Genomic DNA, 72089 nt, shown 5'->3' with positions numbered 1-72089 from the left:
TTTCGCACTTGTGCTGGCATTAAAAACCACTTTCCACACTTGTGCTCGTGTTGAAAAGCACTTTTTGCACTCGTGCCAGTGTTGAAATACCACACTTCGCATTGTGTTAGTGTTGAATAACCACTTGTCTCACTTGTTTCAATGTTGAAAACCAGTTTCCGCACTTGTGTTAGTGTTGAATAACCGCTTTCCGCACTTATGTTATTGTTGCACAACGACTTTTTGCACTCATGCCAGTGTTGAAATACCACTTTTCGCATTGTGTTCGTTTTGAAAAACCACTCTTCGTTCTTGTGGAAGTGTTGAAAACCACTTTCTGCACTTGTGTCAGTGTTGAAATGACTTTTCGCATTCATGCCAGTGTTGATAACCACCTTTCGCAGTTGTGTTAGTATTGCACAACGACTTTACTCATGCCAGTGTTGAAATACTACTTTTTGCATTGTGTTATTGTTGAGTAACCACTTGTCTCACTTGTGTTCGTGTTGAAAAACCACTTTTCGCAGTTGTGTTGGTGTTGAGTAACCCCTTTCCATACTTATGTTATTGTTCCACAACCACTTTTCGCTCTCATGCCATTGTTGAAATACCACTTTTTGCATTGTGTTGGTGTTGAAAACCACTTTCCGCACTTGCAAAAGTGTTGCCAAACCACGTTCCGAACTTGTGTCAGTGTTGAAAACCACTTTTTGCAGTTGTGTTAGTGTTGAAAAACCACTCTACGTTCTTGTGGAAGGGTTGAAAACCACTTTCCACACTTGTGCTCGTGTTGAAAAGCACTTTTTGCACTCGTGCCATTGTTGAAATACCACTTTTCGCATCGTGTTGCTGTTGAAAACCACTTTCCGCACTTGCACTAGTGTTGCCAATCCAGTGCCACTTGTGTTTGTGTTGCAAAACCACTTTCCACACTTGTGTCAGTGTTGAAATGACTTTACGCACTCGTGCCAGAGTTGAAAACCACTTCTCGTGTTTGTGTTCGTGTTGAATTACCACGTGTCTCACTTGTGCCAGTGTTGAAAAACCAATTTTTGCACTTGTGTCAGTGTTGAAAACCACTTTTTGCAGTTGTGTTAGTGTTGAAAAACCACTCTTCGTTCTTGTGGAAGTGTTGAAAACCACTTTCCACACTTGTGTCAGTGTTGAAATGACATTTTGCATTCATGCCAGTGTTGAAAACCACTTCTCGTACTTGTGTGAGTGTTGAATTACCACTTGTGTCACTTGTGCCAGTGTTGAAAATCCTCTTTCCGCACTCGTGTTAATGTTGAAAAACAACTTTCCACACTCGTGACAGTGTTGATAACCAACTTTCGCAGTTGTGTTAGTATTGCACAACGACTTTTTGCACACATGCCAGTGTTGAAATACGACTTTTTGCATTGTGTTATTGTTGAGTAACCACTTGTCTCACTTGTGTTCGTGTTGCAAAACCACTTTTTGCAGTTGTGTTAGTGTTGAATAACCACTTTTCTGACTTGTTTCAGTGTTGATAACCACTTTCCGCACTGTTGCAAAACGACTTTTCGCACTCATGCCAGTGTTGAAAACAACTTATCGTGCTTGTGTTTGTGTTGCAAAACCACTTTTCGCACTTGTGTTGAATAACCACTTTCTGCACTTGTGTTATTGTTGAAAATCCTCTTTCCGCACTCGTGTTAATGTTGAAAAACCACTTTCCGCACTCGTGACAGTGTTGATAACCACCTTTCGCAGTTGTGTTAATATTGCACAACCACTTTTCGCACTCATGCCACTGTTGAAATACCACTTTTTGCATTGTGTTATTGTTGAGTAACCACTTGTCTCACTTGTGTTCGTGTTGCAAAACCACTTTCCGCACTCGTGACAGTGTTGATAACCACCTTTCGCAGTTGTGTTAATATTGCACAACCACTTTTCGCACTCATGCCACTGTTGAAATACCACTTTTTGCATTGTGTTATTGTTGAGTAACCACTTGTCTCACTTGCACTCGTGTTGCAAAACCACTTTTCGCACACTCCTCTTCGTGGAATATACACTTTCCAAACTTGTGATATTGTTGCAGAACCACTTTCAGCAATTTGCTGGCATTAGAAACCACTTTCCGCACTTGCACTCGTGTTGCAAAACCACTTTTCGCTCACTCCTCTTAGTGGAATATACACTTTCCACACTTGTGCTATTGTTGCAGAACCACTTTTCTCACTTGTCCTGGCATTAAAAACCACTTTCCGCACTTGCACTTGTGTTGCAAAGCCACTTTTCGCACTTCTCTTAGTGGTATAAACACTTTCCGCACTTGTGCTCGTGTTGAAAAGCACTTTTTACACACATGCCATTGTTGAAATACCACTTTTCGCATTTTGTTGGTGTTGAAAAACACTTTCCGCACTTGCAATGGTGTTGCCAAACCACGTTCCGCACTTGTGTAAGTGATGAAAACCACTTTTTGCAGTTGTGTTAGTGTTGAAAAACCACTCTTCGTTCTTGTGGAAGTGTTGAAAACCACTTTCCGTACTTGTGTCAGTGTTGAAAAACGACTTTTCGCACTCATGCCAGTGTTGAAAACAACTTATCGAACATGTGTTTGTGTTGCAAAACCATTTTCGTACTTGTGTTAGTGTTGAATAACCACTTTCTGCACTCATGCCAGTGTTGAAATACCACTTTTCGCATTGTGTTAGTGTTGAAAACCACTTTCTGCACTTGCAATAGTGTTGCCAAACCACGTTCCGAACTTGTGTCAGTGTTGAAATGATATTTTGCATTCTTGCCAGTGTTGAAAACCACTTCTCGTACTTGTGTGAGTGTTGAATTACCACTTGTGTCACTTGTGCCAGTTTTGAAAATCCTCTTTCCGCACTCGTGTTTATGTTGAAAAACAACTTTCCACACTCGTGACAGTGTTGATAACCACCTTTCGCAGTTGTGTTAGTATTGCACAACGACTTTTTGCACACATGCCAGTGTTTAAATACTACTTTTTGCATTGTGTTATTGTTGAGTAACCACTTGTCTCACTTGTGTTCGTGTTGCAAAACCACTTTTTGCAGTTGTGTTCGTGTTGAATAACCACTTTTCTGACTTGTTTCAGTGTTGATAACCACTTTACGCACTGTTGCAAAACGACTTTTCGCACTCATGCCAGTGTTGAAAACAACTTATCGTGCTTGTGTTTGTGTTGCAAAACCACTTTTCGCACTTGTGTTGAACAACCACTTTCTGCACTTATGTTATTGTTGCACAACCACTTTTCGCACTCATGCCACTGTTGAAATACCCCTTTTGCATTGTGTTATTGTTGAGTAACCACTTGTCTCAATTGTGTTCGTGTTGCAAAACCACTTTTCGCAGTTGTGTTATTGTTGAAATACCACTTTTCGCATTTTGTTGGTGTTGAAAAACACTTTCCGCACTTGCAATGGTGTTGCCAAACCACGTTCCGCACTTGTGTCAGTGATGAAAACCACTTTTTGCAGTTGTGTTAGTGTTGAAAAACCACTCTTCGTTCTTGTGGAAGTGTTGAAAACCACTTTCCGCACTTGTGTCAGTGTTGAAATGACATTTTGCATTCATGCCAGTGTTGAAAACCACTTCTCGTACTTGTGTGAGTGTTGAATTACCACTTGTGTCACTTGTGCCAGTGTTGAAAAAACACTTTCTGCACTTGTGTTAGTGTTGAAAATCCTCTTTCTGCAGTCGTGTTAATGTTGAAAAACCACTTTCCGCACTCGTGACAGTGTTGATAACCACCTTTCGCAGTTGTGTTAGGATTGCACAACCACTTTTCGCACTCATGCCACTGTTGAAATACCACTTTTTGCATTGTGTTATTGTTGAGTAACCACTTGTCTCAATTGTGTTCGTGTTGCAAAACGACTTTTCGCAGTTGTGGTATTGTTGAAATACCACTTTTCGTATTTTGTTGGTGTTGAAAAACACTTTCCGCACTTGCAATGGTGTTGCCAAACGTTCCGCACTTGTGTCAGTGATGAAAACCACTTTTTGCAGTTGTGTTAGTGTTGAAAAACCACTCTTCGTTCTTGTGGAAGTGTTGAAAACCACTTTCCACACGTGTCCTCGTGTTGAAAAGCACTTTTTGCACTCGTGCCATTGTTGAAATACCACTTCTCGTGCTTGTGTTACTGTTGAAAACCACATTCCGCACTTGCACTAGTGTAGCCAAACCACCTTCCGCACTTGTGTTTGTGTTGCAAAACCACTTTCCACACTTGTGTCAGTGTTGAAATGACTTTTCGCACTCATGCCAGAGTTGAAAACCACTTCTCGTGCGTGTGTTCGTGTTGAATTACCACTTCTCACTTGTGCCAGTGTTGAAAAACCAATTTTTGCACTTGTGTCAGTGTTGAAAACCACTTTTTGCAGTTGTGTTAGTATTGCAAAACCACTCTTCATTCCTGTGAAATTGTTGCAAAACCACTTTCTGCACTTGTGCTATTGTTGCAGAACCACTTTCCGCACTTGTGTTGGCATTAGAAACCACTTTCCGCACTTGCGCGAGTGTTGCAAAACCACTTTTCGCACAGTCCTCTTCGTGGAATAAACACTTTCCACACTTGTGCTATTGTTGCAGAACTACTTTTCGCACTTGTGCTGGCATTAAAAACCACTTTCCACACTTGTGCTCGTGTTGAAAAGCACTTTTTGCACTCGTGCCAGTGTTGAAATACCACACTTCGCATTGTGTTAGTGTTGAATAACCACTTGTCTCACTTGTTTCAATGTTGAAAACCAGTTTCCGCACTTGTGTTAGTGTTGAATAACCGCTTTCCGCACTTATGTTATTGTTGCACAACGACTTTTTGCACTCATGCCAGTGTTGAAATACCACTTTTCGCATTGTGTTCGTTTTGAAAAACCACTCTTCGTTCTTGTGGAAGTGTTGAAAACCACTTTCTGCACTTGTGTCAGTGTTGAAATGACTTTTCGCATTCATGCCAGTGTTGATAACCACCTTTCGCAGTTGTGTTAGTATTGCACAACGACTTTACTCATGCCAGTGTTGAAATACTACTTTTTGCATTGTGTTATTGTTGAGTAACCACTTGTCTCACTTGTGTTCGTGTTGAAAAACCACTTTTCGCAGTTGTGTTGGTGTTGAGTAACCCCTTTCCATACTTATGTTATTGTTCCACAACCACTTTTCGCTCTCATGCCATTGTTGAAATACCACTTTTTGCATTGTGTTGGTGTTGAAAACCACTTTCCGCACTTGCAAAAGTGTTGCCAAACCACGTTCCGAACTTGTGTCAGTGTTGAAAACCACTTTTTGCAGTTGTGTTAGTGTTGAAAAACCACTCTACGTTCTTGTGGAAGGGTTGAAAACCACTTTCCACACTTGTGCTCGTGTTGAAAAGCACTTTTTGCACTCGTGCCATTGTTGAAATACCACTTTTCGCATCGTGTTGCTGTTGAAAACCACTTTCCGCACTTGCACTAGTGTTGCCAATCCAGTGCCACTTGTGTTTGTGTTGCAAAACCACTTTCCACACTTGTGTCAGTGTTGAAATGACTTTACGCACTCGTGCCAGAGTTGAAAACCACTTCTCGTGTTTGTGTTCGTGTTGAATTACCACGTGTCTCACTTGTGCCAGTGTTGAAAAACCAATATTTGCACTTGTGTCAGTGTTGAAAACCACTTTTTGCAGTTGTGTTAGTGTTGAAAAACCACTCTTCGTTCTTGTGGAAGTGTTGAAAACCACTTTCCACACTTGTGTCAGTGTTGAAATGACATTTTGCATTCATGCCAGTGTTGAAAACCACTTCTCGTACTTGTGTGAGTGTTGAATTACCACTTGTATCACTTGTGCCAGTGTTGAAAATCCTCTTTCCGCACTCGTGTTAATGTTGAAAAACAACTTTCCACACTCGTGACAGTGTTGATAACCAACTTTCGCAGTTGTGTTAGTATTGCACAACGACTTTTTGCACACATGCCAGTGTTGAAATACGACTTTTTGCATTGTGTTATTGTTGAGTAACCACTTGTCTCACTTGTGTTCGTGTTGCAAAACCACTTTTTGCAGTTGTGTTAGTGTTGAATAACCACTTTTCTGACTTGTTTCAGTGTTGATAACCACTTTCCGCACTGTTGCAAAACGACTTTTCGCACTCATGCCAGTGTTGAAAACAACTTATCGTGCTTGTGTTTGTGTTGCAAAACCACTTTTCGCACTTGTGTTGAATAACCACTTTCTGCACTTGTGTTATTGTTGAAAATCCTCTTTCCGCACTCGTGTTAATGTTGAAAAACCACTTTCCGCACTCGTGACAGTGTTGATAACCACCTTTCGCAGTTGTGTTAATATTGCACAACCACTTTTCGCACTCATGCCACTGTTGAAATACCACTTTTTGCATTGTGTTATTGTTGAGTAACCACTTGTCTCAATTGTGTTCGTGTTGCAAAACCACTTTTCGCAGTTGTGTTATTGTTGAAATACCACTTTTCGCATTTTGTTGGTGTTGAAAAACACTTTCCGCACTTGCAATGGTGTTGCCAAACCACGTTCCACACTTGTGTCAGTGATGAAAACGACTTTTTGCAGTTGTGTTAGTGTTGAAAAACCACTCTTCGTTCTTGTGGAAGTGTTGAAAACCACTTTCCACACGTGTCCTCGTGTTGAAAAGCACTTTTTGCACTCGTTCCATTGTTTAAATACCACTTATCGTGCTTGTGTTACTGTTGAAAGCCACATTCCGCACTTGCACTAGTGTTGCCAAACCACTTTCCGCACTTGTGTTTGTGTTGCAAAACCACTTTCCACACTTGTGTCAGTGTTGAAATGACTTTTCGCACTCGTGCCAGAGTTGAAAACCACTTCTCGTGCTTGTGCTCGTGTTGATTTACCACTTCTCACTTGTGCCAGTGTTGAAAAACCAATTTTTGCACTTGTGTCAGTGTTGAAAACCACTTTTTGCAGTTGTGTTAGTGTTGCAAAACCACTCTTCGTTCTTGTGAAATTGTTGCAAAACCACTTTCCGCACTTGTGCTATTGTTGCAGATCCACTTTCCGCACTTGTGCTGGCATTAGAAACCACTTTCCGCACTTGCGCGAGTGTTGCAAAACCACTTTTCGCACACTCCTCTTCGTGGAATAAACACTTTCCACACTTGTGCTGGCATTAAAAACCACTTTCCACACTTGTGCTCGTGTTGAAAAGCACTTTTTGCACTCGTGCCAGTGTTGAAATACAACACTTCGCATTGTGTTAGTGTTGAATAACCACTTGTCTCACTTGTTTCAATGTTGAAAACCAGTTTCCGCCCTTGTGTGAGTGTTGAATTATCACTTGTGTCACTTGTACCAGTGTTGAAATACCACTTTTCGCATTGCGTTAGTTTTGAAAAACCACTCTTCGTTCTTGTGGAAGTGTTGAAAACCACTTTCCGCACTTGTGACAGTGTTGAAATGACTTTTCGCATTCATGCCAGTGTTGATAACCACCCTTCGCAGTTGTGTTAATATTGCACAACGACTTTACTCATGCCAGTGTTCGAATACTACTTTTTGCATTGTGTTATTGTTGAGTAACCACTTGTCTCACTTGTGTTCGTGTTGAAAAACCACTTTTCGCAGTTGTGTCAGTGTTGAAATGACTTTTCGCACTCGTGCCAAAGTTGAAAACCACTTCTCGTGCTTGTGTTCGTGTTGAATTATCACTTGTGTCACTTGTGCCAGTGTTGAAAAACCACTTTCTGCACTTGTGTTAGTGTTGAAAATCCTCTTTCCGCACTCGTGTTAATGTTGAAAAACAACTTTCCACACTCGTGACTGTTGATAACCACCTTTTGCACTTGTGTTAGTATTGCACAACGACTTTTTGCACACATGCCAGTGTTGAAATACTACTTTTTGCATTGTGTTATTGTTGAGTATCCACTTGTCTCACTTGTGTTCGTGTTGCAAAACCACTTTTTGCAGTTGTGTTAGTGTTGAATAACCACTTTTCTGACTTGCTTCAGTGTTGATAACCACTTCCCGCACTGTTGAAAAACGACTTTTCGCACTCATGCCAGTGTTGAAAACAACTTATCGAACATGTGTTTGTGTTGCAAAACCATTTTCGTACTTGTGTTAGTGTTGAATAACCACTTTCTGCACTCATGCCAGTGTTGAAATACCACTTTTCGCATTGTGTTAGTGTTGAAAACCACTTTCTGCACTTGCAATAGTGTTGCCAAACCACGTTCCGAACTTGTGTCAGTGTTGAAATGACATTTTGCATTCATGCCAGTGTTGAAAACCACTTCTCGTACTTGTGTGAGTGTTGAATTACCACTTGTGTCACTTGTGCCAGTTTTGAAAATCCTCTTTCCGCACTCGTGTTAATGTTGAAAAACAACTTTCCACACTCGTGACAGTGTTGATAACCACCTTTCGCAGTTGTGTTAGTATTGCACAACGACTTTTTGCACACATGCCAGTGTTTAAATACTACTTTTTGCATTGTGTTATTGTTGAGTAACCACTTGTCTCACTTGTGTTCGTGTTGCAAAACCACTTTTTGCAGTTGTGTTCGTGTTGAATAACCACTTTTCTGACTTGTTTCAATGTTGATAACCACTTTACGCACTGTTGCAAAACGACTTTTCGCACTCATGCCAGTGTTGAAAACAACTTATCGTGCTTGTGTTTGTGTTGCAAAACCACTTTTCGCACTTGTGTTGAACAACCACTTTCTGCACTTATGTTATTGTTGCACAACCACTTTTCGCACTCATGCCACTGTTGAAATACCCCTTTTGCATTGTGTTATTGTTGAGTAACCACTTGTCTCAATTGTGTTCGTGTTGCAAAACCACTTTTCGCAGTTGTGTTATTGTTGAAATACCACTTTTCGCATTTTGTTGGTGTTGAAAAACACTTTCCGCACTTGCAATGGTGTTGCCAAACCACGTTCCGCACTTGTGTCAGTGATGAAAACCACTTTTTGCAGTTGTGTTAGTGTTGAAAAACCACTCTTCGTTCTTGTGGAAGTGTTGAAAACCACTTTCCGCACTTGTGTCAGTGTTGAAATGACATTTTGCATTCATGCCAGTGTTGAAAACCACTTCTCGTACTTGTGTGAGTGTTGAATTACCACTTGTGTCACTTGTGCCAGTGTTGAAAAAACACTTTCTGCACTTGTGTTAGTGTTGAAAATCCTCTTTCTGCAGTCGTGTTAATGTTGAAAAACCACTTTCCGCACTCGTGACAGTGTTGATAACCACCTTTCGCAGTTGTGTTAGGATTGCACAACCACTTTTCGCACTCATGCCACTGTTGAAATACCACTTTTTGCATTGTGTTATTGTTGAGTAACCACTTGTCTCAATTGTGTTCGTGTTGCAAAACGACTTTTCGCAGTTGTGGTATTGTTGAAATACCACTTTTCGTATTTTGTTGGTGTTGAAAAACACTTTCCGCACTTGCAATGGTGTTGCCAAACTACGTTCCGCACTTGTGTCAGTGATGAAAACCACTTTTTGCAGTTGTGTTAGTGTTGAAAAACCACTCTTCGTTCTTGTGGAAGTGTTGAAAACCACTTTCCACACTTGTGTCAGTGTTGAAATGACATTTTACATTCATGCCAGTGTTGAAAACCACTTCTCGTACTTGTGTGAGTGTTGAATTACCACTTGTGTCACTTGTGCCAGTGTTGAAAATCCTCTTTCCGCACTCGTGTTAATGTTGAAAAACAACTTTCCACACTCGTGACAGTGTTGATAACCAACTTTCGCAGTTGTGTTAGTATTGCACAACGACTTTTTGCACACATGCCAGTGTTGAAATATGACTTTTTGCATTGTGTTATTGTTGAGTAACCACTTGTCTCACTTGTGTTTGTGTTGCAAAACCATTTTCGTACTTGTGTTAGTGTTGAATAACCACTTTCTGCACTCATGCCAGTGTTGAAATACCACTTTTCGCATTGTGTTAGTGTTGAAAATCACTTTCTGCACTTGCAATAGTGTTGCCAAACCACGTTCCGAACTTGTGTCAGTGTTGAAATGACTTTTTGCATTCACGCCAGTGTTGGAAACCACTTCTCGTACTAGTGTGAGTGTTGAATTACCACTTGTGTCACTTGTGCCAGTGTTAAAAAACCACTTTCCGCACTCGTGATAGTGTTGAAAACCACCTATCGCAGTTGTGTTAGTATTGCACAATGACTTTTTGCACACATGCTAGTCTTGAAATACTACTTTCTGCATTGTGCTATTGTTGAGTAACCACTTCTTTCAATTGTGTTCGTGTTGCAAAACCACTTTTCGCAGTTGTGTTTGTGTTGAATAACCACTTTTCTGACTTGTTTCAGTGTTGAAAACCACTTTCCGAACTTGAGTTATTGTTGCAAAACGACTTTTCTCACTCAAGCCAGTGTTGAAAACAACTTATCGTGCTTGTGTTTGTGTTGCAAAACCACTTTTCGCACTTGTGTTGAATAACCACTTGCTGCACTTATGTTATTGTTGCAGAACTACTTTTCACACTCATGCCACTGTCGGAATACCACTTTTTGCATTGTGTTATTGTTGAGTAACCACTTGTCTCAATTGTGTTCGTGTTGCAAAACCACGTTTCGCAGTTGTGTTATTGTTGAAATACCACTTTTCGCATTTTGTTGGTGTTGAAAAACACTTTCCGCACTTGCAATGGTGTTGCCAAACCACGTTCCGCATTTGTGTCAGTGATGAAAACCACTTTTTGCAGTTGTGTTAGTGTTGAAAAACCACTCTTCGTTCTTGTGGAAGTGTTGAAAACCACTTTACGCACTTGTGTCAGTGTTGAAATGACATTTTGCATTCATGCCAGTGTTGAAAACCACTTCTCGTACTTGTGTGAGTGTTGAATTACCACTTGTGTCACTTGTGCCAGTGTTGAAAAACCACTTTCTGCACTTGTGTTAGTGTTGAAAATCCTCTTTCCGCACTCATGTTAATGTTGAAAAACCACTTTCCGCACTCGTGACAGTGTTGATAACCACCTTTCGCAGTTGTGTTAGTATTGCACAACGACTTTTTGCACACATGCCAGTGTTGAAATACTACTTTTTGCATTGTGTTATTGTTGAGTAACCACTTCTCACTTGTGGTCGTGTTGAAAAAGCACTTTTCGCAGTGGTGTAAGTGTTGAATAACCACTTTCCGCACTTGCAATAGTGTTGCCAAACCACGTTCCTCACTTGGGTCAGTGTTGAAACCACTTTTTGCAGTTGTGTTAGTGTTGAAAAACCACTCTTCGTTCTTGGGGAAGTGTTGAAAACCACTTTCCACACGTGCTCGTTTTGAAAAGCACTTTTTGCACTCGTGCCATTGTTGAAATACCACTTTTCGCATCGTGTTACTGTTGAAAACCACTTTACACACTTGCACTAGTGTTGCCAAACCACTTTCCGCACTTGTGTTTGTGATGCAAAACCACTTTCCACACTTGTGTCAGTGTTGAAATGACTTTTCGCAATCATGCCAGTGTTGAAAACTACTTCTCGTGCTTTTGTTAGTGTTGAATTACCACTTGTCTCACTTGTGCCAGTGTTGAAAAACCAATTTTTGCATTTGTGTTAGTGTAGAAAAATCTATTTTCGCTTTTGTATCAGTGTTGAATAACCACTTGTCTCACTTGTTTCAATGTTGAAAACCACTTTATGCACTTGTGCTATTGTTGCAGAACCACTTTCCGCACTTGTGCTGGCATTAAAAACCACTTTCCGCACTTGCACTCGTGTTGCAAAACCACTTTTCGCACTCCTCTTAGTGGTATAAACACTTTCCACACTTGTGCTCATGTTGAAAAGCACTTTTTGCACTCGTGCCAGTGTTTAAATACCACATTGCGCATTATGTTAGTGTTGACTAACCACTTGTCTCACTTGTTTCAATATTGAAAACCAGTTTCCGCACTTGTGTTAGTGTTGAATAAGCACTTTACGCACTTATGTTGTTGTTGCACAATGACATTTTGCACTCATGCGAGTGTTGAAATACTACTTTTCGCATTGTGTTGGTGTTGAAAACCACTCTTCGTTCTTGTGGAAGTGTTGAAAACCACTTTCCGCACTTGTGTCAGTTTTGAAATGACTTTTCGCATTCATGCCAGTGTTGATAACCACCTTTCGCAGTTGTGTTAGTATTGCACAACGACTTTTTGCACACATGCCAGTGTTGAAATACTACTTTTTGCATTGTGTTATTGTTGAGTAACCACTTCTCACTTGTGGTCGTGTTGAAAAAGCACTTTTCGCACTTGCAATAGTGTTGCCAAACCATGTTCCGCACTTGGGTCAGTGTTGAAAACCACTTTTTGCAGTTGTGTTAGTGTTGAAAAACCACTCTTCGTTCTTGGGGAAGTGTTGAAAACCACTTTCCACGCGTGCTCGTTTTGAAAAGGACTTTTTGCACTCGTGCCATTGTTGAAATACCACTTTTCGCATCGTGTTACTGTTGAAAACCACTTTCCGCACTTGTGTTTGTGTTACAAAACCAATTTCCACACTTGTGTCAGTGTTGAAATGACGTTTCGCACTCGTGCCAGTGTTGAAAACCACCTTCCGCACTTGTGTTCGTGTTGAAGAGCCGCTTTCCGCACTTATGTTATTGTTGCACAACCACTTTTCGCACTCATGCCAATATTCAAATACTACTTTCCGCATTGTGTTTGTGTTGAAAACCACTTTTTGCAGTTCTGTTAGTGTTGCAAAACCACTCTTCGTTCTTGTGAAAGTGTTGCAGAACCACTTTCTGGACTTGTGCTGGCATTAGAAACCACTTTCCGCACTTGCACTCGTGTTGCAAAACCACTTTTCGCACACTCCTCTTCGTGGAATATACACTTTCCAAACTTGTGCTATTGTTGCAGATCCACTTTCCGCACTTGTGCTGGCATTAAAAACCACTTTCCGCACTTGCACTTTTGTTGCAAAACCACTTTTCGCACTTCTCTTAGTGGTATAAACACTTTCCACGCTTGTGCTCGTGTTGAAAAGCACTTTTTGCACTCGTGCCAGTGTTGAAATACCACTTTTCGCATTGTGTTAGTGTTGAATAACCACTTGTCTCACTTTTTACAATGTTGAAAACCACTTTCTGCACTTGTGTTGCTGTTGAATAACCAGTTTCCGCACTTATGTTATTGTTGTACAACCACTTTTCGCACTCATGCCAGTGTTGAATACCACTTTTCGCATTGTGCTAGTGTTGAATTACTACTTTTCGCATTGTGTTTGTGTTGAAAACCACTTTTTGCAGTTCTGTTAGTGTTGCAAAACCAATCTTCGTTCTTGTGAAAGTGTTGCAGAACCACTTTCTGCACATGTGCTGGCATTAGAAACCACTTTCCGCACTTGCACTCGTGTTGCAAAACCACTTTTCGCACACTCCTCTTCGTGGAATATACACTTTCCAAACTTGTGATATTGTTGCAGAACCACTTTCCGCACTTTGCTGGCATTAGAAACCACTTTCCGCACTTGCACTCGTGTTGCAAAACCACTTTTCGCTCACTCCTCTTAGTGGAATATACACTTTCCACACTTGTGCTATTGTTGCAGAACCACTTTTCTCACTTGTCCTGGCATTAAAAACCACTTTCCGCACTTGCACTTGTGTTGCAAAACCACTTTTCGCACTTGTCTTAGTGGTATAAACACTTTCCGCACTTGTGCTCGTGTTGAAAAGCACTTTTTACACACATGCCATTGTTGAAATACCACTTTTCGCATTTTGTTGGTGTTGAAAAACACTTTCCGCACTTGCAATGGTGTTGCCAAACCACGTTCCGCACTTGTGTAAGTGATGAAAACCACTTTTTGCAGTTGTGTTAGTGTTGAAAAACCACTCTTCATTCTTGTGGAAGTGTTGAAAACCACTTTCCACACTTGTGCTCGTGTTGAAAAGCACTTTTTGCACTTGTGCCATTGTTGAAATACCACTTTTCGCATCGTGTTACTGTTGAAAACCACTTTCTGAACTTGCACTAGTGTTGCCAAACCACTTTCCGCACTTGTGTTTGTGTTGCAAAACCACTTTCCACACTTGTGCCAGTGTTGAAATGACTTTTTGCAATCATGCCAGTGTTGAAAACTACTTCTCGCGCTTTTGTTAGTGTTGAATTACCACTTGTCTCACTTGTGCCAGTGTTGAAAAACCAATTTTTGCATTTGTGTTGGTGTAGAAAAATCTATTTTCGCTTTTGTATTAGTGTTGAATTACCACTTGTCTCACTTGTTTCAATGTTGAAAACCACTTTCTGCACTTGTGCTATTGTTGCAGAACCACTTTCCGCACTTGTGCTGGCATTAAAAACCACTTTCCGCACTTGCACTCGTGTTGCAAAACCACTTTTCACACTCCTCTTAGTGGTATAAACACTTTCCACACTTGTGCTCATGTTGAAAATCACTTTTTGCACTCGTGCCAGTGTTGAAATACCACATTGCGCATTGTGTTAGTGTTGAATAACCACTTGTCTCACTTGTTTCAATATTGAAAACCAGTTTCCGCACTTCTGTTAGTGTTGAATAAGCACTTTCCGCACTTATGTTGTTGTTGCACGACAATTTGCACTCATGCGAGTGTTGAAATACTACTTTTCGCATTGTGTTGGTGTTGAAAACCACTCTTCGTTCTTGTGGAAGTGTTGAAAACCACTTTCCGCACTTGTGTCAGTTTTGAAATGACTTTTCGCATTCATGCCAGTGTTGATAACCACCTTTCGCAGTTGTCTTAGTATTGCACAACGACTTTTTGCACTCATGCCAGTGTTGATATACTACTTTTTGCATTGTGTTATTGTTGAGTAACCACTTGTCTCACTTGTGTTCGTGTTGAAAAACCACTTTTCGCAGTGGTGTTAGTGTTGAATAACCACTTTCCTCACTTATGTTATTGTTCCACAACCAGTTTTCGCTCTCATGCCATTGTTGAAATACCACTTTTCGCATTGTGTTGGTATTGAAAACCACTTTTCGCACTTGCAATAGTGTTGCCAAACCACGTTCCGCACTTGTGTCAGTGTTGAAAACCACTTTTTGCAGTTGTGGTAGTGTTGAAAAACCACTCTTCGTTCTTGGGGAAGTGTTGAAAACCACTTTCCACACTTGTGCTCGTGTTGAAAAGCACTTTTCGCACTTGTGTTAGTGTTGAAAAACCACTTTTCCACTTGTGTTAGTGTTGAAAAACCACTTTTCGCACTTGTGTTGGTGCAGGAAACCACTTTTGCACTTGTATTAGTGTGGAAAAAACACTTTTTGCACTTGTGATAGTGTTGAAAAACCACTTTTCGCACTTGTGTTAGTGTTGAAAAAACACTTTTCGCACTTGTGTTGGTGCAGGAAACCACTTTTGCACTTGTATTAGTGTGGAAAAAACACTTTTTGCACTTGTGTTAGTGTTGAAAAACCAGTTTTCGCACTTGTGTTGGTGCAGGAAACCACTTTTGCACTTGTATTAGTGTGGAAAAACCACTTTTCGCACTTGTGTTATTGTTGAAAAACCAATTTTCGCACTTGTGTTAGTGTTGAAAAACCACTTTTCGCACTTGTGTTAGTGTTGAAAAACAACTTTTCGCAATTGTGTTGGTGCAGGAAACCACTTTTGCACTTGTATTAGTGTGGAAAAACCACTTTTCGCACTTGTGTTAGTGTTGAAAAACCACTTTTCGCACTTGTGTTAGTGTTGAAAAACCACTTTTCGCACTTGTGTTAGTGTTGAAAAACAACTTTTTGCAATTGTGTTGGTGCAGGAAACCACTTTTGCACTTGTATTAGTGTGGAAAAAACACTTTTTGCACTTGTGATAGTGTTGAAAAACCACTTTTCGCACTTGCGTTAGCACTTTTCGCACTTGTGTTGGTGCAGGAAACCACTTTTGCACTTGTATTAGTGTGGAAAAACCAGTTTTCACACTTGTGTTAGTGTTGAAAAAACACTTTTCGCACTTGTGTTAGTGTTGAAAAACCACTTTTCGCACTTGTGTTAGTGTTGAAAAACCACTTTTCGCACTTGTGTTGGTGCAGGAAACCACTTTTGCACTTGTATTAGTGTGGAAAAAACACTTTATGCACTTGTGATAGTGTTGAAAAACCACTTTTCGCACTTGTGTTAGTGTTGAAAAACCACTTTTCGCACTTGTGTTGGTGCAGGAAACCACTTTTGCACTTGTATTAGTGTGGAAAAAACACTTTTTGCACTTGTGATAGTGTTGAAAAACCACTTTTCGCACTTGTGTTAGTGTTGAAAAACTACTTTTCGCACTTGTGTTAGTGTTGAAAAACCACTTTTCGCACTTGTGTTCGTTCAGGAAACCACTTTTGCACTTGTACTAGTGTGGAAAAAACACTTTTTGCACTTGTGATAGTGTTGAGAAACCACTTTTCACACTTCTGTTGGTGCAGGAAACCACTTTTGCACTTGTATTAGTGTGGAAAAAACACTTTCCGCACTTGTGCTATTGTTGCAGATCCACTTTCCGCACTTGTGCTGGCATTAGAAACCACTTTCCGCACTTGCGTGAGTGTTGCAAAACCACTTTTCGCACACTCCTCTTCGTGGAATAAACACTTTCCACACTTGTGCTATTGTTGCAGAACCACTTTTCGCACTTGTGCTGGCATTAAAAACCACTTTCCACACTTGTGCTCGTGTTGAAAAGCACTTTTTGCACTCGGGCCAGTGTTGAAATACAACACTTCGCATTGTGTTAGTGTTGAATAACCACTTGTCTCACTTGTTTCAATGTTGAAAACCAGTTTCCGCCCTTGTGTGTGTGTTGAATTATCACTTGTGTCACTTGTGCCAGTGTTGAAATACCACTTTTCGCATTGCGTTAGTTTTGAAAAACCACTCTTCGTTCTTGTGGAAGTGTTGAAAACCACTTTCCGCACTTGTGTCAGTGTTGAAATGACTTTTCGCATTCATGCCAGTGTTGATAACCACCTTTCGCAGTTGTGTTAATATTGCACAACGACTTTACTCATGCCAGTGTTGGAATACTACTTTTTGCATTGTGTTATTGTTGAGTAACCACTTGTCTCAGTTGTGTTCGTGTTGAAAAACCACTTTTCGCAGTTGTGTCAGTGTTGAAATGACTTTTCGCACTCGTGCCAGAGTTGAAAACCACTTCTCGTGCTTGTGTTCGTGTTGAATTACCACGTGTCTCACTTGTGTTAGTATTGCACAACGAGTTTTTGCACACATGCCAGTGTTGAAATACTACTTTTTGCATTGTGTTATTGTTGAGTATCCACTTGTCTCACTTGTGTTCATGTTGCAAAACTACTTTTTGCAGTTGTGTTAGTGTTGAATATCCACTTTTCTGACTTGCTTCAGTGTTGATAACCACTTTCCGCACTGTTGAAAAAGACTTTTCGCACTCATGCCAGTGTTGAAAACAACTTATCGTGCTTGTGTTTGTGTTTCAAAACCACTTTTCGCACTTGTGTTGAATAACCACATTCTGCACTTATGTTATTGTTGCACAACCACTTTTCGCACTCATGCCACTGTTGAAATACCACTTTTTGCATTGTGTTATTGTTGAGTAACCACTTTTCTCAATTGTGTTCGTGTTGCAAAACCACTTTTCGCAGTTGTGTTATTGTTGAAATACCACTTTTCGCATTTTGTTGGTGTTGAAAAACACTTTCCGCACTTGCAATGGTGTTGCCAAACCACGTTCCGCACTTGTGACAGTGATGAAAACCACTTTTTGCAGTTGTGTTAGTGTTGAAAAACCACTCTTCGTTCTTGTGGAAGTGTTGAAAACCACTTTCCACACGTGTCCTCGTGTTGAAAAGTACTTTTTGCACTCGTGCCATTGTTGAAATACCACTTCTCATGCTTGTGTTACTGTTGAAAACCATATTCCGCACTTGCACTAGTGTTGCCAAACCACTTTCCGCACTTTTGTTTGTGTTGCAAAACCACGTTCCACACTTGTGTCAGTGTTGAAATGACTTTTCGCACTCGTGCCAGAGTTGAAAACCACTTCTCGTGCTTGTGTTCGTGTTGAATTACCACTTGTCCCACTTGTGCCAGTGTTGGAAAAACCAATTTTTGCACTTGTGTCAGTGTTGAAAACCACTTTTTGCAGTTGTGTTAGTGTTGAAAAACCACTCTTCGTTCTTGTGGAAGTGTTGAAAACCACTTTCCGCACTTGTGTCAGTGTTGAAATGACATTTTGCATTCATGCCAGTGTTGAAAACCACTTCTCGTACTTGTGTGAGTGTTGAATTACCACTTGTGTCAGTGTTGAAAAAACCACTTTCTGCACTTGTGTTAGTGTTGAAAATCCTCTTTCCGCACTCGTGTTAATGTTGAAAAACAACTTTCCACACTCGTGACAGTGTTGATAACCACCTTTCGCAGTTGTGTTAGTATTGCACAACGACTTTTTGCACACATGGCAGTGTTGAAATACGACTTTTTGCATTGTGTTATTGTTGAGTAACCACTTGTCTCACTTGTGTTCGTGTTGCAAAACCACTTTTTGCAGTTGTGTTTGTGTTGAATAACCACTTTTCTGACTTGTTTCAGTGTTGATAACCACTTTCCGCACTGTTGCAAAACGACTTTTCGCACTCATGCCAGTGTTGAAAACAACTTATCGTGCTTGTGTTTGTGTTGCAAAACCACTTTTCGCACTTGTGTTGAATAACCACTTTCTGCACTTATGTTATTGTTGCACAACCACTTTTCGCAATCATGCCACTGTTGAAATACCACTTTTTGCATTGTGTTATTGTTGAGTAACCACTTGTCTCAATTGTGTTCGTGTTGCAAAACCACTTTTCGCAGTTGTGTTATTGTTGAAATACCACTTTTCGCATTTTGTTGGTGTTGAAAAACACTTTCCGCACTTGCAATGGTGTTGCCAAACCACGTTCCGCACTTGTGACAGTGATGAAAACCACTTTTTGCAGTTGTGTTAGTGTTGAAAAACCACTCTTCGTTCTTGTGGAAGTGTTGAAAACCACTTTCCACACGTGTCCTCGTGTTGAAAAGCACTTTTTGCACTCGTTCCATTGTTTAAATACCACTTATCGTGCTTGTGTTACTGTTGAAAGCCACATTCCGCACTTGCACTAGTGTTGCCAAACCACTTTCCGCACTTGTGTTTGTGTTGCAAAACCACTTTCCACACTTGTGTCAGTGTTGAAATGACTTTTCGCACTCGTGCCAGAGTTGATAACCACCTTTCGCAGTTGTGTTAGGATTGCACAACCACTTTTCGCACTCATGCCACTGTTGAAATACCACTTTTTGCATTGTGTTATTGTTGAGTAACCACTTGTCTCAATTGTGTTCGTGTTGCAAAACGACTTTTCGCAGTTGTGGTATTGTTGAAATACCACTTTTCGTATTTTGTTGGTGTTGAAAAACACTTTCCGCACTTGCAATGGTGTTGCCAAACTACGTTCCGCACTTGTGTCAGTGATGAAAACCACTTTTTGCAGTTGTGTTAGTGTTGAAAAACCACTCTTCGTTCTTGTGGAAGTGTTGAAAACCACTTTCCACACGTGTCCTCGTGTTGAAAAGCACTTTTTGCACTCGTGCCATTGTTGAAATACCACTTCTCGTGCTTGTGTTACTGTTGAAAACCACATCCCGCACTTGCACTAGTGTAGCCAAACCACCTTCCGCACTTGTGTTTGTGTTGCAAAACCACTTTCCACACTTGTGTCAGTGTTGAAATGACTTTTCGCACTCATGCCAGAGTTGAAAACCACTTCTCGTGCGTGTGTTCGTGTTGAATTACCACTTCTCACTTGTGCCAGTGTTGAAAAACCAATTTTTGCACTTGTGTCAGTGTTGAAAAGCACTTTTTGCAGTTGTGTTGGTGTTGCAAAACCACTCTTCATTCCTGTGAAATTGTTGCAAAACCACTTTCTGCACTTGTGCTATTGTTGCAGAACCACTTTCCACACTTGTGTTGGCATTAGAAACCACTTTCCGCACTTGCGCGAGTGTTGCAAAACCACTTTTCGCACACTCCTCTTCGTGGAATAAACACTTTCCACACTTGTGCTATTGTTGCAGAACCATTTTTCGCACTTGTGCTGGCATTAAAAACCACTTTCCACACTTGTGCTCGTGTTGAAAAACACTTTTTGCACTCCTGCCAGTGTTGAAATACCACACTTCGCATTGTGTTAGTGTTGAATAACCACTTGTCTCACTTGTTTCAATGTTGAAAACCAGTTTCCGCATTTGTGTTAGTGTTGAATAACCGCTTTCCGCACTTATGTTATTGTTGCACAACGACTTTTTGCACTCATGCCAGTGTTGAAATACCACTTTTCGCATTGTGTTCGTTTTGAAAAACCACTCTTCGTTCTTGTGGAAGTGTTGAAAACCACTTTCTGCACTTGTGTCAGTGTTGAAATGACTTTTCGCATTCATGCCAGTGTTGATAACCACCTTTCGCAGATGTGTTAGTATTGCACAACGACTTTACTCATGCCAGTGTTGAAATACTACTTTTTGCATTGTGTTATTGTTGAGTAACCACTTGTCTCACTTGTGTTCGTGTTGAAAAACCACTTTTCGCAGTTGTGTTGGTGTTGAGTAACCACTTTCCGTACTTATGTTATTGTTCCACAACCACTTTTCGCTCTCATGCCATTGTTGAAATACCACTTTTTGCATTGTGTTGGTGTTGAAAACCACTTTCCGCACTTGCAAAAGTGTTGCCAAACCACGTTCCGAACTTGTGTCAGTGTTGAAATGACTTTTTGCATTCACGCCAGTGTTGGAAACCACTTCTCGTACTAGTGTGAGTGTTGAATTACCACTTGTGTCACTTGTGCCAGTGTTAAAAAACCACTTTCCGCACTCGTGATAGTGTTGAAAACCACCTATCGCAGTTGTATTAGTATTGCACAATGACTTTTTGCACACATGCTAGTCTTGAAATACTACTTTCTGCATTGTGCTATTGTTGAGTAACCACTTCTTTCAATTGTGTTCGTGTTGCAAAACCACTTTTCGCAGTTGTGTTTATGTTGAATAACCACTTTTCTGACTTGTTTCAGTGTTGAAAACCACACTCCGAACTTGAGTTATTGTTGCAAAACGACTTTTCTCACTCAAGCCAGTGTTGAAAACAACTTATCGTGCTTGTGTTTGTGTTGCAAAACCACTTTTCGCACTTGTGTTGAATAACCACTTGCTGCACTTATGTTATTGTTGCACAACCACTTTTCACACTCATGCCACTGTTGGAATACCACTTTTTGCATTGTGTTATTGTGGAAAAACCACTTTTCGCACTTGTGTTCGTTCAGGAAACCACTTTTCGCACTTGTATTAGTGTGGAAAAAACACTTTTTGCACTGTGATAGTGTTGAGAAACCACTTTTCGTGAAAAGTGAAAAACCACTTTTCGCACTTGTGTTGGTGCAGGAAACCACTTTTGCACTTGTATTAGTGTGGAAAAAACACTTTTTGCACTTGTAATAGTGTTGAAATTCACTTTTCGCACTTGTGTTAGTGTTGAAAAACCACTTTTCGCACTTGTGTTGGTGCAGGAAACCACTTTTGCACTTGTATTAGTGTGTAAAAAACACTTTTTGCACTTGTGATAGTGTTGAAAAACCACTTTTCACACTTGTGTTAGTTTTGAAAATCCACTTTTCCCACTTGTGTTGGTGCAGGAAACCACTTTTGCACTTGTATTGGTGTGGGAAAAACCACTTTTCGCACTTGTGTTAGTGTTGAAAAACCACTTTTCGCACTTGTGTTAGTGTTGAAAAACCACTTTTCGCACTTGTGTTGGTGCAGGAAACCACTTTTGCACTTGTATTAGTGTGGAAAAAACACTTTTTGCACTTGTGATAGTGTTGAAAAACCACTTTTCGCACTTGTGTTAGTGTTGAAAAAACACTTTTCGCACTTGTGTTGGTGCAGGAAACCACTTTTGCACTTGTATTAGTGTGGAAAAAACACTTTTTGCACTTGTGTTAGTGTTGAAAAACCAGTTTTCGCACTTGTGTTGGTGCAGGAAACCACTTTTGCACTTGTATTAGTGTGGAAAAACCACTTTTCGCACTTGTGTTATTGTTGAAAAACCAATTTTCGCACTTGTGTTAGTGTTGAAAAACCACTTTTCGCACTTGTGTTAGTGTTGAAAAACAACTTTTCGCAATTGTGTTGGTGCAGGAAACCACTTTTGCACTTGTATTAGTGTGGAAAAACCACTTTTCGCACTTGTGTTAGTGTTGAAAAACCACTTTTCGCACTTGTGTTAGTGTTGAAAAACCACTTTTCGCACTTGTGTTAGTGTTGAAAAACAACTTTTCGCAATTGTGTTGGTGCAGGAAACCACTTTTGCACTTGTATTAGTGTGGAAAAAACACTTTTTGCACTTGTGATAGTGTTGAAAAACCACTTTTCGCACTTGTGTTAGTGTTGAAAAACCACTTTTCGCACTTGTGTTGGTGCAGGAAACCACTTTTTCACTTGTATTAGTGTGGAAAAAACACTTTCCGCACTTGTGCTATTGTTGCAGATCCACTTTCCGCACTTGTGCTGGCATTAGAAACCACTTTCCGCACTTGCGCGAGTGTTGCAAAACCACTTTTCGCACACTCCTCTTCGTGGAATAAACACTTTCCACACTTGTGCTATTGTTGCAGAACCACTTTTCGCACTTGTGCTGGCATTAAAAACCACTTTCCACACTTGTGCTCGTGTTGAAAAGCACTTTTTGCACTCGGGCCAGTGTTGAAATACAACACTTCGCATTGTGTTAGTGTTGAATAACCACTTGTCTCACTTGTTTCAATGTTGAAAACCAGTTTCCGCCCTTGTGTGTGTGTTGAATTATCACTTGTGTCACTTGTGCCAGTGTTGAAATACCACTTTTCGCATTGCGTTAGTTTTGAAAAACCACTCTTCGTTCTTGTGGAAGTGTTGAAAACCACTTTCCGCACTTGTGTCAGTGTTGAAATGACTTTTCGCATTCATGCCAGTGTTGATAACCACCTTTCGCAGTTGTGTTAATATTGCACAACGACTTTACTCATGCCAGTGTTGGAATACTACTTTTTGCATTGTGTTATTGTTGAGTAACCACTTGTCTCAGTTGTGTTCGTGTTGAAAAACCACTTTTCGCAGTTGTGTCAGTGTTGAAATGACGTTTCGCACTCGTGCCAGAGTTGAAAACCACTTCTCGTGCTTGTGTTCGTGTTGAATTACCACGTGTCTCACTTGTGTTAGTATTGCACAACGACTTTTTGCACACATGCCAGTGTTGAAATACTACTTTTTGCATTGTGTTATTGTTGAGTATCCACTTGTCTCACTTGTGTTCGTGTTGCAAAACTACTTTTTGCAGTTGTGTTAGTGTTGAATAACCACTTTTCTGACTTGCTTCAGTGTTGATAACCACTTTCCGCACTGTTGAAAAACGACTTTTCGCACTCATGCCAGTGTTGAAAACAACTTATCGTGCTTGTGTTTGTGTTGCAAAACCACTTTTCGCACTTGTGTTGAATAACCACATTCTGCACTTATGTTATTGTTGCACAACCACTTTTCGCACTCATGCCACTGTTGAAATACCACTTTTTGCATTGTGTTATTGTTGAGTAACCACTTTTCTCAATTGTGTTCGTGTTGCAAAACCACTTTTCGCAGTTGTGTTATTGTTGAAATACCACTTTTCGCATTTTGTTGGTGTTGAAAAACACTTTCCGCACTTGCAATGGTGTTGCCAAACCACGTTCCGCACTTGTGACAGTGATGAAAACCACTTTTTGCAGTTGTGTTAGTGTTGAAAAACCACTCTTCGTTCTTGTGGAAGTGTTGAAAACCACTTTCCGCACTTGTGTCAGTGTTGAAATGACATTTTGCATTCATGCCAGTGTTGAAAACCACTTCTCGTACTTGTGTGAGTGTTGAATTACCACTTTTGTCAGTGTTGAAAAAACCACTTTCTGCACTTGTGTTAGTGTTGAAAGTTCTCTTTCCGCACTCGTGTTAATGTTGAAAAACAACTTTCCACACTCGTGACAGTGTTGATAACCACCTTTCGCAGTTGTGTTAGTATTGCACAACGACTTTTTGCACACATGGCAGTGTTGAAATACGACTTTTTGCATTGTGTTATTGTTGAGTAACCACTTGTCTCACTTGTGTTCGTGTTGCAAAACCACTTTTTGCAGTTGTGTTTGTGTTGAATAACCACTTTTCTGACTTGTTTCAGTGTTGATAACCACTTTCCGCACTGTTGCAAAACGACTTTTCGCACTCATGCCAGTGTTGAAAACAACTTATCGTGCTTGTGTTTGTGTTGCAAAACCACTTTTCGCACTTGTGTTGAATAACCACTTTCTGCACTTATGTTATTGTTGCACAACCACTTTTCGCAATCATGCCACTGTTGATATACCACTTTTTGCATTGTGTTATTGTTGAGTAACCACTTGTCTCAATTGTGTTCGTGTTGCAAAACCACTTTTCGCAGTTGTGTTATTGTTGAAATACCACTTTTCGCATTTTGTTGGTGTTGAAAAACACTTTCCGCACTTGCAATGGTGTTGCCAAACCACGTTCCGCACTTGTGACAGTGATGAAAACCACTTTTTGCAGTTGTGTTAGTGTTGAAAAACCACTCTTCGTTCTTGTGGAAGTGTTGAAAACCACTTTCCACACGTGTCCTCGTGTTGAAAAGCACTTTTTGCACTCGTTCCATTGTTTAAATACCACTTATCGTGCTTGTGTTACTGTTGAAAGCCACATTCCGCACTTGCACTAGTGTTGCCAAACCACTTTCCGCACTTGTGTTTGTGTTGCAAAACCACTTTCCACACTTGTGTCAGTGTTGAAATGACTTTTCGCACTCGTGCCAGAGTTGATAACCACCTTTCGCAGTTGTGTTAGGATTGCACAACCACTTTTCGCACTCATGCCACTGTTGAAATACCACTTTTTGCATTGTGTTATTGTTGAGTAACCACTTGTCTCAATTGTGTTCGTGTTGCAAAACGACTTTTCGCAGTTGTGGTATTGTTGAAATACCACTTTTCGTATTTTGTTGGTGTTGAAAAACACTTTCCGCACTTGCAATGGTGTTGCCAAACTACGTTCCGCACTTGTGTCAGTGATGAAAACCACTTTTTGCAGTTGTGTTAGTGTTGAAAAACCACTCTTCGTTCTTGTGGAAGTGTTGAAAACCACTTTCCACACGTGTCCTCGTGTTGAAAAGCACTTTTTGCACTCGTGCCATTGTTGAAATACCACTTCTCGTGCTTGTGTTACTGTTGAAAACCACATCCCGCACTTGCACTAGTGTAGCCAAACCACCTTCCGCACTTGTGTTTGTGTTGCAAAACCACTTTCCACACTTGTGTCAGTGTTGAAATGACTTTTCGCACTCATGCCAGAGTTGAAAACCACTTCTCGTGCGTGTGTTCGTGTTGAATTACCACTTCTCACTTGTGCCAGTGTTGAAAAACCAATTTTTGCACTTGTGTCAGTGTTGAAAAGCACTTTTTGCAGTTGTGTTGGTGTTGCAAAACCACTCTTCATTCCTGTGAAATTGTTGCAAAACCACTTTCTGCACTTGTGCTATTGTTGCAGAACCACTTTCCACACTTGTGTTGGCATTAGAAACCACTTTCCGCACTTGCGCGAGTGTTGCAAAACCACTTTTCGCACACTCCTCTTCGTGGAATAAACACTTTCCACACTTGTGCTATTGTTGCAGAACCACTTTTCGCACTTGTGCTGGCATTAAAAACCACTTTCCACACTTGTGCTCGTGTTGAAAAACACTTTTTGCACTCCTGCCAGTGTTGAAATACCACACTTCGCATTGTGTTAGTGTTGAATAACCACTTGTCTCACTTGTTTCAATGTTGAAAACCAGTTTCCGCATTTGTGTTAGTGTTGAATAACCGCTTTCCGCACTTATGTTATTGTTGCACAACGACTTTTTGCACTCATGCCAGTGTTGAAATACCACTTTTCGCATTGTGTTCGTTTTGAAAAACCACTCTTCGTTCTTGTGGAAGTGTTGAAAACCACTTTCTGCACTTGTGTCAGTGTTGAAATGACTTTTCGCATTCATGCCAGTGTTGATAACCACCTTTCGCAGATGTGTTAGTATTGCACAACGACTTTACTCATGCCAGTGTTGAAATACTACTTTTTGCATTGTGTTATTGTTGAGTAACCACTTGTCTCACTTGTGTTCGTGTTGAAAAACCACTTTTCGCAGTTGTGTTGGTGTTGAGTAACCACTTTCCGTACTTATGATATTGTTCCACAACCACTTTTCGCTCTCATGCCATTGTTGAAATACCACTTTTTGCATTGTGTTGGTGTTGAAAACCACTTTCCGCACTTGCAAAAGTGTTGCCAAACCACGTTCCGAACTTGTGTCAGTGTTGAAATGACTTTTTGCATTCACGCCAGTGTTGGAAACCACTTCTCGTACTAGTGTGAGTGTTGAATTACCACTTGTGTCACTTGTGCCAGTGTTAAAAAAACCACTTTCCGCACTCGTGATAGTGTTGAAAACCACCTATCGCAGTTGTATTAGTATTGCACAATGACTTTTTGCACACATGCTAGTCTTGAAATACTACTTTCTGCATTGTGCTATTGTTGAGTAACCACTTCTTTCAATTGTGTTCGTGTTGCAAAACCACTTTTCGCAGTTGTGTTTATGTTGAATAACCACTTTTCTGACTTGTTTCAGTGTTGAAAACCACTTTCCGAACTTGAGTTATTGTTGCAAAACGACTTTTCTCACTCAAGCCAGTGTTGAAAACAACTTATCGTGCTTGTGTTTGTGTTGCAAAACCACTTTTCGCACTTGTGTTGAATAACCACTTGCTGCACTTATGTTATTGTTGCACAACCACTTTTCACACTCATGCCACTGTTGGAATACCACTTTTTGCATTGTGTTATTGTGGAAAAACCACTTTTCGCACTTGTGTTCGTTCAGGAAACCACTTTTCGCACTTGTATTAGTGTGGAAAAAACACTTTTTGCACTGTGATAGTGTTGAGAAACCACTTTTCGTGAAAAGTGAAAAACCACTTTTCGCACTTGTGTTGGTGCAGGAAACCACTTTTGCACTTGTATTAGTGTGGAAAAAACACTTTTTGCACTTGTAATAGTGTTGAAATTCACTTTTCGCACTTGTGTTAGTGTTGAAAAACCACTTTTCGCACTTGTGTTGGTGCAGGAAACCACTTTTGCACTTGTATTAGTGTGGAAAAAACACTTTTTGCACTTGTGATAGTGTTGAAAAACCACTTTTCACACTTGTGTTAGTTTTGAAAATCCACTTTTCCCACTTGTGTTGGTGCAGGAAACCACTTTTGCACTTGTATTGGTGTGGGAAAAACCACTTTTCGCACTTGTGTTAGTGTTGAAAAACCACTTTTCGCACTTGTGTTAGTGTTGAAAAACCACTTTTCGCACTTGTGTTGGTGCAGGAAACCACTTTTGCACTTGTATTAGTGTGGAAAAAACACTTTTTGCACTTGTGATAGTGTTGAAAAACCACTTTTCGCACTTGTGTTAGTGTTGAAAAAACACTTTTCGCACTTGTGTTGGTGCAGGAAACCACTTTTGCACTTGTATTAGTGTGGAAAAAACACTTTTTGCACTTGTGTTAGTGTTGAAAAACCAGTTTTCGCACTTGTGTTGTTGCAGGAAACCACTTTTGCACTTGTATTAGTGTGGAAAAACCACTTTTCGCACTTGTGTTAGTGTTGAAAAACCACTTTTCGCACTTGTGTTAGTGTTGAAAAACAACTTTTCGCAATTGTGTTGGTGCAGGAAACCACTTTTGCACTTGTATTAGTGTGGAAAAACCACTTTTCGCACTTGTGTTAGTGTTGAAAAACCACTTTTCGCACTTGTGTTAGTGTTGAAAAACCACTTTTCGCACTTGTGTTAGTGTTGAAAAACAACTTTTCGCAATTGTGTTGGTGCAGGAAACCACTTTTGCACTTGTATTAGTGTGGAAAAAACACTTTTTGCACTTGTGATAGTGTTGAAAAACCACTTTTCGCACTTGTGTTAGTGTTGAAAAACCACTTTTCGCACTTGTGTTGGTGCAGGAAACCACTTTTGCACTTGTATTAGTGTGGAAAAAACACTTTCCGCACTTGTGCTATTGTTGCAGATCCACTTTCCGCACTTGTGCTGGCATTAGAAACCACTTTCCGCACTTGCGCGAGTGTTGCAAAACCACTTTTCGCACACTCCTCTTCGTGGAATAAACACTTTCCACACTTGTGCTATTGTTGCAGAACCACTTTTCGCACTTGTGCTGGCATTAAAAACCACTTTCCACACTTGTGCTCGTGTTGAAAAGCACTTTTTGCACTCGGGCCAGTGTTGAAATACAACACTTCGCATTGTGTTAGTGTTGAATAACCACTTGTCTCACTTGTTTCAATGTTGAAAACCAGTTTCCGCCCTTGTGTGTGTGTTGAATTATCACTTGTGTCACTTGTGCCAGTGTTGAAATACCACTTTTCGCATTGCGTTAGTTTTGAAAAACCACTCTTCGTTCTTGTGGAAGTGTTGAAAACCACTTTCTGCACTTGTGTCAGTGTTGAAATGACTTTTCGCATTCATGCCAGTGTTGATAACCACCTTTCGCAGTTGTGTTAATATTGCACAACGACTTTACTCATGCCAGTGTTGGAATACTACTTTTTGCATTGTGTTATTGTTGAGTAACCACTTGTCTCAGTTGTGTTCGTGTTGAAAAACCACTTTTCGCAGTTGTGTCAGTGTTGAAATGACTTTTCGCACTCGTGCCAGAGTTGAAAACCACTTCTCGTGCTTGTGTTCGTGTTGAATTACCACGTGTCTCACTTGTGTTAGTATTGCACAACGACTTTTTGCACACATGCCAGTGTTGAAATACTACTTTTTGCATTGTGTTATTGTTGAGTATCCACTTGTCTCACTTGTGTTCATGTTGCAAAACTACTTTTTGCAGTTGTGTTAGTGTTGAATATCCACTTTTCTGACTTGCTTCAGTGTTGATAACCACTTTCCGCACTGTTGAAAAACGACTTTTCGCACTCATGCCAGTGTTGAAAACAACTTATCGTGCTTGTGTTTGTGTTGCAAAACCACTTTCGCACTTGTGTTGAATAACCACATTCTGCACTTATGTTATTGTTGCACAACCACTTTTCGCACTCATGCCACTGTTGAAATACCACTTTTTGCATTGTGTTATTGTTGAGTAACCACTTTTCTCAATTGTGTTCGTGTTGCAAAACCACTTTTCGCAGTTGTGTTATTGTTGAAATACCACTTTTCGCATTTTGTTGGTGTTGAAAAACACTTTCCGCACTTGCAATGGTGTTGCCAAACCACGTTCCGCACTTGTGACAGTGATGAAAACCACTTTTTGCAGTTGTGTTAGTGTTGAAAAACCACTCTTCGTTCTTGTGGAAGTGTTGAAAACCACTTTCCACACGTGTCCTCGTGTTGAAAAGTACTTTTTGCACTCGTGCCATTGTTGAAATACCACTTCTCATGCTTGTGTTACTGTTGAAAACCATATTCCGCACTTGCACTAGTGTTGCCAAACCACTTTCCGCACTTTTGTTTGTGTTGCAAAACCACGTTCCATACTTGTGTCAGTGTTGAAATGACTTTTCGCACTCGTGCCAGAGTTGAAAACCACTTCTCGTGCTTGTGTTCGTGTTGAATTACCACTTGTCCCACTTGTGCCAGTGTTGGAAAAACCAATTTTTGCACTTGTGTCAGTGTTGAAAACCACTTTTTGCAGTTGTGTTAGTGTTGAAAAACCACTCTTCGTTCTTGTGGAAGTGTTGAAAACCACTTTCCGCACTTGTGTCAGTGTTGAAATGACATTTTGCATTCATGCCAGTGATGAAAACCACTTCTCGTACTTGTGTGAGTGTTGAATTACCACTTGTGTCAGTGTTGAAAAAACCACTTTCTGCACTTGTGTTAGTGTTGAAAATCCTCTTTCCGCACTCGTGTTAATGTTGAAAAACAACTTTCCACACTCGTGACAGTGTTGATAACCACCTTTCGCAGTTGTGTTAGTATTGCACAACGACTTTTTGCACACATGGCAGTGTTGAAATACGACTTTTTGCATTGTGTTATTGTTGAGTAACCACTTGTCTCACTTGTGTTCGTGTTGCAAAACCACTTTTTGCAGTTGTGTTTGTGTTGAATAACCACTTTTCTGACTTGTTTCAGTGTTGATAACCACTTTCCGCACTGTTGCAAAACGACTTTTCGCACTCATGCCAGTGTTGAAAACAACTTATCGTGCTTGTGTTTGTGTTGCAAAACCACTTTTCGCACTTGTGTTGAATAACCACTTTCTGCACTTATGTTATTGTTGCACAACCACTTTTCGCAATCATGCCACTGTTGAAATACCACTTTTTGCATTGTGTTATTGTTGAGTAACCACTTGTCTCAATTGTGTTCGTGTTGCAAAACCACTTTTCGCAGTTGTGTTATTGTTGAAATACCACTTTTCGCATTTTGTTGGTGTTGAAAAACACTTTCCGCACTTGCAATGGTGTTGCCAAACCACGTTCCGCACTTGTGACAGTGATGAAAACCACTTTTTGCAGTTGTGTTAGTGTTGAAAAACCACTCTTCGTTCTTGTGGAAGTGTTGAAAACCACTTTCCACACGTGTCCTCGTGTTGAAAAGCACTTTTTGCACTCGTTCCATTGTTTAAATACCACTTATCGTGCTTGTGTTACTGTTGAAAGCCACATTCCGCACTTGCACTAGTGTTGCCAAACCACTTTCCGCACTTGTGTTTGTGTTGCAAAACCACTTTCCACACTTGTGTCAGTGTTGAAATGACTTTTCGCACTCGTGCCAGAGTTGATAACCACCTTTCGCAGTTGTGTTAGGATTGCACAACCACTTTTCGCACTCATGCCACTGTTGAAATACCACTTTTTGCATTGTGTTATTGTTGAGTAACCACTTGTCTCAATTGTGTTCGTGTTGCAAAACGACTTTTCGCAGTTGTGGTATTGTTGAAATACCACTTTTCGTATTTTGTTGGTGTTGAAAAACACTTTCCGCACTTGCAATGGTGTTGCCAAACTACGTTCCGCACTTGTGTCAGTGATGAAAACCACTTTTTGCAGTTGTGTTAGTGTTGAAAAACCACTCTTCGTTCTTGTGGAAGTGTTGAAAACCACTTTCCACACGTGTCCTCGTGTTGAAAAGCACTTTTTGCACTCGTGCCATTGTTGAAATACCACTTCTCGTGCTTGTGTTACTGTTGAAAACCACATCCCGCACTTGCACTAGTGTAGCCAAACCACCTTCCGCACTTGTGTTTGTGTTGCAAAACCACTTTCCACACTTGTGTCAGTGTTGAAATGACTTTTCGCACTCATGCCAGAGTTGAAAACCACTTCTCGTGCGTGTGTTCGTGTTGAATTACCACTTCTCACTTGTGCCAGTGTTGAAAAACCAATTTTTGCACTTGTGTCAGTGTTGAAAAGCACTTTTTGCAGTTGTGTTGGTGTTGCAAAACCACTCTTCATTCCTGTGAAATTGTTGCAAAACCACTTTCTGCACTTGTGCTATTGTTGCAGAACCACTTTCCACACTTGTGTTGGCATTAGAAACCACTTTCCGCACTTGCGCGAGTGTTGCAAAACCACTTTTCGCACACTCCTCTTCGTGGAATAAACACTTTCCACACTTGTGCTATTGTTGCAGAACCACTTTTCGCACTTGTGCTGGCATTAAAAACCACTTTCCACACTTGTGCTCGTGTTGAAAAACACTTTTTGCACTCCTGCCAGTGTTGAAATACCACACTTCGCATTGTGTTAGTGTTGAATAACCACTTGTCTCACTTGTTTCAATGTTGAAAACCAGTTTCCGCATTTGTGTTAGTGTTGAATAACCGCTTTCCGCACTTATGTTATTGTTGCACAACGACTTTTTGCACTCATGCCAGTGTTGAAATACCACTTTTCGCATTGTGTTCGTTTTGAAAAACCACTCTTCGTTCTTGTGGAAGTGTTGAAAACCACTTTCTGCACTTGTGTCAGTGTTGAAATGACTTTTCGCATTCATGCCAGTGTTGATAACCACCTTTCGCAGATGTGTTAGTATTGCACAACGACTTTACTCATGCCAGTGTTGAAATACTACTTTTTGCATTGTGTTATTGTTGAGTAACCACTTGTCTCACTTGTGTTCGTGTTGAAAAACCACTTTTCGCAGTTGTGTTGGTGTTGAGTAACCACTTTCCGTACTTATGTTATTGTTCCACAACCACTTTTCGCTCTCATGCCATTGTTGAAATACCACTTTTTGCATTGTGTTGGTGTTGAAAACCACTTTCCGCACTTGCAAAAGTGTTGCCAAACCACGTTCCGAACTTGTGTCAGTGTTGAAATGACTTTTTGCATTCACGCCAGTGTTGGAAACCACTTCTCGTACTAGTGTGAGTGTTGAATTACCACTTGTGTCACTTGTGCCAGTGTTAAAAAACCACTTTCCGCACTCGTGATAGTGTTGAAAACCACCTATCGCAGTTGTATTAGTATTGCACAATGACTTTTTGCACACATGCTAGTCTTGAAATACTACTTTCTGCATTGTGCTATTGTTGAGTAACCACTTCTTTCAATTGTGTTCGTGTTGCAAAACCACTTTTCGCAGTTGTGTTTATGTTGAATAACCACTTTTCTGACTTGTTTCAGTGTTGAAAACCACTTTCCGAACTTGAGTTATTGTTGCAAAACGACTTTTCTCACTCAAGCCAGTGTTGAAAACAACTTATCGTGCTTGTGTTTGTGTTGCAAAACCACTTTTCGCACTTGTGTTGAATAACCACTTGCTGCACTTATGTTATTGTTGCACAACCACTTTTCACACTCATGCCACTGTTGGAATACCACTTTTTGCATTGTGTTATTGTGGAAAAACCACTTTTCGCACTTGTGTTCGTTCAGGAAACCACTTTTCGCACTTGTATTAGTGTGGAAAAAACACTTTTTGCACTGTGATAGTGTTGAGAAACCACTTTTCGTGAAAAGTGAAAAACCACTTTTCGCACTTGTGTTGGTGCAGGAAACCACTTTTGCACTTGTATTAGTGTGGAAAAACCACTTTTCGCACTTGTGTTAGTGTTGAAAAACCACTTTTCGCACTTGTGTTAGTGTTGAAAAACCAATTTTCGCACTTGTGTTAGTGTTGAAAAACCACTTTTCGCACTTGTGTTAGTGTTGAAAAACAACTTTTCGCAATTGTGTTGGTGCAGGAAACCACTTTTGCACTTGTATTAGTGTGGAAAAACCACTTTTCGCACTTGTGTTAGTGTTGAAAAACCACTTTTCGCACTTGTGTTAGTGTTGAAAAACCACTTTTCGCACTTGTGTTAGTGTTGAAAAACAACTTTTCGCAATTGTGTTGGTGCAGGAAACCACTTTTGCACTTGTATTAGTGTGGAAAAAACACTTTTTGCACTTGTGATAGTGTTGAAAAACCACTTTTCGCACTTGTGTTAGTGTTGAAAAACCACTTTTCGCACTTGTGTTGGTGCAGGAAACCACTTTTGCACTTGTATTAGTGTGGAAAAAACACTTTCCGCACTTGTGCTATTGTTGCAGATCCACTTTCCGCACTTGTGCTGGCATTAGAAACCACTTTCCGCACTTGCGCGAGTGTTGCAAAACCACTTTTCGCACACTCCTCTTCGTGGAATAAACACTTTCCACACTTGTGCTATTGTTGCAGAACCACTTTTCGCACTTGTGCTGGCATTAAAAACCACTTTCCACACTTGTGCTCGTGTTGAAAAGCACTTTTTGCACTCGGGCCAGTGTTGAAATACAACACTTCGCATTGTGTTAGTGTTGAATAACCACTTGTCTCACTTGTTTCAATGTTGAAAACCAGTTTCCGCCCTTGTGTGTGTGTTGAATTATCACTTGTGTCACTTGTGCCAGTGTTGAAATACCACTTTTCGCATTGCGTTAGTTTTGAAAAACCACTCTTCGTTCTTGTGGAAGTGTTGAAAACCACTTTCTGCACTTGTGTCAGTGTTGAAATGACTTTTCGCATTCATGCCAGTGTTGATAACCACCTTTCGCAGTTGTGTTAATATTGCACAACGACTTTACTCATGCCAGTGTTGGAATACTACTTTTTGCATTGTGTTATTGTTGAGTAACCACTTGTCTCAGTTGTGTTCGTGTTGAAAAACCACTTTTCGCAGTTGTGTCAGTGTTGAAATGACTTTTCGCACTCGTGCCAGAGTTGAAAACCACTTCTCGTGCTTGTGTTCGTGTTGAATTACCACGTGTCTCACTTGTGTTAGTATTGCACAACGACTTTTTGCACACATGCCAGTGTTGAAATACTACTTTTTGCATTGTGTTATTGTTGAGTATCCACTTGTCTCACTTGTGTTCATGTTGCAAAACTACTTTTTGCAGTTGTGTTAGTGTTGAATATCCACTTTTCTGACTTGCTTCAGTGTTGATAACCACTTTCCGCACTGTTGAAAAACGACTTTTCGCACTCATGCCAGTGTTGAAAACAACTTATCGTGCTTGTGTTTGTGTTGCAAAACCACTTTCGCACTTGTGTTGAATAACCACATTCTGCACTTATGTTATTGTTGCACAACCACTTTTCGCACTCATGCCACTGTTGAAATACCACTTTTTGCATTGTGTTATTGTTGAGTAACCACTTTTCTCAATTGTGTTCGTGTTGCAAAACCACTTTTCGCAGTTGTGTTATTGTTGAAATACCACTTTTCGCATTTTGTTGGTGTTGAAAAACACTTTCCGCACTTGCAATGGTGTTGCCAAACCACGTTCCGCACTTGTGACAGTGATGAAAACCACTTTTTGCAGTTGTGTTAGTGTTGAAAAACCACTCTTCGTTCTTGTGGAAGTGTTGAAAACCACTTTCCACACGTGTCCTCGTGTTGAAAAGTACTTTTTGCACTCGTGCCATTGTTGAAATACCACTTCTCATGCTTGTGTTACTGTTGAAAACCATATTCCGCACTTGCACTAGTGTTGCCAAACCACTTTCCGCACTTTTGTTTGTGTTGCAAAACCACGTTCCATACTTGTGTCAGTGTTGAAATGACTTTTCGCACTCGTGCCAGAGTTGAAAACCACTTCTCGTGCTTGTGTTCGTGTTGAATTACCACTTGTCCCACTTGTGCCAGTGTTGGAAAAACCAATTTTTGCACTTGTGTCAGTGTTGAAAACCACTTTTTGCAGTTGTGTTAGTGTTGAAAAACCACTCTTCGTTCTTGTGGAAGTGTTGAAAACCACTTTCCGCACTTGTGTCAGTGTTGAAATGACATTTTGCATTCATGCCAGTGATGAAAACCACTTCTCGTACTTGTGTGAGTGTTGAATTACCACTTGTGTCAGTGTTGAAAAAACCACTTTCTGCACTTGTGTTAGTGTTGAAAATCCTCTTTCCGCACTCGTGTTAATGTTGAAAAACAACTTTCCACACTCGTGACAGTGTTGATAACCACCTTTCGCAGTTGTGTTAGTATTGCACAACGACTTTTTGCACACATGGCAGTGTTGAAATACGACTTTTTGCATTGTGTTATTGTTGAGTAACCACTTGTCTCACTTGTGTTCGTGTTGCAAAACCACTTTTTGCAGTTGTGTTTGTGTTGAATAACCACTTTTCTGACTTGTTTCAGTGTTGATAACCACTTTCCGCACTGTTGCAAAACGACTTTTCGCACTCATGCCAGTGTTGAAAACAACTTATCGTGCTTGTGTTTGTGTTGCAAAACCACTTTTCGCACTTGTGTTGAATAACCACTTTCTGCACTTATGTTATTGTTGCACAACCACTTTTCGCAATCATGCCACTGTTGAAATACCACTTTTTGCATTGTGTTATTGTTGAGTAACCACTTGTCTCAATTGTGTTCGTGTTGCAAAACCACTTTTCGCAGTTGTGTTATTGTTGAAATACCACTTTTCGCATTTTGTTGGTGTTGAAAAACACTTTCCGCACTTGCAATGGTGTTGCCAAACCACGTTCCGCACTTGTGACAGTGATGAAAACCACTTTTTGCAGTTGTGTTAGTGTTGAAAAACCACTCTTCGTTCTTGTGGAAGTGTTGAAAACCACTTTCCACACGTGTCCTCGTGTTGAAAAGCACTTTTTGCACTCGTTCCATTGTTTAAATACCACTTATCGTGCTTGTGTTACTGTTGAAAGCCACATTCCGCACTTGCACTAGTGTTGCCAAACCACTTTCCGCACTTGTGTTTGTGTTGCAAAACCACTTTCCACACTTGTGTCAGTGTTGAAATGACTTTTCGCACTCGTGCCAGAGTTGATAACCACCTTTCGCAGTTGTGTTAGGATTGCACAACCACTTTTCGCACTCATGCCACTGTTGAAATACCACTTTTTGCATTGTGTTATTGTTGAGTAACCACTTGTCTCAATTGTGTTCGTGTTGCAAAACGACTTTTCGCAGTTGTGGTATTGTTGAAATACCACTTTTCGTATTTTGTTGGTGTTGAAAAACACTTTCCGCACTTGCAATGGTGTTGCCAAACTACGTTCCGCACTTGTGTCAGTGATGAAAACCACTTTTTGCAGTTGTGTTAGTGTTGAAAAACCACTCTTCGTTCTTGTGGAAGTGTTGAAAACCACTTTCCACACGTGTCCTCGTGTTGAAAAGCACTTTTTGCACTCGTGCCATTGTTGAAATACCACTTCTCGTGCTTGTGTTACTGTTGAAAACCACATCCCGCACTTGCACTAGTGTAGCCAAACCACCTTCCGCACTTGTGTTTGTGTTGCAAAACCACTTTCCACACTTGTGTCAGTGTTGAAATGACTTTTCGCACTCATGCCAGAGTTGAAAACCACTTCTCGTGCGTGTGTTCGTGTTGAATTACCACTTCTCACTTGTGCCAGTGTTGAAAAACCAATTTTTGCACTTGTGTCAGTGTTGAAAAGCACTTTTTGCAGTTGTGTTGGTGTTGCAAAACCACTCTTCATTCCTGTGAAATTGTTGCAAAACCACTTTCTGCACTTGTGCTATTGTTGCAGAACCACTTTCCACACTTGTGTTGGCATTAGAAACCACTTTCCGCACTTGCGCGAGTGTTGCAAAACCACTTTTCGCACACTCCTCTTCGTGGAATAAACACTTTCCACACTTGTGCTATTGTTGCAGAACCACTTTTCGCACTTGTGCTGGCATTAAAAACCACTTTCCACACTTGTGCTCGTGTTGAAAAACACTTTTTGCACTCCTGCCAGTGTTGAAATACCACACTTCGCATTGTGTTAGTGTTGAATAACCACTTGTCTCACTTGTTTCAATGTTGAAAACCAGTTTCCGCATTTGTGTTAGTGTTGAATAACCGCTTTCCGCACTTATGTTATTGTTGCACAACGACTTTTTGCACTCATGCCAGTGTTGAAATACCACTTTTCGCATTGTGTTCGTTTTGAAAAACCACTCTTCGTTCTTGTGGAAGTGTTGAAAACCACTTTCTGCACTTGTGTCAGTGTTGAAATGACTTTTCGCATTCATGCCAGTGTTGATAACCACCTTTCGCAGATGTGTTAGTATTGCACAACGACTTTACTCATGCCAGTGTTGAAATACTACTTTTTGCATTGTGTTATTGTTGAGTAACCACTTGTCTCACTTGTGTTCGTGTTGAAAAACCACTTTTCGCAGTTGTGTTGGTGTTGAGTAACCACTTTCCGTACTTATGTTATTGTTCCACAACCACTTTTCGCTCTCATGCCATTGTTGAAATACCACTTTTTGCATTGTGTTGGTGTTGAAAACCACTTTCCGCACTTGCAAAAGTGTTGCCAAACCACGTTCCGAACTTGTGTCAGTGTTGAAATGACTTTTTGCATTCACGCCAGTGTTGGAAACCACTTCTCGTACTAGTGTGAGTGTTGAATTACCACTTGTGTCACTTGTGCCAGTGTTAAAAAACCACTTTCCGCACTCGTGATAGTGTTGAAAACCACCTATCGCAGTTGTATTAGTATTGCACAATGACTTTTTGCACACATGCTAGTCTTGAAATACTACTTTCTGCATTGTGCTATTGTTGAGTAACCACTTCTTTCAATTGTGTTCGTGTTGCAAAACCACTTTTCGCAGTTGTGTTTATGTTGAATAACCACTTTTCTGACTTGTTTCAGTGTTGAAAACCACTTTCCGAACTTGAGTTATTGTTGCAAAACGACTTTTCTCACTCAAGCCAGTGTTGAAAACAACTTATCGTGCTTGTGTTTGTGTTGCAAAACCACTTTTCGCACTTGTGTTGAATAACCACTTGCTGCACTTATGTTATTGTTGCACAACCACTTTTCACACTCATGCCACTGTTGGAATACCACTTTTTGCATTGTGTTATTGTGGAAAAACCACTTTTCGCACTTGTGTTCGTTCAGGAAACCACTTTTCGCACTTGTATTAGTGTGGAAAAAACACTTTTTGCACTGTGATAGTGTTGAGAAACCACTTTTCGTGAAAAGTGAAAAACCACTTTTCGCACTTGTGTTGGTGCAGGAAACCACTTTTGCACTTGTATTAGTGTGGAAAAAACACTTTTTGCACTTGTAATAGTGTTGAAATTCACTTTTCGCACTTGTGTTAGTGTTGAAAAACCACTTTTCGCACTTGTGTTGGTGCAGGAAACCACTTTTGCACTTGTATTAGTGTGGAAAAAACACTTTTTGCACTTGTGATAGTGTTGAAAAACCACTTTTCACACTTGTGTTAGTTTTGAAAATCCACTTTTCCCACTTGTGTTGGTGCAGGAAACCACTTTTGCACTTGTATTGGTGTGGGAAAAACCACTTTTCGCACTTGTGTTAGTGTTGAAAAACCACTTTTCGCACTTGTGTTAGTGTTGAAAAACCACTTTTCGCACTTGTGTTGGTGCAGGAAACCACTTTTGCACTTGTATTAGTGTGGAAAAAACACTTTTTGCACTTGTGATAGTGTTGAAAAACCACTTTTCGCACTTGTGTTAGTGTTGAAAAAACACTTTTCGCACTTGTGTTGGTGCAGGAAACCACTTTTGCACTTGTATTAGTGTGGAAAAAACACTTTTTGCACTTGTGTTAGTGTTGAAAAACCAGTTTTCGCACTTGTGTTGGTGCAGGAAACCACTTTTGCACTTGTATTAGTGTGGAAAAACCACTTTTCGCACTTGTGTTATTGTTGAAAAACCAATTTTCGCACTTGTGTTAGTGTTGAAAAACCACTTTTCGCACTTGTGTTAGTGTTGAAAAACAACTTTTCGCAATTGTGTTGGTGCAGGAAACCACTTTTGCACTTGTATTAGTGTGGAAAAACCACTTTTCGCACTTGTGTTAGTGTTGAAAAACCACTTTTCGCACTTGTGTTAGTGTTGAAAAACCACTTTTCGCACTTGTGTTAGTGTTGAAAAACAACTTTTCGCAATTGTGTTGGTGCAGGAAACCACTTTTGCACTTGTATTAGTGTGGAAAAAACACTTTTTGCACTTGTGATAGTGTTGAAAAACCACTTTTCGCACTTGTGTTAGTGTTGAAAAACCACTTTTCGCACTTGTGTTGGTGCAGGAAACCACTTTTGCACTTGTATTAGTGTGGAAAAAACACTTTCCGCACTTGTGCTATTGTTGCAGATCCACTTTCCGCACTTGTGCTGGCATTAGAAACCACTTTCCGCACTTGCGCGAGTGTTGCAAAACCACTTTTCGCACACTCCTCTTCGTGGAATAAACACTTTCCACACTTGTGCTATTGTTGCAGAACCACTTTTCGCACTTGTGCTGGCATTAAAAACCACTTTCCACACTTGTGCTCGTGTTGAAAAGCACTTTTTGCACTCGGGCCAGTGTTGAAATACAACACTTCGCATTGTGTTAGTGTTGAATAACCACTTGTCTCACTTGTTTCAATGTTGAAAACCAGTTTCCGCCCTTGTGTGTGTGTTGAATTATCACTTGTGTCACTTGTGCCAGTGTTGAAATACCACTTTTCGCATTGCGTTAGTTTTGAAAAACCACTCTTCGTTCTTGTGGAAGTGTTGAAAACCACTTTCCGCACTTGTGTCAGTGTTGAAATGACTTTTCGCATTCATGCCAGTGTTGATAACCACCTTTCGCAGTTGTGTTAATATTGCACAACGACTTTACTCATGCCAGTGTTGGAATACTACTTTTTGCATTGTGTTATTGTTGAGTAACCACTTGTCTCAGTTGTGTTCGTGTTGAAAAACCACTTTTCGCAGTTGTGTCAGTGTTGAAATGACGTTTCGCACTCGTGCCAGAGTTGAAAACCACTTCTCGTGCTTGTGTTCGTGTTGAATTACCACGTGTCTCACTTGTGTTAGTATTGCACAACGACTTTTTGCACACATGCCAGTGTTGAAATACTACTTTTTGCATTGTGTTATTGTTGAGTATCCACTTGTCTCACTTGTGTTCGTGTTGCAAAACTACTTTTTGCAGTTGTGTTAGTGTTGAATAACCACTTTTCTGACTTGCTTCAGTGTTGATAACCACTTTCCGCACTGTTGAAAAACGACTTTTTGCACTCATGCCAGTGTTGAAAACAACTTATCGTGCTTGTGTTTGTGTTGCAAAACCACTTTTCGCACTTGTGTTGAATAACCACATTCTGCACTTATGTTATTGTTGCACAACCACTTTTCGCACTCATGCCACTGTTGAAATACCACTTTTTGCATTGTGTTATTGTTGAGTAACCACTTTTCTCAATTGTGTTCGTGTTGCAAAACCACTTTTCGCAGTTGTGTTATTGTTGAAATACCACTTTTCGCATTTTGTTGGTGTTGAAAAACACTTTCCGCACTTGCAATGGTGTTGCCAAACCACGTTCCGCACTTGTGACAGTGATGAAAACCACTTTTTGCAGTTGTGTTAGTGTTGAAAAACCACTCTTCGTTCTTGTGGAAGTGTTGAAAACCACTTTCCGCACTTGTGTCAGTGTTGAAATGACATTTTGCATTCATGCCAGTGTTGAAAACCACTTCTCGTACTTGTGTGAGTGTTGAATTACCACTTGTGTCAGTGTTGAAAAAACCACTTTCTGCACTTGTGTTAGTGTTGAAAATTCTCTTTCCGCACTCGTGTTAATGTTGAAAAACAACTTTCCACACTCGTGACAGTGTTGATAACCACCTTTCGCAGTTGTGTTAGTATTGCACAACGACTTTTTGCACACATGGCAGTGTTGAAATACGACTTTTTTGCATTGTGTTATTGTTGAGTAACCACTTGTCTCACTTGTGTTCGTGTTGCAAAACCACTTTTTGCAGTTGTGTTTGTGTTGAATAACCACTTTTCTGACTTGTTTCAGTGTTGATAACCACTTTCCGCACTGTTGCAAAACGACTTTTCGCACTCATGCCAGTGTTGAAAACAACTTATCGTGCTTGTGTTTGTGTTGCAAAACCACTTTTCGCACTTGTGTTGAATAACCACTTTCTGCACTTATGTTATTGTTGCACAACCACTTTTCGCAATCATGCCACTGTTGAAATACCACTTTTTGCATTGTGTTATTGTTGAGTAACCACTTGTCTCAATTGTGTTCGTGTTGCAAAACCACTTTTCGCAGTTGTGTTATTGTTGAAATACCACTTTTCGCATTTTGTTGGTGTTGAAAAACACTTTCCGCACTTGCAATGGTGTTGCCAAACCACGTTCCGCACTTGTGACAGTGATGAAAACCACTTTTTGCAGTTGTGTTAGTGTTGAAAAACCACTCTTCGTTCTTGTGGAAGTGTTGAAAACCACTTTCCACACGTGTCCTCGTGTTGAAAAGCACTTTTTGCACTCGTTCCATTGTTTAAATACCACTTATTGTGCTTGTGTTACTGTTGAAAGCCACATTCCGCACTTGCACTAGTGTTGCCAAACCACTTTCCGCACTTGTGTTTGTGTTGCAAAACCAATTTCCACACTTGTGTCAGTGTTGAAATGACTTTTTGCAATCATGCCAGTGTTGAAAACTACTTCTCGCGCTTTTGTTAGTGTTGAATTACCACTTGTCTCACTTGTGCCAGTGTTGAAAAACCAATTTTTGCATTTGTGTTGGTGTAGAAAAATCTATTTTCGCTTTTGTATTAGTGTTGAATAACCACTTGTCTCACTTGTTTCAATGTTGAAAACCACTTTCTGCACTTGTGCTATTGTTGCAGAACCACTTTCTGCACTTGTGCTGGCATTAAAAACCACTTTCCGCACTTGCACTCGTGTTGCAAAACCACTTTTCGCACTCCTCTTAGTGGTATAAACACTTTCCACACTTGTGCTCATGTTGAAAAGCACTTTTTGCACTCGTGCCATTGTTGAAATACCAATTTTCGCATCGTTGTACTGTTGAATACCACTTTCCACACTTGCACTTGTGTTGCCAAACCACTTTCCGCACTTGTGTTTGTGTTACAAAACCAATTTCCACACTTGTGTCAGTGTTGAAATGACTTTTCGCACTCGTGCCAGTGTTTTAAACCACTTCTCGTGCTTGTTTGTCGTGTTGAATTACCACTTGTCTTACTTGTGCCAGTGTTGAAAACCACCTTCCGCACTTGTGTTCGTGTTGAATAACCGCTTTCCGCACTTATGTTATTGTTGCACAACCAGATTTCGCACTCATGCCAGTGTTGAAATACTACTTTTCGCATTGTGTTAGTGTTGAAAACCACTTTTTGCAGTTCTGTTAGTGTTGCAAAACCACTCTTCATTCTTGTGAAAGTGTTGCAAAACCACTTTCCGCACTTGTGCTATTGTTGCAGAACCACTTTCCGCACTTGTGCTGGCATTATAAACCACTTTCCGCACTTGCACTCGTGTTGCAAATCCACTTTTCGCACACTCCTCTTAGTGGAATATACACTTTCCAAACTTGTGCTGTTGTTGCAGAACCACTTTCCGCACTTGTGCTGGCATTAAAAACCACTTTCCGCACTTGCACTTGTGTTGCAAAACCACCTTTCGCACTTCTCTTAGTGGTATAAACACTTTCCACACTTGTGCTCATGTTGAAAAGCACTTTTTGCACTCGTGCCAGTGTTGAAATACCACATTGCGCATTGTGTTAGTGTTGAATAACCACTTGTCTCACTTGTTTCAATATTGAAAACCAGTTTCCGCACTTCTGTTAGTGTTGAATAAGCACTTTCCGCACTTATGTTGTTGTTGCACAACGACAATTTGCACTCATGCGAGTGTTGAAATACTACTTTTCGCATTGTGTTGGTGTTGAAAACCACTCTTCGTTCTTGTGGAAGTGTTGAAAACCACTTTCCGCACTTGTGTCAGTTTTGAAATGACTTTTCGCATTCATGCCAGTGTTGATAACCACCTTCCGCAGTTGTCTTAGTATTGCACAACGACTTTTTGCACTCATGCCAGTGTTGAAATACTACTTTTTGCATTGTGTTATTGTTGAGTAACCACTTGTCTCACTTGTGTTCGTGTTGAAAAACCACTTTTCGCAGTGGTGTTAGTGTTGAATAAGCACTTTCCTCACTTATGTTATTGTTCCACAACCACTTTTCGCTCTCATGCCATTGTTGAAATACCAATTTTCGCATTGTGTTGGTATTGAAAACCACTTTTCGCACTTGCAATAGTGTTGCTAAACCACGTTCCGCACTTGTGTCAGTGTTGAAAACCACTTTTTGCAGTTGTGGTAGTGTTGGAAAACCACTCTTCGTTCTTGGGGAAGTGTTGAAAACCACTTTCCACACTTGTGCTCGTGTTGAAAAGCACTTTTTGCACTCGTGCCATTGTTGAAATACCAATTTTCGCATCGTGTTACTGTTGAATACCACTTTCCACACTTGCACTTGTGTTGCCAAACCACTTTCCGCACTTGTGTTTGTGTTACAAAACCAATTTCCACACTTGTGTCAGTGTTGAAATGACTTTTTGCAATCATGCCAGTGTTGAAAACTACTTCTCGCGCTTTTGTTAGTGTTGAATTACCACTTGTCTCACTTGTGCCAGTGTTGAAAAACCAATTTTTGCATTTGTGTTGGTGTAGAAAAATCTATTTTCGCTTTTGTATTAGTGTTGAATAACCACTTGTCTCACTTGTTTCAATGTTGAAAACCACTTTCTGCACTTGTGCTGGCATTAAAAACCACTTTCCGCACTTGCACTCGTGTTGCAAAACCACTTTTCGCACTCCTCTTAGAGGAATATACACTTTCCAAACTTGTGCTGTTGTTGCAGAACCACTTTCCGCACTTGTGCTGGCATTAAAAACCACTTTCTGCACTTGCACTCGTGTTGCAAAACCACTTTTCGCACTCCTATTAGTGGTATAAACACTTTCCACACTTGTGCTCATGTTGAAAAGCACTTTTTGCACTCGTGCCAGTGTTGAAATACCACTTTTCGCATTGTGTTAGTGTTGAAAACCACTTTCCGCACTTGCAATAGTGTTGCCAAACCACGTTCTTGTGTCAGTTGTTCGAAAACCACCTTTTGCAGTTGTGTTATTGATGAAAAACCACTCTTCGTTCTTGTGGAAGTGTTGAAAACCAATTTCCGCACTTGTGTCAGTATTGAAATGACTTTTCGCATCATGTCAGTGTTGAAAACCACTTCTCGTGCTTGTGTTAGTGTTGAATTACCACTTGTTTCACTTGTGCCAGTGTTGAAAAATCACTTTCACAGTTGTGTTAGTGTTGAATAACCACTTGTCTCACTTGTTTCAATGTTGAAAACCACTTTCCGCACTTGTTTTCGTGTTGAATAACCACTTTCCGCACTTATGTTATTGTTGCATAACCACTTTTCGCACTCATGCCATTGCTGAAATACCACTTTTCGCATTTTGTTGGTGTTTAAAAACACTTTCCGCACTTGCAATGGTGTTGCCAAACCACGTTCCGCACTTGTGTCAGTGATGAAAACCACTTTTTGCAGTTGTGTTAGTGTTGAAAACCACTCTCCACACGTGTCCTCGTGTTGAAACGCTCTTTTTGCACACGTGCCATTGTTGAAATACCACTTTTCGCATCGTGTTACTGTTGAAAACCACTTTCCGCACTTGCACTCGTGTACAAAACCACTTTTCGCACTCCTCTTAGTGGTATAAACACTTTCCACACTTGTGCTCGTGTTGAAAAGCACTTTTTGCACTCGTGCCAGTGTTGAAATACCACATTTCGCATTTTGTTAGTGTTGAATAACCACTTATCTCACTTGTTTCAATGTGGAAAACCAGTTTCCCCACTTGTGTTAGTGTTGAATAACCACTTTCCGCACTTATGTTGTTGCACAACGACATTTTGCACTCATACGAGTGTTGAAATACCACTTTTCGCATTGTGTTAGATTTGAAACACCACTCTTCGTTCTTGTGGAAGTGTTGAAAACCACTTTCCGCACTTGTGTCAGTGTTGAAATGACTTTTCGCATTCATGCCAGTGTTGATAACCACCTTTCGCAGTTGTGTTAGTATTGCACAACGTCTTTTTGCACTCATGCCAGTGTTGAAATACTACTTTTTGCATGTGTTATTGTTGAGTAACCACTTGTCTCACTTGTGGTCGTGTTGAAAAAGCACTTTTCGCAGTGGTGTTAGTGTTGAATAACCACTTTCCGCACTTATGTTAATGTTCCACAACCACTTTTCGCTCTCATGCCATTGTTCGAAATACCACACAAAAAGTGGTTTTCAACACTGACACAAGTGCGGAACGTGGTTTGGCAACACTATTGCAAGTGGGGAAAGTGTTTTTCAACACTAACACAGTGCGAAAAGTTGTATTTCAACAATGGCATGAGTGCGAAAAGTGGTTGTGCATCATTAACATAAGTGAGGAAAGAGGTTATTCAACACCAGCACATATGTGGAAAGTGGTTTTCAACATTGAAACAAGTGAGACAAGTGGTAATTCAACACGAACACAAGCAAGAGAAGTTGTTTTCAACAATGGCATGTGTGCAAAAAGTCGTTGTGCAATAGTAACACAACTGCGAAAGGTGGTTTTCAACACTATCCCGAGTGCGAAAAGTGGTTTTTCAACACTAACAAGAGTGCGGAAAGAGGTTTTTCAACACTAACACAAGTGCGGAAAGTGATTTTTCAACACTGGCACAAGTGAGGAAAGTGGTTTTTAACACTAACCCAATGCGAAAAGTGGTATTTCAACACTGGCATGTGTGCGAAAAGTGGTTGTGCAACAATAACATATGTGTGCAAAGTGGTTTTCAACACTAACTCAAGTTCGAAATGTGGTTTTTCAACACTGCAACGAGTCAGACAAGGGGATATTCAACACGAACACAACTGCGCAAGGTGATTTTTCAACACTAACACAAATGCAAAAATTGGTTTATCAACACCAACACAACTGTGAAAAGTGGTTTTTCAACACAAACACAAGTGCGATAATTGGTTTTCAACATTAACATAAGTCGGTAAAGTGTTTTTTGAACACTGTCATAAGTGAGACAAGTGGTAATTCAATACTAACACAAGTACGAGAAGTGGTTTTCAACACTGGCATGAGTGTGAAAAGTCATTTCAACACTGACAAAGGTGCGGACAGTGGTTTTCAACACTGAAACAAGTTAGACAAGTGGTTATTCAACACCAACACGAGTGCGGAAAGCAGTTTGGCAACACTAGTGCAAGTGAGCAGAGTGGTTTTCAACTTAACACAAGTACGAAAAGTGATTTTTAAACATTAACACAAGTACGAGAAGTGGTTTTCAACACTGGCATGAGTGCGAAAAGTCATTTCAACACCGACACAAGCGAGGAAAGTGGTTTTCAACACTACCACAAGAACGAGGAGTGGTTTTGCAACACTGACACAAGTGCGGAAAGTGGATTGGCAACACTCGTGCAAGTGCCAAAAGGGTTTTTCCACACAAACACTTTCCGAAAAGTGGTATTTCAATTCTGGCACGAGTGCAAAAAGTGCTTTGAAGCACTAGAACAATTGTGTAAAGTGTTTAGACCACTAAGAGGAGTGCGGAAATTGGTTTTGCAACACTCGTGCAAGTGCGGAAAGTGGTTTCTAATACCAGCACAAGTGCGAAAAGTGATTTTTCAACACTAACACAAGTACGAAAAGTTGTTTTCAACACTGGCACAAGTGAGACAAGTGGAAATTCAACACTAAGACAAGTACGAGAAGTTGTTTTCAACACTGGCATGAATGCGAAAAGTCATTTCAACCCTGACACAAGTGCGGAAATTGGTTTTCAACACTAACACAATGCGAAAAGTGGTATTTCAACCCTGGCATGAGTGTGAAAAGTTGTTCTGCAACAATAACTCAAGTGCAGAAAGTAGTTTTCAACACTGAAACAATTGAGAAAAGTCGTTTTCAACATTAACATAAGTCGGAAAAGTGGTTTTTGAACACTGGCATAAGTGAGACAAGTGGTAATTCAATACTAACAAAAGTACGAGAAGTGGTTTTCTACACTGGCATGAGTGCGAAAAGTCATTTCAACACTGACACAGGTGCGGAAAGTGGTTTTCAACACTGAAACAAGTTTGACAAGTGGTTATTCAACACTAACACGAGTGCAGAACGTGGTTTGGCAACACTAGTGCAAGTGAAGAGTGGTTTTCAACTTAACACAAGTACGTAAAATGATTTTTCAACATTAACACAAGTAAGAAAAGTGGTTTTCAACACTAACACATTGCAAAAAGTGGTTTTGCAACACAGGCACAAGTGCGGACAGTCGTTTTCATCACCAACACAAGTGCGAAAAGTAGTTTTTCAACACAAGCAAGTCGGAAAAGTGGTGTTTCAACACTGGCACAAGTGAGACAAGTGGAAATTCAACACTAAGACAAGTACGCGAAGTGGTTTTCAACACTGGCATGAGTGTGAAAAGTCATTTCAACACTGATACAAGTGAGGAAAGTGATATTCAACACTACAACAATAACGAAGAGTGGTTTTGCAACATTAACACAACTGCAAAAAGTGGATTTCAACACTGACACAAGTGCGGAAAGTGGTTTGGCAACACCAGTGCAAGTGCGGAAAGTGGTTTTCAACACTAACACAATGCGAAAAGTGGTTTTGCAACACAAACACAACTGCAAAAATTGGATTTCAACCCTGACACAAGTGCGGAAAGTGGATTGGCATCACTCGTGCAAGTGCGCAAAGTGTTTTTCCAAACTAACACGATGCGAAAAGTGGTATTTCAATTCTGGAACGAGTGCAAAAAGTGCTTTTAAACACTAGCACAAGTGTGGAAAGTGTTTATACCACTAAGAGGAATGCGAAAAGTGGTTTTGCAACTCCAGTGCAAGTGCGGAAAGTGGTTTTTATTACCAGCACAAGTGCGAAAAGTGATTTTTCAACACTAACACAAATACGAAAAGTGGTTTTCAACACTAACAAAAGTGGAGAAAGTGGTTTTCAACACTAACAAAAGTGGAGAAAGTGGTTTTCAACACTAACAAAAGTGGAGAAAGTGGTTTTCAACAGTAACACATTGCGAAAAGTGGTTTTGCAACACAAGCACAAGTGCGGACAGTCGTTTTCCAACACCAACACAAGTCGGAAAAGTAATTTTTCACACTGGCACAAGTGAGACAAGTGGAAATTCAACACTAAGACAAGTACAAGAAGTGGTGATTCTGTATTGTGATTTTCTGGTCTATTCTGGAATACAAAACATAAACTGTTTACCTGGTAGAGGTATGCTCTCTTCTGAGTCCTGTTCTAGTTGATTCTTTGATTATAGCACCCACTGACATTAATAGGAGAGTTTATTTAGCACATTGCCAATGGGAATTCACAGAAATTGCATTGGCCATTATTATTTATTGTTACCATTTGTTCATTGTTATTACACTGATATAATTGTGATCGTTTGAATCTTCAGAATAATTTGGAAATCCTTATTTAGAAGACATTTGAGTGTGACTCTAGGATAGTGCAAAAGTAGTCCTCATTATTGTCATAAACATCATCATCAACATCATCATCAACATTATCATTATCATAATCATCATAATCATCACCATCATCATCAACATCGTCATTAGCATAATGAGCATCATCATCATTAACATCATCATCAACATCACAATCATCATCATCATCATCATCCGCAGTTGCATCATTATCAATATTATCATCATTATCAATATTATCATCATCACCATTATCATCATCATAATCATCATCATAATCTTCATCATTATTATCATCATCATCGTCATTAGCATCATCATCATTATCATCACCATTAACATCGGTATCATTTATCATTACCAGCATCATCATTATCATTATCATCATCATCATCGTCATAAGCATCGTCATCCCCATTATCATCAGCATCGGTATCATTATCATTAGCATCATCATAGGTATCATTATCATTACCATCATCATCATAATTGTAATCATCATCATACTTGTAATCATTATCATCACCATTATCATCATCATCGGTATCATTATCATCATCATTATAATCATCATCATTATCATCGTCATTAGCAGCATCATCATTATCATCACCATTATCCTCATCATCGGTATCATTATCATTACCATCATCATAATTGTAATCATTATCATCATTATCATCGTCATGATGTGCCACGCCCTATGCAGAGGATTGGGGCTGCCGAAGCAGTTGCTCCAATCCCGGTCGGGTCGCCACTCCGATTCAGGAAGTCAGGGCAATAATCTGAAATTTGTTCATGGTACCGACGATATCTCACTTATTCTTCGCGAAGGACACCGTGGGATCTTCAACGTCCACCAACTAATTCCGGAGACGGGGTTCCCAGTTTAACGTCCAAGTTTAACGGTCGGGATTTAAACCAAGGCGAGACACATTAGAGGTGAGCGTGCATACCTTTAGGCCATCCTACCTGCCCAAAATAGTGAAAGTAAAAAAGAAAAATAAATCAAACTAATTAGACATAACAAAACATCACAACAGATGTAATCACTGATAACACAGATGTCCAGGTAACGTCAGTGGAAGGCAAGCTCAAATATTTGGAGCCACCATGACATTATACGAATCCAGGGCAATTAATGGCATTTCGGCCTGGTTAACAAGCCTTGGAGCTCTGTTCGGTTTTCGCAGCATGTCGCCCGCCAGCGACCAGCTGTGTGTCCTTCAAATTGAACTTAAAATGAAAACCAAATAAAGGAATGCCAGCAATTGATTCCGAAGTGAACTCGCCACTACATTTCACCATTTCGCCAATCTCGTCTCAATGAGCCTCTTCTAGTTGTAATTCTGTGAACAATTATTTCGTATAATCTTGTCAAGGATTAACTCAATTTAAAGTCAAAATGGATGAAACTTCTGTGTCAGATTAAACAACAAGAACAATGCGACTGTGTCGCCAATATGCCTCCGCATAGTCCAGGTAGATGCCAGATAGATGCACAGGTAGATGCCATCACTCTGCATATGTATGGGTAGGGGATTACGTTTGTGAAGTTTCATGTTGATCGGATAAGGTTCGTTTTTCTATCCAAGATGGCTACCAAACCACATGACCTGTGACATCATCATTTTCAAACTATATGCAACAGTGCTGTTAGATGATATTTGGTAGATGATTTTTGTAAAATTTCGAATCAGTTTCAGATATAATTATTTAATATTTTCCTTCAATCCAATATAGCTGCCAAACCATGTGACCTATGATGTCATAAATTTAATATTTCAATACAAATGGGCCATAGATCATGTTCATGCAATTTCAGATTTTTAGGATAAGGAATTCGATTAAAACATTTTGGCTGGTATACCACTTCACCTATGATGTCATCATTATCATGCTTTTGTCGGCGGAGGCATTAAAAAAATGAACTAGAACGCCACTCAGTAGAGCGCATACTCCCGCCGTGGGTCAAGTTGGAATAATACGTTTTGTTTAACATCCCCTCTCCCCAAAACAATAAATGAAAAATAAAGTAGGCCCTAACTGTCAGATCATTTATTTTGATATATCTCGGAATTAGAGGAGAAAAACATCATTTAAGAATAAGAATAAAAGCTTTAATGCAGTAAAACAGAAAAAATCTTTCCCAAAAAATTCCTGGATCCGGAATAATATCCTGAGCTTCACCAAAAACTAATCAATTCTTCCTTATCCCAAGGGCAATCATCCCACCAACTTTCATCCGAATCCGTTCAGAACTTTTCCAGATATCTTGTTCACAAACACACGAACAAACGAACATACGAACACACACACACACACACACGGACGGACACGATCGAATGCATTACTCCCTGGCGGAAGTAATTAACGCTTACTCAAACCAGAACGGCACTCAGTAGAGAGCATACCTCAGCCAGGTGAACAGTTTACGTTTTGTATCCCAGAGTAGACCAGAAAATCACAATACAGAATCCCATTTAATCAAAATCAATCACAGGAATCACCATCATACCCTGATCATCATCATCCAGTCTTTCACACCCTGATCTTCCCGTCGTTTTTGGCCGTATCACTCAATGGTGAAGAATCATTTAAAAAATTATACTAGCCGGATCCGGATCTTCACCACGATCGAATCGATTCTTCCTTGTCACACACACCAGTCCACCAAGTTTCGTCCAAATCCATCCATAACTTTTTGAGATATCCTGCTGTCTATCGTTTTTGGCCCTATCTCCCAATGGTGAAGAATCACTTTAAAACTTCTTGTATCTGGATCCGGATCGGATCTTCACCAAAATCTAATCATTTCGTCGGTGTCACATACGCTACATCTCTGCCAAATTTCGGCCGAATCCGTCTACAACTTTTTGAGATATTTTGTTCACAACCGGACAAACAGGGGTGAAAAAATAATAGTCAGGTTCACGATGTTTTTTCGTTCAAAATCATGGTAGATTAGCAAACCTATACATTTTTGGAAACGTTATTACATGGAAAATCTGAAAATCAATGTTTACATTTGCCAATTCCGACCAATTCGATTCGACCAATTCGACCAATCGACCAATTCCATTCGACCAATTCGACCATTCGACCAATCGCTTCGATCGACCATTCGACCATTCGACCAATTCGATCGATTCGATTCGATTCGATTCATCGAATTCGATTCGATCGACCATTCGACCAATTCGATTTGCCAATCAATTTGACCGACCTTTGCTTGTGTGGAACGGACTGTGAAAACGATGCGGACTATATTGTCGGATACGACACACAGGACAGTGATGACGAACTCTAAATGGCATATTCTGTAATCGTGTATGTTTGATGCCATTGACTGCCTGTGTATATTTTGTCATTGACTGCCTGTGTAGATGTGAAGTTATACTGACTGCATGTGTATATATGATTTTGTTGACTGCCTGTGTATGTTTGGTGATATGAATTATTGTGACACATTTTGATGTTATTAACTGCCTGTACAAAATGATAACATGTATTTGATTATGCAACTTATCGCGAATATAAAGACAGTATTTTGCAATTCAAAACCTTTGATTCGTGTCTTACCATTCCCCATAGCACTAATTTGATACTTTCATTGGATTCCTTGTCCCTGAAAATATAGGTTTAGTATATTTTTTTTAAGTTTTTAGGGTAATTAGAGGCAGAAATAGAACAAAATATGTATTTTACAGTGGCCATTTTGAAAATCCAAAATGGCCGCCATACAGGTATCTCTCCAAATGTAAACATTGATTTTTAGTTTCCTTATGCTATAACCTTTCCAAAAATGTATAGGTTTGCTAATCTACCATGATTTTGAACGAAATATAATTTATTGACATAGTGAACCTGACTATAACCTCCATGCACCTTTGGTGGCGCAGGTAACCAGATCGGAGTGAAGGATGTCCATGCGATGCTCGTAGGAAACCGTTGTTGTCGTTTCATATTCACCTGTGGCTGCTGCTTCGCATAATTTTTCAGCGGCGGCACAGACGCGCTTCCAGAAAAATGATGCAACCAGCAGCCACAGTCTGCATACGAAAACAACAACAACAACAACCACCACTATTTTGACGATGCTGTCTGTATCGAGTCGAAGTTGATTCAGCCCAAAGATGGACTAGGTGAAAGATCATTCAGACAGTCTCAAGTCGTGTTGTATATATATAATTCACAAGTCCTGACTCATGGTCTCACGGGATCACCTGTATCGAGGTGTAAATTCCGTAAAGAGTTTAGAGTCACGAACTACACTTTGAAGTACTTACGGTATTTGGAGAAACAATAACTCAGCAAATCGTGTTAGAGGCAATTTGCTACTTTTGGCTACAACAATCTAGGTTCTGCACCCCGCGGCGCCTGGTACTCTATATGAACAGGTTGGCAGGTGTGAAGGTGCAATGCCAGAACACGGGACTTCACCATCGGTGGTCAACGCGACAACTTCTCCGGTATCCCAAGTCTAAGGGCCAAGGTACGTGTAATACCTTACAATCTCGTCACACAAGCCAACTTCTTCCATCCACTACCTCTTTTTTCATCGCATGGACATCGCATGTATCATAACGCACACTCAAACACCTGTCTCCATCTCGATGTTCAACGTATCCATCCCTCCTGTCTGTACGGAATCTCGCACGAGCTAATTTGGGAGGGGAGAAAGGGGTGCACGAGATAATGGGAATAATTGGGGCTATCAAAGCAGCAGCAGTAATAGTAGCAGTCGTAGTAGTCATAGTAATCATAGTAGTAGTAGTAGTAGTAGTAGTAGTAGTAGTAGTAGTAGTAGTAAGCTAGTAGGAGATGTAGTAGTAGTAGTAGTAGTAGTAGTAGTAGTAGTAGTAGTAGTAGTAGTAGTAGTAGTAGTAGTTGTTGTTGTTGTTGTAGTAGTAAGCTAGTAGGAGATGTAGTAAGCATAGTAGTAGTAGTAGTAGCAGTAGTAGTAGTAGTAGTAGTAGTAGTGGTAGTAGTAGTAGGCTAGTAGCAGATGTAGTAATCGTAGTAGTAGTAGTAGTAGTAGTAGTAGTAGTAGTAGTAGTAGTTGTGTTGTAGTAGTAAGCTAGTAGTAGTTGTTGTTGTAGTAGTAAGGTAGTAGTAGTAGTAGTAGTAGTAGTAGTAGTAGTAGTAGTAGTAGTCTAGTAGCAGACGTAGTAGTCATAGTAGTAGTAGTAGTAGTAGTAGTAGTAGTAGTAGTAGGCTAGTAGCAGACGTAGTAGTCATAGTAGTCATAGTAGTAGTACTAGTAGTAGTGGTAGTAGTAGTAGCAGTCATAGTAGTAGTAGTAGTAGTAGTAGTAGTAGTAGTAGTAGTAGTAATAGTAGTAGTAGTAGTAGTAGTAGTAGTAGTAGTAGTAGGCTAGTAGCAGACGTAGTAGTCATAGTAGTAGTACTAGTAGTAGTGGTAGTAGTAGTAGTAGTGCTTTTGTTAGAAAGGCATTTTTGCGGTTTGCGCTCAGGGCTCAGGAAATTTCAGGCAAACATAAGTTTCCTGTTTGATGTCGCTCAACTTCCTCATCCCTGCAAGTCCATGGTTTGAACTGCAGTAGACAAGGGAGAGAATACCAAGACAGATTGAGAGTTAAAATAACACCAATAAACAAAAGAACACATTTATACAAATAAGAGGGTCAAAGGGTTAGGAATGACCGGGATGGTGGTGAAGAACTGAGCAACTCCTCATACATAAAATTTTCCATATGGTTTGCGTCTCAGATAGCCTCTCCTAATCAAACTCCTAATCAAACTCCTAATCAAACTCCAACCGCATGGCTTCTCGTGCCGACCCCTGTTTTTAACTAAATGCGGAGGTGTGAAAGGCAGGTGTCGGGCGCCCTAAAACCAGGCTTGCTCCGGGTAGGTGGTACTCGTTAGCCTTGGCCGGCAATCTGCCGAGGAGAAGGACAACTCTGATCCCAAACCCGGGTGGGTTGAGCTCGTTAGCCTTAGCCGGCAATCTGCCTCGGAGCAGGACAACTCTGATATAAAACCCGGGTGGGTTGAGCTCGTTAGCCTTGGCCGGCAATCTGCTTAGGAGATGGACAACTCTGATATAAAACCCGGGTGGGTTGAGCTCGCTAGCCTTGGCCGGCAATCTGCTTAGGAGATGGACAACTCTGATATAAAACCCGGGTGGGTTGAGCTCGTTAGCCTTGGCCGGCAATCTGCTTAGGAGATGGACAACTCTGATATAAAACCCGGGTGGGTTGAGCTCGCTAGCCTTGGCCGGCAGTCTGCTTAGGAGATGGACAACTCTGATATAAAACCCGGGTGGGTTGAGCTCGTTAGCCTTGGCCGGCAATCTGCTTAGGAGATGGACAACTCTGATATAAAACCCGGGTGGGTTGAGCTCGCTAGCCTTGGCCGGCAATCTGCTTAGGAGATAGACAACTCTGATATAAAACCCGGGTGGGTTGAGCTCGTTAGCCTTGGCCAGCAATCTGCTTGGAGAAGGACAACTCTAATCCCAAACCCGGGTGGGTTGAGCTCGTTAGCCTTGGCCAGCAATCTGCTTTGGAGATGGACAACTCTGATATAAAACCCGGGTGGGTTGAGCTCGTTAGCCTTGGCCAGCAATCTGCTAGGAGAAGGACAACTCTGATATCAAACTCGGGTGGGTGGTACTCGTTAGCCTTGGCCAGCAATCTGCTAGGAGAAGGACAACTCTGATCCCAAACTCGAGTGGGTTGAGCTCGTTAGCCTTGGCCGGCAATCTGCCTAGGAGAAGGACAACTCTGATCTCAAACTCAGGTGGGTTGAGCTCGTTAGCCTTGGCCGGCAATCTGCCTAGGAGATGGACAACTCTGATATCAAACTCGGGTGGGTGGTACTCGTTAGCCTTGGCCAGCAATCTGCTAGGAGAAGGACAACTCTGATCCCAAACTCGAGTGGGTTGAGCTCGTTAGCCTTGGCCGGCAATCCGCCTAGGAGAAGGACAACTCTGATCTCAAACTCAGGTGGGTTGAGCTCGTTAGCCTTGGCCAGCAATCTGCTTAGGAGAAGGACAACTCTGATATCAAACCCGGGTGGGTTGAGCTCGTTAGCCTTGGTCAGCAATCTGCCTAGGAGAAGGACAACTCTGATATCAAACTCGGGTGGGTGGTACTCGTTAGCCTCGGCCGGCAATCTGCCTAGGAGAAGGACAATTCACCAAGTGCATTGTTTGTATTATATTGGTATACCCGTATCTCTTCTTTCACCACCTGAAGCCTGCATATCCATGTCCGTTACACTTTCCCTCGCAGTGAGGCGTGTCTTTCTTGCAGACATGTCCGCTGCGACTCACAGTCGCGCGCTCCTTGCGCTGCTCCTGTTGTGCACCCTGACGCAACCTCGATCCGCCGCACAGGAGTCTCGCTCCCAAGAGGCAATCCTATTCCAAGGCTCCCTGCGGAACTGGAGGAGCAGCGCAGGGCTGGTGAAGAGAAGAACTCTTTTGAGGCCCATAATCAAATTCCCTCCAGGTAGGATGTAATCTTCGACTCGGGAATGAAGGAAGTCTGTTATGTAGAAATAGAAAATCAAAACAAGAAGGATGTCATGCAGAGCACGATACTTGCAAAATCCACCCCCACCCCTCCCACACCCCACAAAAAACGTTTCCATGGATACATGAAATTGTCCATTGCATAAGGTTTAAAATTGAAGATCTTAATCTATGCTCGGGTCAATCGGATTAAATTTGATTATTTTTCAGATGAAAATTGATGATTTTAGAAGTTTAACCTTGAGTTGACGTATGACCTTTTGACCTCAAAAGTAGTTGCTTTCCCAATTCAGTGAGGCACTATGCAATTGCTGTTTAATTTCCCAGTTAATAGGATGAAAATTGATGATTTTAGAAGCTTGACCTTGAGTTGACCTTTGACCTAAAATAGTTTGTTTTCCCATTCACTGAGGCACTATGCAATTGCTGTTTAATTTCCAAGCCAATAAGATGAAAATTGATGATTTTAGAAGTTTGACCTCGAGTTGACTTTTGACCTTAAAATAGTTTGTTTTCCCATTCAGTGAGGGACTATGCAATTGCTGTTTAATTTTCCAGTTAATAGGATGAAAATTGATGATTTTTCAGATGATAATTGATGATTTTAGAAGTTTGACCTTGAGTTGACCTTTGACCTTAAAATAGTTTGTTTTCCCATTCACTGAGGCACTATGCAATTGCTGTTTAATTTTCCAGTTAATAGGATGAAAATTGATGATTTTTCAGATGATAATTATTGATGATTTTAGAAGTTTGACCTTGAGTTGACCTTTGACCTTAAAATAGTTTGTTTTCCCATTCACTGAGGCACTATGCAATTGCTGTTTAATTTCCAAGCCAATAAGATGAAAATTGATGATTTTAGAAGTTTGACCTCGAATTGACTTTTGACCTTTTGACTTCAAAAGTAGGTTTCCCAATTCACTGAGGCGATATGCAATTGCTGTTTAATTTTCAAGCCAATCAGATGAAAATGACAATTTTAGGAATTTGACCTGAAGATGACCTTTGACCTCAAACATCAATAGGCTTCTCAGTTGTGACTACCTCTACATCTTGGTAAAGTTTCAGACGATCGGTTTGGAATTGTGACCTGTAGGCTGTAGGCGATTGACAAACAAATAGACAAACAGACAGAATAACGCACAAGACCAACCAAGATATGTAAGTAAATCTTCGATTTTGCAAGTAATAAAGGATTGCTCGATTCAGAAGATTCCATTGTCGTGAAGTACTAGATCAAATGAAGTTGCAATTTTGTAGAAGAAATGTGTGGAAGATAAGGAATATAAAATATTTTGTCCATCCCTTTACATCAGGCAAAACAGTTTTAGTCTTCGTAAACATCCGCGTTAAGATGTGCTAAGTTAAGAAAGTCCATCTTAGAATAAACAAGTGTTTTATTGTTCTTGTTCCAGGGAAGAATCCAAGTGCAAATGCAGTGTTTGTGAAGCACATTGCCACCCTTCCTCTCCACCGTGAGAATATGACATGACACCTTCTCTTATCTCATGATTAGAAACAACAGAAATGAAACTTTATCAACGATAATGATTTGTTTCAATTCTCGACTGACTATTCCATTGTTAGATAATGCACATCACGAAGGTATGTGTACTCTCACCTTTGAGCTGCCGAGCCAGGATTTGAATCCCGACTCAGCTATAAACTGTCACCTTGGTGTTTCGCAGGCTGCGCATCCATCACCATCACTCGTTAAGCCTGAGGCTCCATATTGCCAGCACTGGGGGGAGATGAAGTGTCGTTGGTGGATGTTAAATATCCCACCGTGTCGTTCACGAAAAGTAGGAAAGTTATCGCTGACATCCTGGACAAATCACAAAATCCTGGTCCATTCAGTCGGATGTAAGGCCCGGACAACAAAAAGGTGGAACCAAGTGCAGCTGTTAAAGTAGAAGTAGTAGTAGTAGAAGTAATGTTACCTGGAAAAAGGTACTACAAATATGCTTGATAAATACTGCTTCAAAAAAACCTACAACATATAATCCTATTATATACAGGCCGGCGTACTAGCAGAAGTACCCGGCGTTGCCGGGCGGGGAGGAGGGAGGGAAGAGAGGGGCGAGGGGATGAGGGGAGGAGAGGGGGGAGAGAGGGAGAGGGTGGGAATGGGGGGAAGGGGGAGGAAGGGGGGGAAGGGGAGGGGAGAAGGGCATACGGGGGGAGGGGGGAGAAGGGGGGAGGAACTGGAAGGGGACGGGAGGGGGGGAAGGTGGAGGGAGGGGAGGAAGGGGAGGGGAGAAGGGGGAGGGGAGGAAGGGGAGGGGAGAAGGGGGAGGAGAGGTGGGGAGGGGGAAGAGGGAGGGGAGGGGCGGGGGGAAGGGGGGAAGGGGAGGTCTGGGGAAGGCAAAGGGAGGGGGGGCGGGGGGAACTCCTAAAAAACGAACTTTTTAAAAATCCTATTCCTTTTTAATAATCCTATTATATACAGGACTAGCAGAAGTACCCGGCGTTGCTGGGCGGGGGAGTGGAGGGGCGGATGGATTGGGGGGGGGGGGGAAGGGGGGAGTGACAGTGTTTGTGTGTGTGTGTGTGTGTGTGTGTGTGTGTGTGTGTGTGTGTGTTTGTGTCTGTGTGTGTGTGCGTCTGTGTGTGTGTGTGTGTGTGTGTGTGTGTGTCTGTGTGTGTGTGTGTGTGTGTGTCTGTGTGTGTGTGTGTGTGTGTCTGTGTCTCTGTGTGTGACTGTCTGTGTGTGTCTGTATGTGCGTGTGTGTGTGTGTAAGTGTGTGTGTGTGTGTGTGTCTGTGTGTCGGTGTGTGTGTGTGTGTGTGTGTGTGTGTGTGTGTGTGTGTGTGTGTGTGTGTGTGTGTGTGTGTGTGCATCTGTGTGTGTGTGTGTGTGTGTGTGTGTGTGTGTGTGTGTGTGTGTGTGTGTGTGTGTGTGTGTGTGTATGTATGTATGTGTGTTCGTGTCTACAGAATGTATTTAGACCCCTTGACTTTTTCACATTTTATTGTGTTATACCTTGAATTTAAAATGGATTAGATTGAGATTTTTATGCCTAATTTGACGAAGTCGCCGGAGGCATTAGCTTTTCAGGTTGTCCGTCCGTCTGTCTGTCCATCCATCGGTCAATGATAGGTTTTTGTTATCCCGATAACTTGAGAATGGCTGAAGGGATCTTAGCCAAACTTGGTGCAGGTATGTATAATGAGATAAAGATGAAATGGTTAGATTTTGGGGTCCAAAGTCAAAGGCCAAAGGTAAGAAGTCATGTTAGGTAAAAATCCTGTTACCGCGATAACTTGTGAACCAGTGATGGGATTCTGACAAAATTTGGTACACTTATGTAGAATGATGGAAAGATGAACTGATTAGAATTTGGGGGCAAGAAGTCAAAGGTCAAAGTCTGTCATAGGTCTATAACTTGAGAATAGCTGAAGTTATCTAATTCAAACTTGATAGAGGTACGTATAATGATGTATAGATTAACTGATTCGATTTTGGGATCCCGAGGTCAAAGGCCAAAGGTCAGAAGTCATGTCAGTTAAAAATGTGAAATCTTGAGAACAGCTGAATGGATTTGAATCAAACTTGGTACGAGTATTATAATGATGTAATAATGTGGGTGGAGAAATATCGGTCGACGTCGTGACGTCAAAGACTGTTGTAATAGTTTGTTACTGATCTCCACACTATACCCCATAATGTCAAAGTGGAATTTATTTCTTTTTAATTTTTTATAAAATAATGAAAAATGAAAAGCTGAAATGTCTCGAGTCAATAAGTATTCAACCCCTTTGCTATGACACTCCAAATTCAGCTAAGGTGCATCCAATTTCCTTTGATCATCCTTGAGATGTCTGTACAATGGTTGGAGTCCACCTGTGGGCAATTCAATTGATTGGACATGATTTAAAAAGAAACACACCTTTCTATATAATGTCCCACAGTTGACAGTTTGAGTGCAGAAACTTTACCATGAAGTCCATGTTAGTACTTGTTAGTACGTAGAACTCTGAGATAGAATTGTGAGGAGGCATAGATCTGGGGAAGAGTACAAAACAATTTCTAGAGCGTTGAAAGTTCCAAAGAGCATAGTGAGATCAATCATTAGTGAATGGAAAGAATGTGAAACTACCCAGACTCTTCCGAGAGCTGGCCGTCTGACCAAACTGAGCAACCGGGCAAGAAGGACCTTGATCAGGGAAGTGACCAATAATTAATGACCCCTGACAGAACTAGAGTTCCAAGGCTGAGATGGGACAACTTGCCGGAAGGACAACAGCCTCTGCAGAACTTCACAAATCTAGGCTTTATGTGAGAGTGGCCAGACGGAAGCCACTCCTGAGAAAAAGGCACATGGCAGCACACCTGGAATCTGTAAAAAGGCACGTGGAAGACTCCGAGAGCACGAGACAAAATATCCTGTGTTCTGATGAGACGAAAATTGAACTCTTTATTCTGAATGCAAAGTGCTGCATTTGGTGGAAACTGAGCACAGCTCATCATCTATGTAACATGAAGCATGTTGTTGACAACATCATGCTATGGAGATGGTTTTCAGTGGCAGAGACTGGGAGACTTGCAAAGATAGAGGGAACAATGAATGGAGCTGTATACAGGCAAATCCCCGAGGAGAAACTGCTTCAGAGTGCAAAAGACCTCAGACTGCGGTGACGATTTACCACAGGACAATGACCCCAAGCACCCCAGCCAAAGCAGCACTGGGATGACTTCAGAACAAGAACGTCAAAGTCTTCGAGTGACCTGGCGAAAGCCCAGACTTGAATCCCATTGAGAATCTGTGGAAAGACTTAAAGATTGCTGTTCACCGATGCTCCCAATCCAACTTGACAGAGCTTGAGTAAGTGTGCAAGGAAGAATGGGAGAATTTCTCCAAATCAAGATGTGAAAAGCTGATACAGACATACCCAAGAAGACTCGAAGCTGTAATCGCTGCTAAAGGCGTTTCTACGAAGTACTGACTCAGGAGGACTGAAAACTTACGTAAATTAGATATTTCGGTATTTAATTTTCAGTAAATTTGTATGAAATTCTAAAAACATGTTTTCACTTTGTCATTATGGGGTATTTTGTGTAGATCAGTGATTTTTTTTAAGTTTAAATTTTATCTGTTTTAAATTCAGGCTGTAACACAACAAAATGTGAAAACGTCAAGGGGTGTGAATACTTCCTGAAGGAACTGTACATGATAAAAGCAACACAGTATTAAACGCCAATCACATGTGTACATGGCTTTTAATGCCATATTGCCTTTAGTCTGGTCGGAAGGGCTTGTTTTTGGTTTAGCGTTATACCTGACCGCAATCCCACCACCTGGCTAATGTGTAGCAAAGCGGAGACAATGGCTGATGTGTACCTCGTGTGGCAGGTGGCCATTGTTGTTTCCAGTTCACTCAGCTTCATCTGTTTTGGGACGCGATCTGTGGCTCACTGCTCCAACAAGCTAGCGGGTGTAATACATAATTTATCCCGACTGGCTTTGCATCGTCACAAATAAACAATTGTGTGGCATGCCGTTTGGAATTTTTTGAATTTGGCCAGGGTCGCCTACCCTTCGCCAAGGACATTGTGGGATTTTTAACGTACAGCAACTAATTGTGGCCCAGTTTAATGTCCATCCAACGCACGGCACACACATTGATGAATCACCCTGCCTGTGAAGCACCGGGATGAGTTTATAGCTGGGATGGGATTCAAACCAAAGACAGCTTGGAGGCGAGTGTGCGTACCTCTAGACCAGTCTGTCAGCCCAATTGCACCATAACAGACTATTTTTGTATTATACCACCTGGTATGTCCAATATGGTCGATTGTGTCTTCATACCATATAAATATATATTACTAGCAGAGTTACCCGGCGTTGCCCGGAAAATAAATAGTCAATCACGCAATTTAGTTGAGTGGTCAGAGGAAGCCACGCCCCTTTGGCACGCCCCACTGCCACGCCCTTGGGCACGCCCATAGTCCACATCTGATGCGGCTATGTTTTTGGTCATGAAAAGTTACCCCCATGGTCCCCCTCTTCCCTCTCTAAGTCACTTCCTTAGGCTGTCCATGAGGCACAACCGAACAAACAGAGGTTCACATTTATATGTATAAGAAAGATATTATATATATATACATATATATACATATATTATATATATACATCAGGGGATGGTACAGCATGGGAAGCATGGCTTGGGGTGGATGGAGCATGAGCGATGGGGAAAGGCATGTGTGAAAGAGAGGAGGAAGATGGTTGAGAGGGAGTTGAGAAGAAAGGAAGAGGAGGGGAGATATGTGAAAGCAGTCGGTCAGGCACAGCAAGGTGCTTGGACTAAGTGGGAAGGTGTGCGGGTGGGGATATTGAAGTGGCAAGAGATTTGGAGGATGGAGCCAATATTGTTGAATTTCCTGTTGCGGGCAACGTATGATGTGCTTCCGTCACCAGTAAACTTGAGATTGTGGGGGTTGTTGCAGGAGGAGAGATGTTATTTGTGTGGAGGAACGGTGCAGCATGCACTGAGTGCATGCTCAGTAGCATTGGCAGCAGGAAGATACAGGTGGCGACATGATCAGGTGCTGGCGGTGGTGGTGCAGATGGTGCAACAAGAGGTGCTGAGATCGAGAGAGAGAAGAGTGGAGAAGGAGACTGATGGGGGAGAGGTGTTGTTTGTCAAAGAGGGCCAAGTGGAAAGAGGTGGAAAGAGGAGGAGGAGGTGGAAAGCAAGAGGGCTGTCAGATGCTTGTGATTGGCAGGTGGTGGCAGACCTAAAGCCACAATTGGTATTCCCAGAGGAGATCTGTGTGACAAGGTTGCGGCCTGACATTGTCATTTGGTCAAGTGCAACAATACAGGTCATCTTAGGGGAGTTGTCGGTACCTTGGGAAGAGAACATGGAGGAGGTGCACGAGAGGAAGAGAGGAAAGTACAGTGAGCTGGAGGCAGAGTGCCGGGAGAAGGGTTGGCGCGTTTCGTGTCAGCCATTTGAGGTGGGGTGCAGAGGGTATATTGGCAATTCCTTTTCTGCATTTCTTGCTAGGCCGGGAGTGTGTGGGACAGAAAGAAGGAGGATGTGTGACATGGTGGCCCAGGTTGCCTTGAAAGGCTCATTTTGGATATGGAGGAAGTTTATGGAGGCACGTCGAACGGTGTACGTTGGTTGTGTGTGTGTTTTTTGTTGTTGTTTTTTTTTTTGTTGTTGTTGCTATTATTACTTCTTATTTTGTGTATATGAGTGAGTGGGTGAGGGTGTGTGTTTTTGCATGAATTAATTTTTGCATGAGTGTGTGTTTTTGTGTGTTGAGTGGTGTATGATGTAAGTGTAGGTGGTTGTTTGGTTGGTGTTCTGTATGTATGTGTGTGTATGTGTGTGTATGGGTGTGTATGTGTGTGTATGAATGATCTGGTGTGTTTTGTTGGTGAGTGGTGAAGGGTATAAAGTTGGGTGTTTGAGTGTTCCACCATGTTTGCTTGGTGCTGTGGATTCTGGATGTGGTGTTGTTGTTGTTGTTGTTGTTGTTGATGTTCGCACTGGCTGGGGGTGGGGGTATGTACGCATCCAGATGCAGTTGCTGCATGTGGATGTGTACGTGCCCCTGCTGGCCCACCTTCCCTGACCGTATCGAGGTTGAAGGGCCGAAACGGGATGATGCTGAGGACCTCGACCGAGGACCCGGTCAGTGCGGCACACTTGTGACCAAGTGTGTTTTGAACTTATATATATATATATATATTCAGATTGAGCAAACACATTCCCCCCACTCTCCATTTTTTCTTCTTTTAGGTTTACTGTACTCGTCTGCTGAGTGCACAAAACGGTTTCACGATTTGTACTATACCACCAGAGACTGCTTCGCTCCGATGTGTAAGTCAAACTTAACGTATTATAAAATTAATTCACATACTCTACATTCGTTCAGTAATCTCTGCAAAGGAAATTAGTACAAAATTTGGCAAATCGATTTTGATCCTAACCTAGACGCAAGTTGCTAGACAGCCAGAGCAGACATTTTTGTGACAAATTTTGTCTTGTTACATACTGTATAATTAGGTTTTCAAAATCCTAACTTATTTTTCCTTTCAGAATGTTTAAAATATGTGTCCGTGGCCGTGTCCATGTCGGTAGGTCACCAATGAAGGAGCTGGGGCTCCCACGTCGATCGGAAGAATGGACGCGACAAAAAGCTGGAATTCATCCGAGTTGCTTTAATCAAACCAAACACTCAGCCACTCTGAAAAGCCCGTTTATCGGGCAGCAATATATATACATATTATCCCGGAGCGTTTGCCCAGGAAAGGCGAGAGGGGGCGTGGCCCAGCGTCCCGACCGAGGCCTGGCAAGTTGAGCGCGGGCCTGCCCGGGCGTCCTGGACGAGCCCGGCATGGTGATCGCTCCGCGTCCTTGATAGGTGCAAGGCGATTGTGAAAACCCAGCGGTAGCCGCTACAATAGGTCTAAATTACAGAAATTAACAAGTTAAAGAAATGCATCATGAAAAATATAAATACCGTTACGTGGAAGGGAGGGAGGCGGATCCATAGCCAGACTGTGGTAAGTGTAGTGTGGTCCGTGTGTTTCAAGTAGCTGTTAGATTGACATGTAACAGGGACCTGTCATGTTAAGTTGTTTGTTACACGTGACATTGATGAGGCAACGTACCGGTAAGTAATTTTAGATAGGGTAGACTTTATTATTTGTGGGTGTGAACACCTCATGTGGTAGGCGGGCCTAGTAGGCGAGAACATCTCATGAGAGACTTCGAGAATTACTTGTCTGTCTGGCAATCACAACCTGTCTGGCCAGTGTGTGTCATCCATGGCGGCATAATGTGCTCTGGAGACGGAAGTGCCTTTCGCAAGTTATTTTTTGTAGGCGCCGCTCCCATGGGCAGGAAAGCTGGAGCAGAGAACTCCACTCAAGATCAGGGGACTTGGCCCAGGTGGAGAATATCGTGAGAGACTTTGCTGGATGAAAGAGGACAACGAGGGACCTGGTGACTAAGAAGAAGAGGCCTCGTTGTTCAGAAAGGAGAGCACAAAAGCCTTGTGAGGAAGGAGGCCTTGCTTTAAAAGACAGAGGGGTCCACTAGGCCTGGTGGAGGAGGTGGATCTTCGCTGACATTCCACACCAAGCACCATCTTCATTGTGCTCGTGTTGACTTTGGAAGCATCCAACACCTGGTCCCCGAAGTAATCGAATTTGAGCCTGGCGTTCACCCTACACATCAGATAAGGGAAGTCTCGCCTACAATTGTTTTGATGCACGAGTGTTATCTGTGGCACCTAGTGGGTTAGGAATTGTTTTTATTACCAATCGTTGTACATGTAAGTTTGAATATCCCCATTTACCTCTTTGTGTCCATTTGACTCGCATCGTTCGTTCAATTTTTCGCTCACCTGGACTTTAGTCTGGCGAGCTTATGTGATTGAACAATGTCTGTAGGTAAGTCAGTGAGTGAGTGAGTGAGTGAGTCTGTAAACACTTGTCTTTAACGCTTGAACCAAACACACGGTTTTGATGAAACTTGGCCACAAGCTTCAGATCTGATGCCTAACAAGGGTTTATTGACCGCATCAAAGTCTGTGCTCATTTAAGGCGTCTGCAGAAGGGGAGGGGGGGGGGGGGAGGTGAAAATCTAGTGTGCATGCTGGACTACCCTTGTATTCTTAGGAAGAACCAGGTAATGCTCTAGAAAAGTTCATTTAGAGGGGCACCCCACATATATAGGTTAAAACCCATCAGTACGTAAAGTTTTTTTGTGTACTTTGAAAATGAAATCACATATAATGTGCATGTGTGTGATTAATTTGTTTACAAAATTAATAAAGATGGTATGTACAATGTACCAACCAATTTCAGGCATGTTGGGTGTGATGTATTCTTCGGGACAAGCGTTGGATAAGCACGATGTGTGTACACATTATAGGCAGCAAATTATATTAATAATTATTTTATTATCTATATAATAATAGCGTAAGGACTCGACTTTGTTATCCCTTTTACGCCGCACCCAGTGACCCGATGCCAACGGCACTAATGGATTTACGATCTACGAACCGCGCTTTGTTCATCACGTACAGCCATACTCGAAAAATCTGAATTAGCCGACGTTGGGGCCCAAAAGCATCCGATTAACTGCCGATACGACGCCATCGTATTGGCGTCTGCTGGGTGAAGGCGAAGCGAGCCGTCCGCTGATTGGACAGTCGAGTGGTGTGAACATGGGTGGTGTGAACCAAATGGTCTTTTTATTCCCTTGAACATTTTAAATTAGGATATATAAGGAAACGTCTTTATCGTCATTTTAATAAAGTTAAATGGAGTGACGTTGCGATACTCGGGGTGCGTTGCATAAATCCTCGTAACTCAGAGAGGTGTAGCAGGTGGCGAGATGTAAGGAAGCTTAAAGATAACGAGCTGAAAACAGACGAACGATATGTCAATCTCTTTCTACACCGAACGGAAATAAAAGTATAAGAGCGGGAAGGCATGGCCTGAGCACTTCGAGCAGAGAGGACTGGTTGGACTTAACTTAAAGAGAAAAAATTGGAGCTTAACGGAAGAAGAAGATCCCATGAGCGCACCCCTATGCCATCCATAATGGTACACTCTATCCATACACCACATCCTCCCTTCCGTGGATGTTCCACGGGTTTCGGCTAGTTATTAATTAATTATTATAGGCATTATCGGTACATTCTGCAACTGGATTGTAAATTTCTTCATGCAGCTGTATGAATTAAGTGGTCCCTTTGAAACCAAGTGACTGTAACTGGATGAAAAATACATTCACTTCTTCATGCAGCTGTATGAATCAAATTGGTGCCCCTTCATGTGAACTTTTCCAGAGCATTACTTGGTTCTTCCTAAGAACACAAGAGCAGTCCAGCATCCACACGAGATTTTTTGAAAGTCCCTTTTTTTCTATTGTCTGGTATTTTCTACAAGCTATGAAATGTCCCTTCTTTTCTATTGTTTGGTATTTTCTACAAGCTATGAAATGTCCCATCTTTTCTATTGTTTGGTATTTTCTACAAGCTATGAAATGTCCCATCTTTTCTATTGTTTGGTATTTTCTACAAGCTATGGAAATGTCCCTTCTTTTCTATTGTTTGGTATTTTCTACAAGCTATGAAATGTCCCAGCTTTTCTATTGTTTGGTATTTTCTATAATCTATGAAATGTCCCATCTTTTCTATTGTTTGGTATTTTCTACAATCTATGAAATGTCCCTTCTTTTCTATTGTTTGGTATTTTCTACAAGCTATGAAATGTCCCATCTTTTCTATTGTTTGGTATTTTCTACAAGCTATGAAATGTCCCATCTTTTCTATTGTTTGGTATTTTCTACAATCTATGAAATGTCCCAGCTTTTCTATTGTTTGGTATTTTCTACAAGCTATGAAATGTCCCATCTTTTCTATTGTTTGGTATTTTCTACAAGCTATGGAAATGTCCCTTCTTTTCTATTGTTTGGTATTTTCTACAAGCTATGAAATGTCCCTTCTTTTAAATAATTTGCCACATTGCACATACCATATATAGGAGCCTTTTATATACCCCTGGCATTTTCCCCAAGAATGTCAGTTAGCATACTTAGATCAACATTCTGTTGAGTACATACATTATCACAGCTCAAATACGAGTGCACATACACAAGTAAGCTGTCCTGTCTGCCCAACACAGAAATATAACAATATCGAGTTTAAAAAGCTGTCTCTTTAACAACGACTTCAAGCTTGCACTCAATATTCTCTTCTTCGCAGACTACAGAAGATGTGCAAGACTTCTTTCTCGGCTGGCAACAAGTTCTACATGTGCAAAATAAGCAGCCATGTTCAGTTGAAGAATCGAATGGACGTTGATGGCGTTGCAAAAAGAAACTGCAACTTTCAGCTGAACCAAAGGAATTCCAGAAACTACAGCCAGCGATATCTTCCTTTTGTCATTCAAGCTTTGTTCCCATTCGTCACCTGATACAAGTCATATTATGATCTGTGGATAATTAAGTGAGATACAGAGGCATAAACTGCGTCCCGACACTGCCAACCTTCAAACAATAAATTTCATTTTCTCCAAAATAATGTTTCAAAATTTAAACACATCCTCACCTTGGACCCTGTCCTCCTCGCTTAGCTGAGCTTTCATGTCAATAATAATTGGCAAGACAACTCATAGTGTGCTCACAATGGAACTTTCTTTGAACTGAACTGAAAGGTGATGTTCTGGTGCTACACAGACTCGGCTTACAATGTAGTGCATGGTGTCTTTACAAAGTACACAAAAATATAAAATAGCATTTCAGCATCATTTTGAATAAGATTAGGATTTTGGTTCCATGTCCTAACTCAGTAAATGTTGCCTAGAAATTTTTGGAAAGGAAAAATGCCACAGAAAAGATTAAGTAATCTATATATCGGGTCATCTACATATTGCATTATGCAAGTTGAGAGTAGGAGCTTCAACTCCTATGACATGTTGCGTATAAATAATAAAAGCAGCTTGAAGAAGGATGCAATGCATATGAATACCTTTATATTTGTACTTTGTCTTTGATCTCAAAGGTAAACTAATTTTTCAAAAGCAATTCACCAACGACAGCAACACATTTTTCTTCACTTTAAAACTTTGCCTATGGCTTTGTGCATTTCTGGAAGAAATACAAGGCTTTCATCTTTTGACACTCACCTGACACCTTTAATGAATTTGTTGTCCAATGCTTGTTGGTTGCCCTTAACTGATGAAGGTCGTTCACACGAAACATGCAAACTACCTGGTCATGCAAGTGCCTTCAGAAAGTATTCACACCCCTTGACTTTTTTCACATTTTGTTGTGTTACACCCTGAATTTAAAATAGATTCAATTGAGATTTGTTGTCACTGATCTACAGATAATACCCCATAATGTCAAAGTGGATTTTTTTCAGAAATTTTTACAAAATAATTAAAATGTAAAGCTGAAATGTCTTGAGTCAATAGGTATTCAACCTCTTTGCTATGACACTCCAAATTGAGCTCAGGTGCATCCAATTGACTTTGATCATCCTTGATATATTTCCACAACTTGAATGGAATCTACCTGTGGCCAATTCAATTGAATCGACATTATTTAGAAAGAAACACACCTTTCTATATAATGTCCCATGGTTGACGATGCATGTCAGAGCAGAAACTCTACCATGAAGTCCGAGGGACTGTCCGTAGAACTCTGAGACAGAATTGTGAAGAGACATAGATCTGGGGAAGAGTATAAAATAATTTCTAAAGTGTTTAAAGTTCCCAAGGGCACAGTGAGCTCCATCATTAGGAAATGGAAAGAATATGGAACTACCAACAGTACCAAGACTCTTCTGAGAGCTTGTTGTCTGACCAAACTGAGCAACTGGGCAAGAATCACCTTAGTCAGCGAGGTCACCAAGAACCTGATGACCACTCTGACAGAACAACAGAGTTCCTTGACTGAGATTGGAGAACCTGCCGTAAGGGCAACAGTTACTCCAGCACTTCACAAATCTCGGCTTTATGGGAGAGTGGCCAGACAGAAACCACTCCTGAGAAAAAGGCACATGACAGCATGCCTTGAGTTTGCAAAAAGGCACATGACAGGCTCAGAGCACCATGCAAAATATTATTTGGTCTGATGAGATGAAAATGGAACTCTTTGGCCTGAATGCAAAGTGCTATGTCTGGTGGAAACCAAGGACAGCTCATCACCCATCTAATACCATCCCTACCGTGAAGCATGGTGGTGACAGCATCATGCTATGGGGATGCTTTTCAACAGCAGGGACTGGGAGATGTGCAAGAATAGAGGGAACAGTGAATGGAGGCAAATCCTTGAGGAGAACTTGCTTCAGAGTGCAAACAACCATAGACTGTGGCGAAGACTTTTGTTCCAACAGGACAATGACCCCAAGCATACACCCAAAGCAACACAGGAATTGCTTCAGAACAAAAATGCAAAAGTCCATGAATGTGGCACACCAAAGCCCAGATTTGAATCCCATTGAGAATCTGTGAAAAGACTTGAAGATTGCTGTTCACTGACACTCTCCATACAACTTTACAGAGCTTGAGTAAATCTGCAAGGAAGAATGGGAGAACTCCCCAAATCCAGATATGCAAAGCTGATACAGACATACCCAAGAAGACTCAATGTTGTAATCGTGGCCAAATGTGCTTCTACAAAGTGTTGACTCAGGGGGCTGAATATATGTTTCAATGAGATATTTCTGTATTTAATTTTTCAAAATTTTGTAAAAAAATTCTATTTAAAAAGTCCACTTTGACATTAATGGGGTATTATGTGTAGATCACAAAATGTGAAAAAAATCAATGGGTGTGTTTCCTTTCTGAAGGCACGGTTCCTGGTTCTAACTAATGCTAATCAGGAACACATTTCTAAAGTTATGCATTATACGGCCCTGACTTTTGGTGACAGTTTCAATTTTGATAATGAACACCTCATGCTTCCAGCTCCACCCGAGGATCGTGACAACAACACGTTAGGATACTCTGCCTCTTGATCTTCCCCCAAATAAGCTTATAGTTAACATAGTCAAAGACTGAAGGAGTTAGCGAACAAACAGAACATTCTCAAGTTGATGGTATAAATTACATGTTTTACGTTTACATTCTACAACTGTTAAGTCTAAAATATTGTCGCATCAGAGGGATCTGTTATCACAGACCATTAGCACCAGGGTATAAGTCCCTCGTGAATAATTGAAACGGTATTCAAAATACTGCGTTCAATTAAGACCGAGATTCCCCAAGGATCACCCAAATGAAGCCAAACCTGGCAGTAAAATGCGTGTGAAATGCAAAAAGGCAGTAAAACATTCCTTTACAAAGAGTGGTATATTTAAAAGAATACACACAGGTATAAGGGTAGACAAGATGCTAAAAATGGTCTGAAACAAACCAAGTGGTCTGACTACACAGATATGGATGATGGGGAACACAAACTTATGCACAAAGGAGAGATAAATAAATAAAGCCAATCCTCTAATGGTGCCAAATACCCAACTCACATACGATGAACAATGGGAGATTCACACACGATGGTCAGGCCTTGTGGCTGTCATGAGCTGGTTGGGGCTCCACCACAATGGTGTGGTTGTGCAGGTCGGTGATGCATGGGCGAAGTGTGGCTCAGGAAACGATGGACCAGAAGAAATGAAAAGTGATGTTCTATTGCTACACAGACCAGGCTTGCAATGCTCAGGTGCTACACAGACCAGGCCTATACATTGTGAGGATGGAAGTAAGATGAGAGGGACATCTCTTCGTCCGAGAGTGAAGCAAAGAGAGAAAGACAACATACACCAGCAGCTTATATTGTCCCCCCCGGGACTAACCATGGCTGGTCCCCACTGGCCATTCTACTGAATGGTGGCATCACTTTACCACAGCATCCATCCAAATCCCATATCCAGGACATTCCCCATTAGCACACAAGGCTGTCAATCTCACACTGCTTTGCAAGACTGCCACAGGACAAATATGCCTGCCCATGATGCCTTAAAATGTCCATTGTCCAGGAAAGCACATTTATAGCCTTTCCTCTTAAATGCCACTAGTCCTCTCCAGGCCTCGCCTGAAAGCAGGAGGTTTTACACAACAAACTCGCTCGATACTATCTTCAAGACAATGACTGCCTCCTCAGAGCATGTTTTACAATACGACT

At 41.1% G+C, this 72089-nt stretch overlaps 1 protein-coding gene across 1 annotated transcript; it reads left to right on the top strand.

Annotated features, from left to right (window-relative positions):
• The first annotated feature begins 53035 nt into the window (after nt 1–53035).
• Nucleotides 53036–68926, top strand: LOC144891164 (ALK and LTK ligand 1-like). Its single transcript, XM_078773531.1, has 5 exons — nt 53036–53419; nt 56207–56404; nt 57846–57905; nt 64185–64265; nt 68167–68926. The coding sequence occupies exons 1-5, from the start codon at nt 53317–53319 to the stop codon at nt 68226–68228; spliced, it is 504 nt and encodes a 167-aa protein (XP_078629657.1). The 5' UTR covers nt 53036–53316; the 3' UTR covers nt 68229–68926.
• Nucleotides 68927–72089: the final 3163 nt, after the last annotated feature.

This window comes from Myxine glutinosa, chromosome 3, assembly GCF_964187855.1.
Source record: "Myxine glutinosa chromosome 3, kmMyxGlut1.1, whole genome shotgun sequence".
NCBI classification, from domain to species: Eukaryota; Metazoa; Chordata; class Myxini; order Myxiniformes; family Myxinidae; genus Myxine; species Myxine glutinosa.
The sequence above is the reverse complement of the archived record's forward strand: the minus strand, read 5'-3'. Positions and strand labels throughout refer to the sequence as shown.

Excerpts from the sequence above, each read along its gene's own strand:
- LOC144891164 (XM_078773531.1), top strand. The coding sequence starts at position 53,317 with ATGAACAGGTTGGCAGGTGTGAAGGTGCAATGCCAGAACACGGGACTT. Across the intron at positions 53,420-56,206 it reads TCCCAAGTCTAAGGGCCAAG|ACATGTCCGCTGCGACTCAC; the intron begins GTACGTGTAATA and ends TCTTTCTTGCAG. Across the intron at positions 64,266-68,166 it reads AGACTGCTTCGCTCCGATGT|ACTACAGAAGATGTGCAAGA; the intron begins GTAAGTCAAACT and ends TCTTCTTCGCAG.